This window comes from Phaseolus vulgaris, chromosome 1 (genome assembly GCF_051622355.1).
Source record: "Phaseolus vulgaris cultivar YP4 chromosome 1, ASM5162235v1, whole genome shotgun sequence".
NCBI classification, from domain to species: Eukaryota; Viridiplantae; Streptophyta; class Magnoliopsida; order Fabales; family Fabaceae; genus Phaseolus; species Phaseolus vulgaris.
In genome coordinates, this window is record NC_143498.1 from 51823959 (window position 1) to 51893051 (window position 69093).

The 69093-nt window shown below is 30.4% G+C and overlaps 9 protein-coding genes and 1 non-coding gene across 19 annotated transcripts in view; 8 read left to right on the forward strand and 2 right to left on the reverse strand.

The window, feature by feature from the left end:
• Positions 1–501: 501 nt before the first annotated feature.
• LOC137814912 (uncharacterized) lies at positions 502–5422 on the reverse strand. 2 transcript variants are annotated; one of them, XM_090293805.1, is made up of 6 exons: positions 5029–5395; positions 4757–4861; positions 4559–4617; positions 2537–4300; positions 2103–2244; positions 502–591 (listed from the first exon to the last, which is right to left on the reverse strand). In XM_090293805.1, the coding sequence occupies exons 2-6, from the start codon at positions 4848–4850 to the stop codon at positions 587–589; spliced, it is 2064 nt and encodes a 687-aa protein (XP_090149931.1). In that variant the 5' UTR covers positions 4851–4861; positions 5029–5395; the 3' UTR covers positions 502–586. The 2 variants fall into 2 exon arrangements, with proteins under 2 accessions (XP_090149931.1, XP_068473960.2); XM_068617859.2 differs by lacking the exon at positions 502–591 and adding an exon at positions 905–1668 and having other exon boundaries at positions 5029–5422.
• A 14201-nt stretch (positions 5423–19623) lies between these two features.
• LOC137814913 (calmodulin-binding protein 60 B) lies at positions 19624–23255 on the forward strand. 4 transcript variants are annotated; one of them, XM_068617860.2, is made up of 8 exons: positions 19624–19817; positions 19904–19979; positions 20414–20466; positions 20679–21172; positions 21333–21493; positions 21633–21836; positions 21992–22160; positions 22511–23255. In XM_068617860.2, exons 1-8 carry the CDS (start codon positions 19717–19719, stop codon positions 23014–23016), a joined length of 1764 nt encoding a protein of 587 aa, XP_068473961.1. In that variant the 5' UTR covers positions 19624–19716; the 3' UTR covers positions 23017–23255. The 4 variants fall into 4 exon arrangements, with proteins under 4 accessions (XP_068473961.1, XP_068473962.1, XP_090149944.1 ...); XM_068617861.2 differs by having other exon boundaries at positions 19625–19808; XM_090293815.1 differs by lacking the exons at positions 19624–19817; positions 19904–19979 and adding an exon at positions 20056–20144.
• A 3925-nt stretch (positions 23256–27180) lies between these two features.
• On the forward strand, positions 27181–30219 carry LOC137814914 (calmodulin-binding protein 60 B). Its single transcript, XM_068617862.2, has 8 exons — positions 27181–27584; positions 27669–27699; positions 27807–27853; positions 27946–28445; positions 28541–28695; positions 28998–29207; positions 29370–29517; positions 29784–30219. The coding sequence occupies exons 1-8, from the start codon at positions 27487–27489 to the stop codon at positions 30041–30043; spliced, it is 1449 nt and encodes a 482-aa protein (XP_068473963.2). The 5' UTR covers positions 27181–27486; the 3' UTR covers positions 30044–30219.
• A 2252-nt stretch (positions 30220–32471) lies between these two features.
• LOC137814915 (calmodulin-binding protein 60 B) lies at positions 32472–35610 on the forward strand. 2 transcript variants are annotated; one of them, XM_068617863.2, is made up of 8 exons: positions 32472–32692; positions 32805–32883; positions 32972–33006; positions 33126–33616; positions 34185–34342; positions 34436–34582; positions 34930–35023; positions 35137–35610. In XM_068617863.2, the coding sequence occupies exons 1-8, from the start codon at positions 32604–32606 to the stop codon at positions 35286–35288; spliced, it is 1245 nt and encodes a 414-aa protein (XP_068473964.1). In that variant the 5' UTR covers positions 32472–32603; the 3' UTR covers positions 35289–35610. The 2 variants fall into 2 exon arrangements, with proteins under 2 accessions (XP_068473964.1, XP_068473965.1); XM_068617864.2 differs by having other exon boundaries at positions 33156–33616.
• Positions 35611–40707: 5097 nt separating this feature from the next.
• Positions 40708–41951, forward strand: LOC137814917 (Chaperone DnaJ-domain superfamily protein). Of its 2 annotated transcripts, XM_068617866.2 has the most exons (5): positions 40708–41125; positions 41219–41306; positions 41404–41474; positions 41560–41616; positions 41701–41951. In XM_068617866.2, the coding sequence occupies exons 1-5, from the start codon at positions 41015–41017 to the stop codon at positions 41854–41856; spliced, it is 483 nt and encodes a 160-aa protein (XP_068473967.1). In that variant the 5' UTR covers positions 40708–41014; the 3' UTR covers positions 41857–41951. The 2 variants fall into 2 exon arrangements, with proteins under 2 accessions (XP_068473967.1, XP_090149969.1); XM_090293843.1 differs by having other exon boundaries at positions 40754–41306.
• A 3132-nt stretch (positions 41952–45083) lies between these two features.
• On the forward strand, positions 45084–51353 carry LOC137814918 (importin subunit alpha). Of its 2 annotated transcripts, none has more exons than XM_068617867.2 (11): positions 45084–45583; positions 46847–46943; positions 47028–47119; positions 47199–47330; positions 47610–47795; positions 48917–49080; positions 49158–49236; positions 49844–49972; positions 50074–50201; positions 50317–50690; positions 50831–51353. In XM_068617867.2, the coding sequence occupies exons 1-10, from the start codon at positions 45368–45370 to the stop codon at positions 50687–50689; spliced, it is 1596 nt and encodes a 531-aa protein (XP_068473968.1). In that variant the 5' UTR covers positions 45084–45367; the 3' UTR covers position 50690; positions 50831–51353. The 2 variants fall into 2 exon arrangements, with proteins under 2 accessions (XP_068473968.1, XP_068473969.1); XM_068617868.1 differs by having other exon boundaries at positions 45171–45583; positions 51251–51353.
• A 5999-nt stretch (positions 51354–57352) lies between these two features.
• Positions 57353–60158, forward strand: LOC137816104 (GATA transcription factor 16). The gene is made up of 3 exons (XM_090293850.1): positions 57353–57598; positions 57670–57872; positions 60046–60158. The coding sequence occupies exons 1-3, from the start codon at positions 57485–57487 to the stop codon at positions 60095–60097; spliced, it is 369 nt and encodes a 122-aa protein (XP_090149976.1). The 5' UTR covers positions 57353–57484; the 3' UTR covers positions 60098–60158.
• Positions 60159–61380: 1222 nt separating this feature from the next.
• DPD1 (Polynucleotidyl transferase, ribonuclease H-like superfamily protein) lies at positions 61381–65118 on the forward strand. 3 transcript variants are annotated; one of them, XM_068617873.2, is made up of 5 exons: positions 61381–61586; positions 61747–61892; positions 62644–63288; positions 64441–64646; positions 64753–65118. In XM_068617873.2, the coding sequence occupies exons 3-5, from the start codon at positions 62717–62719 to the stop codon at positions 64968–64970; spliced, it is 996 nt and encodes a 331-aa protein (XP_068473974.1). In that variant the 5' UTR covers positions 61381–61586; positions 61747–61892; positions 62644–62716; the 3' UTR covers positions 64971–65118. The 3 variants fall into 3 exon arrangements, with proteins under 3 accessions (XP_068473974.1, XP_068473972.1, XP_090149992.1); XM_068617871.2 differs by lacking the exon at positions 61747–61892; XM_090293866.1 differs by lacking the exons at positions 61381–61586; positions 61747–61892 and adding an exon at positions 61665–61746.
• A 1739-nt stretch (positions 65119–66857) lies between these two features.
• Positions 66858–66931, reverse strand: TRNAT-AGU (transfer RNA threonine (anticodon AGU)). Its single transcript has one exon. It is a non-coding gene; the product is annotated as a tRNA-Thr (tRNA).
• Positions 66932–68704: 1773 nt separating this feature from the next.
• Positions 68705–69093, forward strand: part of LOC137814922 (kinesin-like protein KIN-14G) — a 5994-nt gene continuing 5605 nt past the window's right edge. The window contains 1 exon segment of the mRNA XM_090293869.1: positions 68705–68832. Within this exon segment, the coding sequence (XP_090149995.1) occupies positions 68718–68832 (115 nt within the window). The 5' untranslated portion in view covers positions 68705–68717.

Below are 69093 nucleotides of genomic sequence, written 5' to 3' on the forward strand. Positions count from 1 at the left end.
TATAAAAATTGTATCTAAATTGTTTTGAACTGTAACAAATTAGATTAGTTGAGTAATGTAGCACTTGATTCACCCATACTGATTCACTTTAATTAACATGAATTGAAAGCGCGATATGACAGTGCAAGTAAGAACGATGTGATTAGGATATACAAGGAGGAAAGGGAAATGGTGAAAGTTGAAAGAAAGAAATAACGTAGAAAAGGCATAGGAGGGTTGTTAACATAACATGATATAACATCACACAATGAAAGTGTACAAGACCAGCTCTCTTTCAGCAGAGAGAAGCCATGTGCCAAGTTCTCCAATGATGTCATTTTCGATCAAAATGAAATCCTTACCCCTTATATGCTTAATAATGTTTGAGGGAAGTGAGCCATGGCCCATTTGGAAACATGATATGTTGGTTGGTTAGTCCTTGCTTGGATTTGTCTTTTTCTTGCTTTGGCAGTGACAAGCTAGCATGTATAGGTTATAAAGAGAAGTAGTTTGTTCACACCATTCACAAAATAAACCAGTGGTTGATTTGATGTTGCCCAACTAATTCAGATATTTTCATCTACAGGGGAGAATACAGCCACAAGCTTCAGACTACTGCCACAGTATCAAGTGGTTAGAAACAAGACCAATTCAATTCCTAAGTAAATGAAAGAAGTTGACAAATAACAACAGAATACATCATATGATCCCAACTAGTACTAGACTATCTTAAGGTTTACAATTCATTCATCAATATCATCATATATTCACACAATTTTTACTATTGAGAGGCTCGGACAGCGACAAGGCAGGGAACTTCATTAACTTTAACATATAAATTTTCTAATCCAATCAATGACTACACTCACCATTCAACAGGAATCCTACTGGTATAAAAAGTCCTAAAAATATTACTGTAGTCAAATGGAAAAACACTGAAGGGGATTTGATTGAATGATATTCTTTTTGTTCATACTCAGAATATGTATAGCACACAGAAATCATCAAGGGGTTAAACAGGTAACAAATCTGAAACTAATTCATTAATCAAATAAGCTAGTATGTCCCCCTCAACCTCTAAACCCTCTTCAAATGCTTCAACATCAAAGTCAAGCCATTTCCCACATCCAGAGCTCATGTCCTTTGTGACAAGCTCATCCACCATTACCTCTTCCATGCTTCTAAAACTCAGCATCTCCTTGTACAGCTCCTCTGCCATCCAGCTTTTCCTCTGAACAGACATCATCCATCCAGGCCACACTTTGCACGTTCCTATGAAAGCTTGCTTGCATCTTAACTCCAGGAACTCGCTGACAAAGTCAAATATAGCCTTCCTTTCAAGTTTACAGTACTCTTCTCCATAGTTTTCTGTTATACTATTCTGATTCTCCAACTGATCAAATAAATTTGGCATAATTACAGTACTAGTTTGACCCATGGCAAATTCTTCTGCCATAAACTCTGCATTGCCAAGAATATCCTGTACATATTCAAGTTCTGTGTTACTTGACCTTTTAAAATCAACCGAATTAGATATTCCACTCATTTGTTTGACAGTCATATTTCCGTCCCCCGATGTGGAAGGGCTTTTCTCTGGTCCTTTCACCTCACTTTCAAGTGATACAGATTCGCTTATCTGGGAAAAACTAGAGACTTCTTCATCTTGCATTGAAGAATAAATTGTGCTGGCTGAAAGAAGAAAGGGAAGAAACCGATGGGCTTTACAACTTTACAGATAAGTCCCTTTATTCTGAGGGAATGCAAGAAATTGTAACTTCTATAGCCCAATATTGATGAATGAAAAATATATAAGTTGTTAATATACATATCCAGAAAAAATATATTTGACATTTTATTTTGAATAAATAATAGAAGAGTCAAAAAGTATGCAAAATAATCCAGTTTTGAAGAATAACTTCACACCATCTGCAAAGGATGTTCTAGAGCTAATTCCTTCTCCACAAAAAACAACAATGCCTCAAAATTCTTTGAAAGCATCGTGCAATTTCTTACCAAATAAGTAAAAGGAACATGGATTGTGAGATTTTGTTTTTATTTCTATTTTTTTAGTTCCTAACAAATTTTGTTCATCAGCAATGAAAAGACAAAGATTAAAACATTACCATAAGCGCTGTCTTCGCTATCCAAGTAACTTTCGCTGACAAGAGTTTCGAAACCGGCAACAGAAGTAGAACCCCAACAAACTGAACCATTTCCACTTTCACTATTGCTGCTACAGCTAGGATCTTGATTTGCTTCTGACGTCTGCACAAGTGATTGAATACTAAGATAATCAAAGAGATTCTTCTCAGTCTAAAGATTACTGAAAATTGCATATAACCTAATCTGTAAAATCAGATTCTATAAATTATGTGAGAACCATCCCAAACAAATCACCAGAAAATTGTAATATGCATTCCAAACATTCTTCTTCCCAACCTCAACATATTCTCTTCACTAATTGATGGCAGGAAGCAAGCAAGATGTGGTATCAATAATTAATACTTGAACTGAAAATCATAATAGACAAAGCTGAAAACATAACGGGATGAGATACCTGCAGTTGTTGATTCATGCTAAGCACTGGATCATCACTTGATCGAGAGTCAAGAATGCTGTCCAGTTTATCACTAAACAGGTCAGGGAAAAGGCTTCTGTCTTGTTCCTTAGGCATGGTACTTGCCGCACTGGGAACTTTGTCTTGCACACTAGATCCCAAACCAGAAGAACTACCCTCTGCAGCCAAGGTACATTGGGGTAAGTTAATTCTAGATGTCAATTCTTGTAGCTTTTTGTCCAACAGGACACTTAAAGCATCACTGTCTATCATATGTTTCCCTTGTGGAGATAATGACAATTTTTTGGGATAAAAACTATCACTGTGCCCAAGAGAGTTTACATCAATTCTATTTCTGGTTCCGATGGCGTGCTCAGTAGCGGAAGACAACTCAGGCATACTTCTTCTTAAGGGAGATGTAAATGTAAATGAAATAACATCCTTGCTTTCTTTCATGTTAAATGCATCCTGATCAAAACTTCCATCAGTAGTAAAATTGCATTTAATGGACTTACTTCCAAAATTATTTACTGCGTTATCAGGACCTCTAGCCTCATGAACATCACTGCTGATATACTTTGTCTTTCGGGAAGTACTTACTGCTTTGGATCTTTGAAACTCTTTTTCGATGTCAGTTGCCCTGGTGCTTGACCTTTTTGGCTGAATTTTGGCAGTTTTAGCACCCTTGTTTGTTGTCTTCATTATTCCAAAAGTTTCTGAAGATGGAGCTCGTGTTGTTGGCTTATTGGAATCTATTTTTGAAGTTGATTTACACTTGGCAGTCATGCTATTCTGCTTTTGATTATTCTGTCCTAGCACATTGTCATTCCGACTTGAGCAAGGTCTCTGCTGCATGGCTTTTTGTGTACTTGGTTTCTGGCTCCTCAAGTGCTGATTTGACTTCATCTCATTCTTCTCTTTCTGTCTCATGCATTTCATATCACCATTTGAAATCAATGTATCTCTACTATGAGCGTTGTTTCTGGCTTGGATTGCAAGTGAAACTGGTTTTCCTTTACTCGCTAAATGGCAAGAGCTATTTTTTTCTGAACCTCTTGAACCCTTGAATGCTGAAGTGCATTTAGACAAATTACTACTCCTCTCACTAAGCTTGCCATTTGCAGGATAGGTTTTGCTCATATTCACAGGCTTTCCAGACACGGATGTATATTGTGCAGCTTCCAATCTCTCTTTCAAATTGAGAATTCTCAAGGGAACAGATGAAGGCCTAGTAGAAGCTGTTCTATTCCTCAAATACCGCTGAGGGCTTGCCTCAATTATCTTAGCAGCTGCCTCCATTACATGGGCAGCACTTTTTGATGGCAGAATACCAGGACTCTTGATAGGAGACAGCAGTTTATTATGAGTAACTGGAATGGGTTTAGCTGACTTTGGAGGCAACATTTCAGTTTGAAATCTCTTTATTGGAAGGTTTTCCACTTTTCTAGCCCTTGAGTCCATGGCACCCAATTGAGACTTCTCCAGCTTAAGCAGTGTATTTATGTAGTCTGCAGGGAAAAACTCATTCACTGAATGAACAGCACCCTCATTACAGTGAGAGACTCCATGAGATGTAGAGCCGTAAAATGAGGTGCAGGAGGGCTCCGTGACTGCCGAAGCTGGCAATGAATCCAAACCCATGAGTCTCGCTACTAACCCAGGAGCTTTACTCCCACATCCTTCATCACTACAAATTGAAAGGGTGCTCTCAAAATCACAACTTTGACTGTTACTCGGACTTGCTCCAATTTCATCCACCTTTATCTGAAATAATTGCAAAAAAAAAAAACAATTAATATCAAAATACATAGTAGTCCAGTTTAAATTATTTTTTCATAAGTACTTGCATGAGTAAAAAACAAACTAATATATAAAACTTATGACAAAATGCCTAATGTATTTTTCCTACTTATTTTCTTCTCCTACAAGTATGGATAGATAAATTTATCCCAAAAAAAAATACTAAGAGTAAAAATAAAAACAAATAACAAGCAGAGTACAAAAAAGGGAACAAATTCACACCCTGGTGAGCTGCGACTTCTGTAAGTTCTCCACATTTTCCTTCCCTTGTTTTGAAATATCTACATTATTGTAACAGAAGCATTTAGAATAGGCACACATGAGAGAGCGACAAAAGCATTGAAGAAAAATATTCACTGTTCAATCAGTAAGTGTACATGGAATGCAAACAATGACAACAAAAATGAACATTAATAATACCAGGATCGCTCCAAACCAGCTTCTTTCGAGATTTGGAGTTCCAATCAAACAAGCTAAGGAAGCTTCCCTTGGAACGCCTCTTCTCCATCTCCATTTCTGGTTCTCCTATCTCAGGAAAAATACAACATCAACCCACATAGTGTTACGGATATGAAAGTTAACATCTTTCCACAATTAGGTTCTCTCAACTCTAGAACCCAAATCTCTAATCCCAAAATCAATTAACATTTTGAATGAAACTAGCTACAGAAAACAGCTAATCGAAATCTTACCTGGTTTCAGTGGCCCATTTTGAAAATTAAAGAGCTTCCTGTTGCAGGAGAATCAGAAAACACAATTGCCTTGAAAATAACAACTTGTTGAGTTATTTTCAGAGACCCATTATCCAATGCATATACTTTTCGTTATTAATGCAGTAATTTGTGAAAAGGGGCAACACATACACAGCACAACCCTTAGCTGGGATGCCTCAATATTCCACGGAGAAACAAATTCAAGTGTGGAAACGAAAGAAGATCTGAGAATTGGGTGTGGAGAATGAGAGTGAGTGTGAGAGTGAAACACGAGAAAAGTAGGAGAAAAAGAAAAATCTGCTATTGTGGAGAGAGCCAAAGACAGGGATGTCTTCGCGGATCGGTCAAATTAAAAACAAAACAAATAATGGAAGGATAAAAAGGGTTTTGCCTCGCTTTTTATCCAAGTGAATAATAATTGAATAGTTTTTTTTTTTTCAAAATCTAAATAGGTATTTTTTAGTGAAATTTTTATTTTTATTCGACTATGGTTGTTTCATAAAATTCTATTCTCACAAATGAAACTAGATATTAAATATTTATTTATTCAAATAAAAAAAAATCTTGTTCAAACTTGTTCGCTTCTAACTTTTATTTTTTATTTTTCATTTTTATGACACAGTCATACTAGAATTCCTTACTTGTTACATATTACACTTTCTCACTTTCATTAAAAATGTTTTCAACATTAATAATCCAAATTATAATATAAATTCATTGATATCTTATTTTATTTGATAATTTAATAAAAAATATGGTATCCTAATTTTTAAAATGTTGTCAAAAGAATCCTTTTATTACTTCTCCATTCAAATGTGTGGAAATGTAATATTTTATTTTAATTATTAAAAGACTTACACTATTTATTTTGATTTGAAATAGAATATTTGATTTTTTTATCAGCAAATATAATATTTGATATAAAACAAAAAAAATAGACAAGTGTTAAAAATTAACTAAAAAACATAAAAATATATCTGCATGAAACCCATATAAACTTATCTCTTTTATTAGTTCATGCGTGAATAACATATTATGAGTGATTTGATAACGACCTGATAGTGGGTGGTACGATAGGTCCAACAAACACTTGTTAGGATAGACTTTAAATGATTCTGATACCATCAGACGAAGTGGACGCCTAACTCAATCTCATAAAATCGACTACTCATGAGGTTGAGGTTTGCACCCACTTATATACAATGAATTGTCTTCATCTCTAGTCGATGTGAGATCTCCAACAAATAATAGTCATGTTATTCTATTGACAACAAAAATCAAACAACAAAGTACTTAGACAAAAATAAATAAAAAATGTTTTAAGTGATCAATATAAGATAACTTTTTTAATAGAAACTCAATTAAAAATACCAAAATCTATGAGATACTTAAAATTTAATTAATTTTTTTTATCATGCTTTGACATGAAAATTGTTCATAAAATATATAAAATATCTAAGTTTATTCGATGTGAGAGATTTATCTTTATTTCTTAAAAAATTGTAAGTATAATCATATCATAACATACAAACAGGTGTTTATTTATTTATTAAAATATACAAACATAAATTTTTATATACTTTCATATAAAGGTGTGTATTGTTTTACAAAAATGTATAATTATGAAATATTCACTATCTTTTTGTAGTGTCTATTATTTTTAAAACTTATTGGTGGTCTTATTTCAATTCTTATTCACTTGCCTTTAGTACTTGTTCAAACATGTGTTTAACCATATACATGTGTATATGTGTTTAGTGCTTCTCGACTTTATTCGATCAATTTGAAAACATGTTGATAATAAGTTGTATCTCAAACTAAAGGAGTTGTTCTAAATATACTTATCTGTTAATGCACCATTTAGGAATATGATCTTAACTTGCATTTGATAAAGTCTCATTAATCTGATGTGCAAAATAAGAATAAAATGTGTACGGTCTTGAGTCTTGGATCTACATGAGAATATTTTTTCAGTTAGACTCTCTTCTAATACCTTCTATCAATTTTATTTTATCAAGACTATTTATAACTAATTATTTTTTTGAGTTTGTAACTTATTTTAAAATTAATTATTCTATTGATTTTGTAATAATTTTTTAAAAAGATTAAGGTTCACATTATTATTTTTATCTTATTTTAAGTTATAATCTTAATTTAATGATTTATTAAATTATTTTCAAGTTTATTTTCAGATTGTACACTTGATCATAACATAATTTTTCTATATTTATATGAGATAAATATATTTTAATTTATTTGTTAATATCTATATTTTATTATTCTAAATAGTCTTCAACAATAATAATTATTCAGATAAATTGAAATTCTATTTATTATTACAAATGTTCTTACAAATCTTACACTCTGACGTTTAGAGTTATAAAAATGACATTACCTTTTACCATAAAAGTTCCCACCCATTTATACTATTTTTGTGGGCTTCATCCTCTTTGAATGCCTAAGCTAGGCTCAATGATCATTAACTGTTCTTTAACGTCTCTATTAGGAATTAATACCCCTAATCCCCAGTCTGACATGGATATTGTCTTTTACTGATAGGTCGTCAAATCATCTAAATTTTCGACCATCAAACTTTCGTTTTTTATTTTATTTTATTTTTATCAACAATGAATTAATAAAATAAAATAAGACATTTAAGGAGTGCTTCAACCTTTATACATATTTTTTACCTAATTTAGGAGTTCAAACATACAAGACAACAATAACATTTTTTTCATATTATCAACTAATTAATAAATAAAATATTTGAAAACTAAATAATTTTTCCGACTCAAATATAAACGAAAACAACTCATTTACGTGCTAAATAAATAGAAAAACTAGTCAATGGGTAATTTTGACTTTTATATTTTATAAAAATTTCAATTTCAGTTCTTTTTTTTGCCAATTTTAGTTGTTTACATAATTTTAGTCCCTGAATACTTAACTATCTTCAATTAAATGGCTTTCAAACGGTATTTGATAATAAGTCCTGTTTTTTTTTATCTTATAATAGAAACGTTACACCCGTCAATTCTTTTTCCTCAATTTTATTGTCTCATATTTTAAAAAAAACTATGAATAATTGAAATAAAAATTAAAAAAGTTGGATAAGTAAAAATTAAAGGATCAAAATTGCTAACAAAAATTGTATAACCAAAATTATGAATAACTAAAATAATAAAATATTAAAATTGAGAAAAAAAATGAAAAACTAAAATTACAATCAAACCTAAATATTATCTAATCCTATGAATTGTGAGTTAAAAGAAAATAAATAAATAAAATCAGTGCAGTGTGTTCCAATTTGAGGAATCACTAAAAAAAAGTTATATCTATTTGATTTAGTCAATTTTTTAAATAAATTATAATTTATTTATTTTTCAATTTTTCTCCTTTCATTAACAACTTTTCATTTTTGTTCATTAGTCATTCTTTTCTAACAATTTAGAAAATCTCAACTCTGACAAATCCCTTTGTTCATATATTTATACTAATTCATACAAATTATATTGAAAATTTTAAAAAGATTGATCTTTTGTTTTGCGCCCGCTTCAAGACAGGATTACTAATCAACAAATCTTGGAAAAAACAACCACATCTATTTATTTATATATATATATATATAATTCTATAATTTCATTGATATTTTCACCTTATTCTTATACATAGAAAATTAGACTCAATTTTTTTACTGCAATTTGAAATCATAATACTTTCTCTATAAATACTTCCTCTATAAGTAATATAGTATACTATTTTATAAATTAGATTAAATAAAAGCTGTTTTATTGCACTCATATATCATCATGTAATTTGGGAAGTCGGTTCATTATTGATATGTTTGATAAAACCATTTTAACTGTATCGAGACAAATCTCCTGAAGAGGTTTTACTGGTGTTGTCCGTTAATTTGTGGATTCTTATAAGAAAATTATATAAAAAAAGTAAGAAAAATTAAGATTTATTTATTTACATAACTCTATGTACAAGAAATATATATATATATATATATATATAAATAAAGTGAATGAGATTTTCCCTCTCCAAATTATAACTTAATTATTTAGATTATGAAATTCTATTATTTTTAAATTAATTGTTGTATATAATTGATATAATTGCGTACAATATGGTATTACGTATATAATAATAATTAAGTATAATTTGATAATTATTATTTTCTTAATACTCGTTTCGTATGTGAATATCATGAACCCAACTTGCTTGTGTTCTCAAATTTATTGCTAAGTGTATTCCTAAAAATATCCCAACTTAAATTTTTCTCGCACAATGTAACAGTTTATCTCAATGTGTGTTTTGTGCGTTCATGAAATCCAGAATGACACCTTTAAGTCCTACAACAAATCTCGCAATCAAACTATCTCTATTGGTCATCGCGCGGTATTATGTTTCTACCAATGATCTTGATACATTTGTCTATTTTTTTTACTTCCATGATATAATAGAAGAACAACAAGAAAAATGCAATACCCAGATATTGATCTCTGAGTTGTGTCACAACCTCCTCAATTTGAGTCACAATAAGCTGTCAATGTCATATTGTTCTCGGATGACAATAACAATCCTTGTCTCGGTGATCCTTTGATGTGCTTTAGAACTCGAATTGCGACATCCCAATGAGGTTTTCGTGGAGTGGTATATATTGACTTAGGGTCCAAACCAAAAATACTTTGTCAGGCCGACTAACCTTGAGGTATATCAGTCGTCCCACAAGTCGTTTGTATTTTATTGATCTTTAATGACTCTCCATCGTCTGGTGTGAGTTTTAGGTATTGCTCCATTGAATTTTTGTTTGGACAAGCACCTGTGAGTGAGTCCGTATCCTGCAAAACATCAAACGCATATTTTCTTTGTGACATGTAAATAGCAGTTTTGGAACGAGATCTTTAATGCAAAATTGTTGTAATAGACAATCTTTAAGTCAAATCATTTGTCAAAAGAATATCATCCAAATAAATCAAAAGAGCAGTAAATGATGAATTATTTTGTCTTGTGAACAAAGAATAGTTTGTCTTGGATCTGATAATGAGAAACAAAGATCGACTTTGTTGCCAGCAACTTGGATGGCGGAGCAACCCAAATAATTTGCTATTGACAGAGAAGGTACTATCTACAATTGAATTGAGATACAATAGAATATGCCACTGACATTTGTTTTTTTTTTTTCTTTATCAGCCAGAATTTAACATCGTGGCAATTGACTCTGACGTTCGTCTTGGATCGTTGATTTACATGAAAAAATGTTGAAAATCATGTCTGGGATGCCTCTTTGAGACCACAAAGAGATTTGTTGAGTTGACATACAATGTTTTCTCCGTCGATGATGTCGGATGTACAAATATATATATATATATATATATATATATATATATATATATATATATATAAGTCTATGAAGACTTTCTCTTTCCAAATTATAAGCTAAGATAGGGATCCACTAATTCTATCACATCATTATCATATAATTACGTACGATGTACAATAATTACAACCAGAATTCGATATGTTTAAACTTGCACTTTGGTGTTTGTCCAAATTTATTAGTGAAAAGCCTTTTGTCAATTTATAACAGGTTGTTGAAGACCTTTTATAAGATACTGTTTTTTAATTGATTGATACGTATTTAATAATTTGGAAGTTATTGAATTATTCATATTTAAGTCTATAAGAATATGCATTGTTATATTCTATGCAAGTAAGGCTTGCATTGCCTGTTCTTCAACAACAAATCAGGTTGAACTCCAACATGAAGAAACTTTGTCAATCACTTATAAAAACTTTTGATGTAGGTTGTCTTTACAACTTAATTTGATGACTCATTCCAGTATAGTATCCTATTTTTTTTAATTGTTGGACAGTTTGTAATGATTAAGTTTTTTTTTGAAAGTTTTTCATCGATTCAAGTTACTTTATCGGTATTTTAGATTATAGAAAATATTATTGGAGTGATAATGTTCAGACACAGCTAGAATATTTTTTTTTTCTAAAAGCATTGTGCATCTAATTTAGAAGTTTCTAATTGATAATAGTTTACTCTCGTTGCTTCACCAACTTCTTACCAAGAATACAACTTAAGACTCTTTAAAAAAGTTAGTTGAAAAATTTCACTAAAAAAAAATATATTATTTATAGATTTTTACTTACGGATTTAAATTCATAGGTAAATTCAACATTATCTACGGATATTACCTACGGACAACATTACCTACCGACAACATTACGTACGGATATTACATATAAATATGAATTCGTAGGTAAATTCAATATTACCTACCAACTATTACCATAAATCTTATTACCTACCAAATTTTATTCGCTGATTCTTTATTACTGATCAATTATTATGATAATAATTATATACATAATATTAAAAACATTATTATAATATGAATAATTATAAAATTATAAATAAAATTAGTAAATAAATAATAATAATCATAACTAATAAATATACATTATTAATATTATAAAATTAATAATATTAATATAATAATATAATAAATATTATATTAATAATATGAATAATATTAATAATAATAAAATTAGTAAGATTAATAGTATTAAAGATATTAATAATATTAATAATATTAATAATAATAACATAATAATATAAATACTATTAATAAAACTAATATTATTTATAATATTAACACTATTTATAATATTTAATAATATTAATAATATTTAATAATATTAAATATATGAATAATGTTAATAATTTTTATATTATTAATTATATTAATATTGATAAAAGTATAATGATAATAAAAAAGAAATTGACTGGTGGTTAAATTATTTAGCCTGATTATCATAAATGCGTAACTCTATAACTTAATTCGTTAAATTAACCTATCCTAAAATGAAGCAAAAGTTTTCAACTAAACAATAGATACTGTAATTAATCAGTTACCATCTGTATGGGTTGAGGTCTAGGGTTCATCTCTTTCAAGAAAAAAAAAAAAAAGTAGTTACCCATGAGATATTTAATTATTATATACAAAATTATAATTATGAAATCTGCTGTAACAAAAGTTAAAAACAACCACATAGTTCTCTTAACAATGCAGACATTACACATAGTATCTGTCAACAATTCATCTGATTGCAGATCTGCAATTTGACCAACTAGAGATTGCTCACGATCTTGATGCATTTGATCTTGAACCAGCGAAACCCTTTCTTGAAAGAATGCTTGATTTTGGCTTCCGTCGCGTAAAGCTTGTATTTAGTCACTCTTCGCTTTCTCTTCCTTTCGGCCTCATTCCACCACCACGAGCTCTTTGACTTGCTCACCGACATATTCCCACCGCCACTACGAGGTGGTTCATAGGAATACGAACTCATCATTTTGTTGTCCTTCGTGTTCTTCCTATTCACCTCGTCGTGTGAATAAGAGCATGAAGCGTAATGGCTCGGGAACCCATCCATCTCTTTCTTCTCCTTTCTGATCAATCACCCTCTCTGTGTTTTCTTCCCAGAAAAAAAAAATGGTTTTGCTCTTCAATTACCTTTTTTTTCTCTCAATCTCTCCCTCCCCTGAGATCGGAAGAGAGAGAGAAAGAGAGAAAATTGAAATTGAAGAACCTCTGGGAATGTGTTATATATATATATATATAGGAGAATTAAGTTACATATATAGGAGAATTAAGTATGAAACAGGACCAGGTTCCTAGCCTGGAATGAGTGTGGAAAGGAACAGAAAACCATGATTTTGTCGCCATGCCAATGCCATGCATGTTTTATTTTCCTTTTCAACCTACTTAACCGTAATACGCGCCGCCACTAAATTTTCATCTTAATTTAACCTTCCCTCCACTAATTATAGAACTTATCTTATAACCCCCTACACAAATATGACTTATTGTATTTTTCACTGTTTTATTTTTTGATATTAATGTCTTCACGAAAACTCCTATAATTTAATTCCCAGGGTTTTGCTTCACAGAAGGTACAATAAGACATTGTATATTGTAATTCAGTTTAACCTCTAGTTTCTTTATATATAATCATATTTGTTTTAAATATTTCAAAAGTTATAAAATTTTAATTTAAGTTTCTAAACAGTTTTTATTTAATGTCATCTCAACTATTTTGTTTCTTTTAATTCTGAAAATTTACCTTTTCTTCTCCAACTTATTTTTTTATTATAACAATTAATATAACTTTTACAATATAGTGATCTATCCTCTTGGTGAAGGTAATATCAAATCTTAATCTTGTTTTTTTTTAACACTAAAAAATTGTGAGCGTTTTTTTTTATCTATATAAGCGACAATATTGTCTCAACCATTCTAGATCTTACAGAATATGTGGCTTCCATCTGCTGCATAATTTGCATATTCAGTAAAAGTGAAAGAAAGGAAAGTATACTGTACCATATCCTCCATATATTGCACCATGTTTAGTAGAAAGGAAGAGTTTTTTTTTTTGTATTTGGTCAAAGGGTAGGATAAAACTAAACACACCATGTTTAGTAGAAAGGAAGAAATTTTTCTCTCTCAAAAACCTTTTTTTTTTTCAGCACTCTCTCAAAAACTAAACACACCATTAACTAAGATAGTGTGTCTTGGACTTTTAAACAAAAATGATTTTTTTTTTTAATTCTAGTCCATCAAGATTTTAATTTGTTTTTTTTTATATTGTGGCTGATCTTGTTTTACAAGTTTCAAAGCGGATAATACATCTGATGTAGCGATTGACCCTAATAATGGTATCTCAACGGACTTGAGACTGAATTGGTGTCGTTTGTGGTGACCGAAACAAAGTTTCAAAGACAAACCATGTTTCCTTAATCCTTAACGAGGAGTTTGTTCTAGTATCTTCAATAGTTTCACATCAGTTAAGAGTCAAGATCAATGACAATTTAAATATCGTTATTCCCTTAAAATCTTTTAAGACACCTTTTAAAGACAAGACAAAATTACGACAAAGTTTGGTTTTTATGTGATCTTTTCTCCTGTATTTATAATTAGTATTTTTTCAAAGTTGTAATTTGATTAAGGTTTCTACTTCTTAATTTATCTTGTTTTTATGTGATCTTTTCTCCTGTATTTATAATTAGTATTTTTTAAGGTTGTAATTTGATTTCTTTAACTAAGGTTTCTACTCCTTAATTTATCTTGTTTTCTCTAAGGCTTTGTTTGGATTAGAGGTTGTGGGTGAGTGGAAAGTTGATGAGGGTGTGGGTGAGTGGAAGTGTGAAGAAAGTGTGGAGAAAGTTGAGGATGTTTGGATTGGGAGATGTTAGAGTGGATATGTGAAGAAAGTTTATTCAGAAGTGGGAATGATGTGATAGTTGTGAGAGTATTTTAATATATTTTGAATAGTGTAAATTGTAAGATTACAAATTTACCCTTGTATATAAATAAATAGGAAAATGAAATATTAATGTTAAATTTTTGTTAGTAGATAATTTTAATATTATTAATGATTATTTAATAAATTTTATGTTATATAAATATATAATTTTTATTAATTATGATTTTGATTACTATTAATAATAACATTAATATAATTTAAGAAAATATGTCATGAACATTAATTAGTTGCAAAAATATATAAAGTTATTACATTTGATGTAGAGAGATAAATACATGTTAATTTGAAATTATGCAAATTATTACAATATTTTTTATAATTTTTTTTAAATTTTAACATTAATAAATTATGTTAAATCTACAAAAATTAAAATCCTAAACATTATAAATTTTGAATTCCATTCTGTCAAAATAAATGTTTTAAATAAAAATTTCTATTTTTAATAAACAATTCATTTTTTAAAAAATAATTACTTTCTACATTTATTATTAAAAAATCATATTTCTTCTCAAAAGTTTGACTGTTTTTTTTAATTAATACAACATTTTTTATAAAGTTTTTAATTATAACATGAACAATAATCCTACAAATTTTTAATTCCATTATGTAAACATATTATTTTAATTCCATTATGTAAACATATTCATTTTAAAACATAATAATTATCTACATTTATTACTATAAATTGAAATTTCTTATCTAAACTTTTTCTGCTTTCTTAACTTACTAAAACATTTATTTTGATTTTGTAATTTATAATATTAATTTATAAAAACCCTACACATTAAAAATTTCTATTTATTGTAAAAATATTCAGTTTAAATAAATAAATTTTTTTCTTATAAATAATTAAATGTTATAAAAAAATGACTACAACATTTTTTTTAATGTTTTTAGTGATAACATCAATATTTTATGTCAAATCTAAAAAAAAATTAACTAAACATTATAATTCCATTATGTAAAAATATTATTTAGAAATAAAAAGCTATTTTTATAAAACAATTTAAATTTTAAAAACTAATAAATATCTACATTTATTATTAGAAATTCAAATTTTTTCTCTAAACTTTTTTGCCTTTTTAACATTAAAATTACTATAACATTAAAATAAATAAATAAATAATTAAAAAACCTGAATAGAATGGAGGCCCTCTGATTTATGGTGGCATGTAGGAGAAAAGAGAAAAAGAAGGGTAGAAAAGTAATATTTTCCTGTAACACTCTCTCCTTTCTCTTCATTTTGGAGAAATGTAATATGCCCTCCACTTTACCCAGAGTTTCTCCCTCACCCACATACATAACTAGAAGCAAATGGGATACTACTGTGACTTCCATCGTCACAATACCACCCCTAACAAACGGTATCTAAATGAAAGCATCATACCAAAATCATCTGCTAAAATAATCATAACAACGATTTTATGAAGGACATTGTATCAACTTTGTAATATCATAACACTTTTTAGATAGAAGGGTGTTTGACGTCCTTCATTTGTATATATCGATAGTAATAATGATAAGATAAATGGATATTTTCCCCTCTCAAATTGAATAGCCTTTGAGGCATATAAAACTGTTTTTTTATTTCTTTTCTTTAATTCTCTACATCACCACACAACATTTCAACCGGGCCGCTTAATTTGAAAACTTGATCCATTCTCCTTAATTATCCCAATCAGTCCTCATTCACTGAACAAAAGAGTTCAAATTTGAAAAACACTGCACCAATTCAATCAAGCGTCTTACTCCGTTTTTCCTTTCCGCAGAAGTTCTTAGTTTCTCCTTCCAATACCAGAAACCACAAGTTAGTTTGTGAAAAAAAAGAGTTAATTACATTTTTTTTTAATTTTAAAAAAATATTTTACACTTTCTGTCCTATAAATATTTATAAAAAAATATTCAAACAAGTGATTTCTCCGAATTACTAGATCCAGCTGTTGTTGAATCAGCATTGCAGAAGGACATGGAATTGTGGTAAGAGCTAGTTTTTTTGTTACTCCGTCACATCTATGGTCTATTCGCGTAGCGTCCAAAGATAACCTTTTTGTGTTCACATGATTTAATTTTGACTCCGTAAACATGAGACACTGACGCATTTAATAAGCTCAGCATTTTTTAATTGAGAATTGGCATAGTCCATCGTTGATTGCAAACCAAATTTAGGCACATGGTTATCATCTTCCATGTGACTTTGATTTATCTTTCACGTCTTCAATCACCACCAAAACTTCATTTGGGTGTCTGTGTATTCTTGTCAAATTAGATGATTATGCTTAGAAGACTTTTATCAGCTAATAATCAGTTTCATTGCCATACCTTTGAAAAGTTTGTATATGCCAGAAAACTGTTTCTTGAAAATAGTTCATAGTTTGCAAACTGTTTTGATAGCTAAAAGAAAACAAAAAGTTAGCATAATTGTAAGCTGTTTAACAATTTTCATTTGAAGTGCACACCATGTGATAATACTTGGGGGGATTTCCTATGTACTCATATATATTATGATGTTTTGAGATTTTTCTTTAGTTTTATCTTTTTAGTTTAACTATTATTTTTTCATTCTCTAAAAAAAATACTTACTATCCAGCATTGTGATTATATTTGAGAGTAGATTTCAAAATTCTACCTCAACTATTAAAAGAACAGGTAATTCAATCTTTACACTAAAATCTAAAAACTATAATAAATTGGATTAACGACTACGAGTTTATCTTATATATATTGATTTTTTTTAGCGCAAAACTATTATTAAACTTTTGAACCTTTACTAATTTAGTTAAATTTTTTTATAATAAAATGATTAACTGTACTTTTTCATGTGATGGCAGATGATTGTTGTTACTTGAGGTGTCAGCTTAGCTGAGATGTCAAGTTGCATAATGATGTCTAATACGAAAACTTTATATATAAAAAAAATGATTAACTGTACTTATCAAGTATTTAACTTAGTTTAGTTTTATAATTCAATAGTTTAATTCACTTTGTAATTATTTTGTAGTTCAATTTAGTTCACCCCAATTTTCTTTTCCACTCCAAAAAAAAAACCGTTGATTCAAGTAATAACAGATCAATTAAAATTATATATCTTTTAAATTATTTAGATAATTTTTTCTCTAATTTAAATTTAAAATAAAAAACTAAACCTATTATATATGGTAAGAAACAAAGACCAAAACCAACATACAGTCAAACAATTAGGATAAATCCAACATTTAAAATTAACATTAAATCATATACATACAATTTAGAGGATCAAAACATCAATCAGAATAAGAAAAATAAGCTAAATGTACCTTAAAGATGATCCACAATCAAACCTTTAATTAAATAAAATCAAACACTTTTAAACCATTCATCACATTTTTTTTTTAAATATTATCTTATTCATAAGTTTTCAAATCTCACGTACTACCGTGATTCAAGTTGTCCCCCAATTAATATCTAACAAACATATTATAAATATGTTTTTTAATATTTTTTATATTTGATTTATAATATGTTTATATTTGATTTATAATATATTTATATTTATATGAATAGAAATTTATTATCTATAAAATTGGTGTATAATTCACACTAATATTACATATAATATTGTTTTTAAATTTTAATGCTTATATATTCATTGTAATAATTGATACACTCTATTTTTTCTATTATTGCATATTATATTATTATAGGAAAAGAAATTATGTATCAAAAAATGTCTCCTAGATAGGAAAGGTCCTGTGTGGAGCATAGTATTTTCTTGGAAACAGTTTTGGCCTTGCTTTCTGCATAAGGTGGGTAGGAGACTATGTTATGTTTTCTAATACTCTTACTACAATGTTGACAATTTCAACGAAACAACCTTTAAAATAAAGATTAAATTTTCTCTAAGTGTTCATTACTGACTAGTATCAAAGGTAAATTTCAATTAAAATGCTCCTGTGTTTCTATAATTTAATATTTCATCACTTGCCTTAATCATTCACTTCCAACTTTTACTCTTCTTTTTTCACAACAAAATATTATATTTGGTTATTTTTCATTCAATTCTGTTTTGATATAAGTTACTTATAATAACAAGAATCAATCACTAAAATTTTCTTTTGAAGTTTATTATTTTTAAAAGACACATTGTTAATGAAGGAAAGTATATATAAAATTTCATTCACCTTTATTTTTAAAGGATATATGACTACTAGACGTATTAAAATAAATTTTAATTGAGGTCTAAAAAGTTCATTTTTAAAACCTAGTATTGTTAAGAGTCAGTCACTTTAATCTCATAGATTAAGTATTGTCTGCTTTAGAACTCAAAGTTTCGTTACGGTACGTGTCGATAAATAAGTTAAGAGAAGAAACTATAAAATTTTATTCACTCTTAAGTAAGTAATGTGAAACTATAAACAATAAAAAAATCTAATAATTGGTAACCTATTATATAAATCAAATTTCATTTAATTAGTTAATCAAATATTAATAAAAAAATCAGTTTATGTGATGGTTTGTAAACGCGTACGGAAAGACTTCTCTTACAAGCGTGTCTGGTGATAGGAGGGAAAATAAAGTCTTTTTCATTATTTTTTGTTTTGCTATTTTGATGTCCATTTTTTGGTTGGACCCATCTAAAATAACCCCCAAACATAACAAATCTTTGCCTTTTAGTTAATTTTTCAGCTTTTCAACTTCATCCTCACTTGTGTCAGTAGTTATAACACCTTTTCTTGGATTTTTCTGGGATCCTGGAAGATACATTGTATCAATAGAAGTCACTCTTAGAATGTATGAATAATGATTTAGGATTTAGTTTTGCACTATCAGTCAATTAAAACTCATGTTCGGTAAGTTTATCGAAAGTGAAGAAATTTATTAGTAGTATGAGCTGTAACTAAATTACAGTATAAAATCGTTTTACGTTAAGAGTGCATGACATTGTTAAACTCAACAAGTTGTAATAATATTAATAAGATGAAGGAACGAAATGTTTAAAATATTAATATTTTTTTTGGTTACGAACAATCTGTATGTCTTAATTAACAAACTTAGAAGATAATTATATTATATGGTATGTATTCAACTGTTTTGTTTTTATAGTATTTTTTTTTGCAATTTCTGGGAATTTTTGGAGGAAATGTGGTATTGACTTTTTGGGATTAACGTGTCCTTTTAGAGTACAGTAGTTCACAGAAGGATCCTTCCTCCTTCCTTCCTGCATTGTATATAAAGGCATGTTTGGTTTGAATTAATTATACGAGTTCTTAACTACCTTTTGGTTGAGCTATTATATCATTGAGAGACTTCTGAGACCGTTGAGTTGTTCGTTTGCTTGTAACATTTTGGATGGTATCAACAGGGAAATCTCTTAAGAGGCAACGCAGTGGCAAAGTTCCAATTCAGGACCATAAACGGAGCTATGGTGATACAAAACAAGAGTCAGTCGGGTACTTGTTTGTTATTGGTATACTTTGGCGTTTTTTGGCCATTTTGGGCTGTGAGGTCTAAGTTTGATTTTCTGTTCATTATGCAGTGGCCTGAGAAATGTAATCAACGCACTGTGGCTGAGTGACCACTCATCCTATTTGGAAACTTTTGTGCGAAGAGTGGTAAGGAATGATTGAGTCTTTTATCTTGGTGGTGTGGTGTTGAGAAAGAATTTGTTTTTTTGTTTATTTCAGCTAGTTTTTGGCTTTTCAAAGTAGCTACACTTCACAACCAAGCACCGGTTCTAACGTACTTAGTATTCCAAACCCATCCTCAATGTTCCCCAGGTTTCTGCAATTGCTCAGTGCTCATATTTGTGATTCTCACATTGTTTCCTAGTTGTGCTTTACTATTTGATTCGGAAAGGAAAGGAAAGGAAAGGACATCATTAGTGATTAGCGACCAGATTATTTGTGTCTTCAGAATTCAACACTTCTTTTGTCTCTGTTGCTCTTTTGCTTTCATGCAATGTTTCCAAATTTGAAGAGTCCCTGATCATTAATCTAATCTGTTTTGAAGCGAAAATCTGGTTGATTTATTTGTCTTCCTCAAACAGGTTAGAGAGGTGGTGGAAAAAAAATTCCAGGTCCAGGCTCGTCTACCTCCAAGGTTAGTTCATCATGTTCAGATTCTGTGTTAAGAATAAATAACTGTTGTATTCATTTCCTATGGTTTGAGTGTGGTTAATGATGCTTAATAGAACAATGTTATTTGCGAAATTATAGCCAAAATTCCTATCCTCTTCTTCCTATGTTTACTCTCCTCCATTTATTTGATCAATTCTAGCTGTTTACTATTCTTGTTTTGCGAATTTGTTGCAGAAAAATGGTTAATCAGGCTGGCATATCCGGAGCCAAACCCTTAAAGTTGTGTTTTCTTAATAAGTTACCTAAAACAATTTATACTCGGTCTAATATAATAGCAGAAGACGAATCACTCCTTCAAATTGCTCTATTTGATCTTAGAACTAAGTCTGTAGTAAAGGAAGGTCCCCTTTCCTCACTAAAGGTAGAGATCTGTATTCTGAATGGTGAGTTCGGATCTGATGGTAGTGAGGAGTGGACAGAAGACGAGTTCAATTCCAATATCTCACGCGAAAGAGAAGGTAGAGAGCCACTTTTAATTGGAGAGAGGTTTATTACTCTAGAAAATGGAGTTGCTTGTATCCCTAAAATTGCCATATCTGACAACTCGAGATGGCAAAGAAGCAGAAGTTTCAGGATTGGAGTTAAAGGTGTGCCACCAAATTCCAATGGAGAAAAGATTCAGGAGGGTAGAAGTGAGCCTGTTATTGTGAAAGATAACAGAGGAGAGTGTGAGTCTTATGAGTTCATTTCTATTTCTCATTGTCTATTTCCAACTAAGGACATCATTATTGTTTCCATTAGACTTGGATTGCTCTTGGATTCTGTTTCTCAATATAATTTGTCTTTTAGTATAACTCAAAACTGACATGTAATTTTCTCTTTTTTAAGGCTACAAGAAACACTGCCCTCCATCCTTGGATGATGAATTATGGCGCTTGAAGAAAATTGCTAAAGAAGGAGCAATCCACAAACAATTTTCTTTGCATGGAATTCACAACGTGAAGGATCTCTTGCGGCTGTACATAACCAACGAATCATCAGTATATAAAGTAAAACTTAGCTTCTTTTAATTTTTCTCCTATGTGTTCTTGGTGGACATTCTTTACTTATTGTGCCCTTCGTATAAATATATAATGAAATCCATGCTTAACACGACTATGTTCATTGAATTGTTTTCTGGCGTGGTAGATGCTTGGAGGCATTCGAAAGAAGTCATGGTTAGCAATCACTGAACATGCCAAAACCTGTGTGATAGATGATTACAAGCTCTACAGCTATCACTCAGAAGAACATCAAATAGGCCTGCTATTCAATTCCATCTACATCCTCGTGGGAGTGACATTTAATTGGCAAAATTATTATTCACCAGATACTTTCACTCCCCAAGAAAAGGTATGAATTCATGAACTGTTCCTAACTGGCTTTTGAATAGATCTTAAAGAAAACATCTTTGGTTTCTTTAAAATAGTGATTCCTGTCTTGTCATTGTTTATATATCATACGATATCTTTGGGTCAAAAGTAATCATGCTCCTTCTTCCTTGGCAGCATTTGGTGGAAATAGTGAAGCAGCAAGCTTACAAAAATGTCAACAATTTGAAAATGATTGATGAAACTAAATTGAACTGCTTAACTCTAGCTGCATGTCTAGAGAAAGAAAGACAGTCTGGCACTACAGATCAAGGTCTGCAACACATGGATATCTCAACTGCACAAGGTACATGCAATGGCATAATTTTTGGCTATTTCATTGTGTCTTACTCTGTATCACTCATGAATACTTTGAACTTACAAGGGGTCAATCACTAAGCAAGGTTTATTGGAGGACGGGTTATGCCATAGGATTATTTTGTCTAGCACTTATACATATATACTAACACGTGATATCATGCATTCATGTCATATTGATTAATTTCCACCTAAATATCATATGAAAATACAACGCTAAAACTTGATAAATCTGTCTTACACTACCTTCAAAACTTGCCTATTTCTCATGCACATGACTCTTTGTTATATAGCTCTTTGTCTGCTTTTATATAATCTTTTAACCATGTCTTTGTGCAGACCAACCAGTAACATACCCAGGTTATAGTCAACCATCTATCTCTACTTCATATACTAATGAAGGAATGCATGACAGCCAAGTTTATGCCGATCCACTGCCAGACACAGGAGAAATGCCGCATAATAGTCATGTGTTAGAAGAATTTTCCTCTGAAATGTACACTGAAGGGGATAGTTGTCACTTTAACGGATCGTGTTTCCCATTCCTTGAAGGTGGATATTCAATAGAGAATGAAAGCTCAGACATTCAATTCATAGATGGTTGTCCTCATTATGCAACATGGGAGCCCAAAAATAACATTTTATTTGGTTCTTGTGATGGAGAAGAATTTAACAGTTATTCTACTTTCATAAATTCTTCTGTGGACATATCAAGTAGTGGCAAACCCAAAGCAGCGTGGTGTAAGATTGGTTTCGTTCTGAAATGGGTGATATCAGTGAAAAGGCATGCAGCTGCCAAAAGGAATGCTCAGCTATCATACCATGTTTTACCATGTAACTATTAGATTCTGTTTTTCTTATTACTAGGTAAAATGTGCCTACAAACTCTAGGATAATAGTTCCTCAATGTATTTGTTTTTCTGCAAGTTTAGCTTCTTTAATGTCTATAGAACTAAAGAGATGTGTAAGATGGGTTTCTCCTCTACATCCAGTTCAGTTCAAATCTGTGGTTGTACTCTGTAATATCAAGTTTTTACTTACTGATTCATGATCAATTCAAAATTTATTCGGTTCAAGATATAAATACTCTTAACAAATTTATAGACCCAATTCATATTTAATATTTTATCATCTCTTTTCTATTTTATCATAACTAAAAAGGTTTATTTCTTAATTATTATATTATCCTTAAAAACAAGTTGCAACCAAGTGATTGCTGAGGTATCAAAAAATCATTTGACGTACAAAAACAAAAACGTTCATTAAATATGTCACTTCACAAATTCTATTCAGAAAAATTATTTGTACAAGAAAGTCCAACAATTTTTTTATTGAAAAAAAGTTATATGAGAGGAAAAAATGACAAGAAAGACGAAATACTTTAGGGATGTTTGACAAAGTAAATAGGTTAAATTTCAAGTAAAATAACGCGTGTTGAACTCTAAACCTGAAAACCCGAATATGGCATATATATATATATATATATACACACTAAGCAATTAAAGTAAAATAATGTAACGAATTAAAATAAAATCTAAAGTAAATAATATAATCAATTTACATAAAATAATAGTATAGCTAATTGATGGCAACTAAATTGTTTATATTAAATTAAACTAAAAACCAGTAATTACAGAAGAAAGAAAATGTATTATTTTAATTAAACTATTTTATTTTGTAACATTTTTTTATATTAACAATTTCAGTCTAACAGCGTAACTCAATAACTCTCCCTAATATTTTTTACATCAATTTTTATATTAGAATTTTAAGATTTTTTTAAGGACTTAACTAGAATTATAAGATGTTACTGCATATATTAAACTACTATATTACCTAATACAACTACTTTAAATACAAGTTAAACATATTATCTAACGTAACTTAACTAGTTTAAATCTAACATATTATATATCTAGTTTAACTATAGAAAAATATCTTACCCAATATAATTAAAAGTAAAACATTTTTTATTGAATTGTATTTTTAAATTAAGGAATTCCGAATTCAATACAAAATCAAATGATCAAATAATATATTTTTTATGCCCTCTGAAGGTAATCTTTATATGTTGAAGACTACTTACCCGGAACCATGCAATGTATGATTTTGTTTTATTTTCGATTTAACTTTTATACACTTTAAAAAATACTTTATATATGCACATACAATTATGAAAGGTTGTGAGGTAATAAAAATATCTATTAGACACATAATTTGTCAAAAAAAATAAAAATAAAATAAAAAATAATTTTAAAAATAAAAATAATTAATCGTTATATTAATTAAATTAAATAATAATTAGAAAAAATATTATTATCTAAAATAATTTCTATTTATAAATTAATCTTTAACTTAATATTTAATTAATTATCAATATTTTAGTTACTAATTAATTTATATTCTAAAATTAATAGATAAGATTTTGATAAGTAATTACATCCAATTAATTAATTAAATATTTATTTAAAAATTAGTTTATAAATTTAACAACTATTTTAAATATTAATATTTTTTTAAATTTCTACAACAATATATAATTTAATTAATACAATAATTAATTATTTTTAATATTTAGACTTAATTTTTATTCAATAAATAATTTATAATAATAAAAAACAGAACTAAATAAGTTATTCTTCCATAATAAAAAGGAAACATCACTTGAAGGAAACAATTACACCTTCACTTCTTTAACCAGCCGAAAATGTTTTTCAAATAATTGCTTTTCCGTACTATCACGGCCATAAAAAGAAAACGCTCAATTAAAAAATTACTTTAATCATTTGATTATATACATTACCTTGCTCTTTTGTCAATCATGATAACATGTGTAATTCAGAGATTGTCTAATTCTCTCATAGTTCAAACATTTAACCTGGTATTATAAAAACATTTTTTTTATCGACAATAAAAAAAATAAAATATATATATATATATATATATATATACATCTTTGTTTTTATATTTAGTCTCGAAAAGAAATTAATTATCCTTAATATTATTATATTCTATGTTTTGGCTAGACATAGGATTGAAAAAGGGAATTCGCCTACCACTAATATAATTTTTTTATACTATTTATTCAACTCATTTTTATTCAATATGCAGTAGTGTAAATAAGAACTTTTATGATGATTCAAAAATATTTTTTTATGATAACTCTAATAGCAACATAAATATACCGTTTTTTTATGACAAATATTTAAAAGACCCACATATTATGATAAATAACACAAGAAGCATCATAATAAGTAAAATAATTTATTTTTAATAATGTAATAATTGTCATAGTAAGTTAATATTTAAAAAAGAAAATTGTTTTATCAGATTTTTTTTATTTCAATAATAGTATTCTCATCCACATATATATAGCAATCCTCGTTTCATTAATAATATCATCCACACATATAACAATAATATTAAATTTACTGATAACTAAATGATATTATCCAATAAATATTATACCTAAGGATAAATATAACATTCACTTATATATTTAACTAAAGTAAAGGATTTACAACTTATAAAAAATACTTAAAATCTATCTCATGAATTTTCATTCACCGATTAAACAATTAGATTGAATTAAAAGAAAGTGGACCCCACCAATACTGAAAATTCCAATTGAATTTCTTGTGGGTCCGTATAACAACAATTGTAGGCGCGTGTTTTTTAGTCACGTTTCAATTCAGTTCTCGCTAAATCTAAAGGAGCACGCAAAATCTAAAGTGTTGAATATTTGATTTTTGAAAGAAAAAAAAAAAACTGTTCAGCCTCGCTTGGGAAATCTGCACCAATTCTCCATTGAATTGTTTCCAGTTCCAGCCAATTTCAACAAATCACCGAAACAAAATTAAACTTCTAATCATGTTACTGTTGATTCAAAGTGTTGGATAGAAAAATAAAGTAAAAATTCAATAAAATTTTAATTTCCATAAAATACAGTAACTGATTCCAATAAAAAAAAATTAATGAATCAATTTTGCAAACACCTTAGTTGCATACGCCAATTTTACTCAAAATTCACTGTTCCTGTAGGCAAATAATTTATATTTGATGAACAAATATGCTGTAAATTGAGTTAATGAGATAATTTAATGGTTTGGTATCTTTATGTATTACATTGTTGGTTATCATAATTATTGTCGTATACTTATATAATTAATAGTTTAATTAATTACGAATGAAGCCTTATCACATTAAAGTAGTTAATACATAAGGATAACTATAAATATCAATTACAAACATACATTTCGAAGCATATTCTGTTGTTTGGAACACATGAATAACCCATAATTAATTGTTGTAAGCCTTTTAATGCTTGGTATTCTTGAGAATTAACTTTCAATTACTAAAATGAAAAACTAAGCTATTAATCACATCACCTATAACCAAGCATATTACATATTTTTTGTATTTAAATTGTACCCTCTGGCATGACTCAGTCTCTCTGACCGAAACACTTACGAACGGTCTGACTGACCGCCGACACATATAATCATTAACGTTCAAATCAAGGTAAGTGAAACTAAATTACCATTAAGAATAGGTGATGCAACCATAAGTGTGATTTATTCCACTAATCAAATCGAATAAGGTAAGTCCTTTAAAATAATATAAATAACACACATTCCAAGGAACAATGTACGTCATTATCACTGTACACCTACTCGAGTGTCGAACACCTTCTTTACTGACTTGAGTGTTGGAATGTCTTCTGCATGTACCTCCCCAATTGGCATTTGCTCGAGATTGAGAGCTAAATGAGTAGCACAAAGGCGAGAATGATCTCAATAAAACTCTAACAACCTGCATAAAGTTAAAAAGAAGACGAAGATTTCAATAGTTCTCTATGTCCATCTCCATAACAAAAACATAAAAAAATATATGTAATGTATGATTGATTTAACAACATACTTCCTTTTTTTTAGAAAAAAGTTTACAAGAGTAGCTGAATTTGTTGATATGTGTGATATAAACCTTTATATGGAAATAATAAATTTTTTTGTGCACCTTTCAACAAGTTTAGGAGAAGAAAAGTTGGACACGACTTGGTGAAGTTACAAGTATTTTTCTGTGTATTTTCTCTAGAATGCCAAAGCCGACGACGCGGTTTGAGTTTAATGCACCAACCCTCAATCTACTGTATATATACCACTCTCCCCAGTCAACAACCTAACAAAAGTTAAGTTTGTATTCATGGTTTATAGCTATAGTTACAGTTAAGAGAGGTGCTGGTTTGTTCTTGTTGGTTGTGAACAAAAGATTCGTTTGGTTGGTAGTGAGTGTTTCAAGCTTGTGGAGTGACTACAATGACATCAAAAAGAACCTATGCCGAGGAGGATCTTCAGAATAGTGATGACACCAATCTTCAAACTTTTGCTAAGAGGGGACGCCGTGAGGCCACTCTGTGAGTGTTATTGTTTCCATGTCTGTTAACTTTTCAAGCACCTTCTTCTAACCTTTTCCTCTTTCTTTTGTGGTTATTGTGCAGTACCGTTACTGCTCCTGAGCTTCGCAAATTGGTAAGCATACAATAAGCTTCTATTCGTCATCGACTCAAGTATATTAGAAATTGTAAAATTGTGTAATTTGTGTTGTTAACTCTGTTGTTGTTCTGTTCCCTAACTAGTTCGAGGAGTATATTCCACCTATTCTCCAGCGTCACTGGCCCCCGTGGTTTGTTTCTCTTGTTATACACTCTTTCTTTCACCACCATCACTCTGTTATTTCAATTGAAACTTACGGTTAATTTTGTGTTTCCAATTTAGTTGCCGATGCTGCCATAACCATCAGGGTGGAAGTTCTGGAAGCAAAGATTTGCAATTGTGCTTCGTCAATGGATTGCCTCAAGTAATTTTCACCATGGGCTATCTCACAGCTGAGGGAGGTGGTTCACTTGAAATTGAGCTGCGTTATTCTGCATCGCAGCAACGCGTTGACAAAGAGGAGCTTTCGACCTTGAAGGCTCAGATCTATTTGCTGGATGGTGATTTTGAAAACGAGGACTGGACTGCTGAGGAATTTGATCGAAAAATTGTGAAACCAAGAGAGGGGAAGGGACCATTACTTAAAGGAAAAACGGATACTAAAATTGAAAAAGGTGTTGGTTTTATCAATAATAGGATGGTTACGGTTACTGATAATTCTGCCTCCACAAGAACCAGAACAATTCGGTTGGGAGTTAGAATCGTAGGATCTAATTCCTCTGGAGCAAGAATCAGAGAAGCTATAAGCGAACCCTTCAGGGTCAAGGATAAACGTGGAAAGTGTAAGTCCTTAACCATGACACAACTCATTTTCATTGTTTTTTGGGTAAATCATGTTTTAAATGTTTTAGTTTTCGATATATTTTTATTATTTCAGCGACCATTAAACACGAGGTTCCATCCTTGAACGATGATGTATGGCGTCTGAAGCACATTGGAAGAACGGGTGAGCTTCGCAAGCAGCTTTCCCAGAAAGGAATAAAAACTGTGAAGGATCTCTTGCGGTTGAACACAATGGGTTCATTACGGGAGGTAAATATAACTTTTTAAACATTCTTACGTGTGGAACAATGATTCTGTACTTTGGTTCTTTCTTGATGATGTACTTGAAAAGTGGAATCTGAGTTTTGAATAAATCTGTTAGTTTCAACTAGGATTCATTTTCCTTATATCTAAATGAATAGTTGCTACAAATTAACAAATAGTCTTTTAAGTTAGCTATATATAGTTTTCTATAACTCATGAATAATCCTTCAAGCACATAGCTTTATTTATAAAAGTGATTAGTCCTGACATGAATATTTGACCTTTCTTATTTTCACATGTGAAAGTAGAAATTCGGCAAGACTAATAATACATGGGACAAAATCATTGAACATGCTAAAGATTGTGAACTAGATGATTATGAGCGCTACTCGTATCGGTGTCGTGCTGGGGAACAAGATACATCTGTTTCCCTTGTCTTTAACTGCATCTATGAGCTCGAGGAGGTAATTTTTAATGAGCAACATCGTTCTCTGCAATCTCTGAACAGGGAGGAGAAGGTTTGTAATTTTTCTTCCGATTCTAAATATTGATTCCTTGGCTTATACATCTTTCTGGAGTGAAGTTTACTGCCTCATACAGTTCTTAAATTTAATGATTCATATATAATAGTATAGTACTTCTTAATTGGAACTGATCAAGATATACATTGTAACTGGCAGAGGTTCGTGGAAAATATTAAACTGGAAGCATACTCAAATCCACAGAAGATGGAGCTAATTGAGACACCAACACGTGACATAGTGACTATGTTAACAGATACACAGGTGACATCATCGAGTGCTCCATATCAAGGTCTGCAACTGCCAGGTACTGTCTGTTTTCTGCACGACCACTTTTGTGCATGAAGAACATTTGTTTCTTTTGTGCCTTTAAAACTATAACATGTATGATGGGAGAGTACGAGGAGAAGTTATTTTTAGCAACTCAAAGCGTTTATTTTTTTCTTTTCTATTTCCCTCAAATATACAAAATTTGTAGGGAAATGTTCCGTCCTAGGCTTGAAATTTTGGTTTAGTATGAGATTGGTAAGTGGTGATTATTGGCTCTTAAAAGCTTATCCGATGAATGTGTAGGCCAATCAGAAACATGGACAGGTATCTTTCCATCATTTGTAGATGATCCCTTGTGGATACTTGCCGACCAATGGGAGCAACCAAACCTTTTATCCTTTGGAGGTGGTGACGATGGAGCATCATATAGCCAATACAACCATTCCTTTTTGCTCAACACTGCTGGGTACATGTCAACCAAGACTGTTTGGAAGAAAGTCAGAAATGCTTTCAAATGTGTCTTCAGATTGCATATGGCTAAAATGCGCTCAGAATTGAATTGAACTCATTGCTTCTTCAATTGTGTTTTCCAAAGTCAATTTCTGTACTTGGTTAATCAACTATTAATTTACAAACCAATTTGTTGTTTGTTGTGTAAAAATGGCATCACAAAATGTTTTAGTTATATTGCTGTTTTTGTTGGTTGTTCAAATATAATAATATTCCCATTAACACTTAAGCCCTAACGGTTGCTAGTAGTTTCCATCTGTTCAAATATTTTAAAAATTATATATATATCCACGTATATTAGAATTTTAAAATTAAAAAAACAACTGAAGTTGACCGAGCAAGTCAAGCTCCTCAGAATATCATTATACCAGATCTCAAATCTTGGGAAACAAAAAAAAAAGAAAATTCATATTTTACTGCTACCTTAAAAAACCCAGGTCCCTGTTGGTTTTTTTGTTCTTCTTCTTCTCTTCGTTGGGTAGACAAGGCCACGAAGAATCTCCCCATGTTCAAAATAGCTTCTGCGCAGGTCAGTTACCATACTATAATTCTATTACACACCCTATACTCTTCAGCTTCTAAATTTTTCAACAAATCAAATCTTTGTTCTTCTTCGCATACTTTCTCGTAAGTAAAAACAATAACGAAACTTCAAGGTTTTTCACTCCTTTCTCACGACTTCATGTCACCATGAATCACTCCAAAGTCTTTTCAACAGCGTATCTGCATATCTTTCTTTTTCTTTTTCTTTTTTTTCTTCATTTCTCTTTCAAATTGATAAAAGAAATTACTTGGACTCTCGTTCTTTTTTTCCCTTTTGGTCAACTGTCAGTCTGTCTTTAATGATAAATTTCAATCCAGGAAGAAAAATTAGGTGGAAAATCGTAGAAAAGAGAAAAAAAAAATATACTGTATGAGAAAATTACATAAGCACATGCTTAGAGAAAAAAAATAAATATAACGTGTAATATAATATCATAAAGAAAAATAGAAGAAAAAAATATGTATAGAATGTTTTCAATCATGAATTTCCATAATATTTGACCCTTTTTATAACGAGGAACCCATGATATACCAGCTCATAAATTTCTTTTGTAAGTAGTAGTTGACCAGAAATTTATCATGGGCCTGGGTTCCTCACCCGAACATATCTGTGACCTATGTTGTGCCTTTAATTGATGTACGAGTATGACAGTTTTTCACCGTTCTGATTCCTGGTTCATGAAACCTTTGCAATAAAATATACAAAATTGAAAGCTAAATTTGTTTAATTAACAAATGCTATATACAAGTTGAAATTGATTAGTTTACTTTCTAAGCATTCGTTTCTGGCATTGATTTTCACTATTCTATATTCTTCCAGCGCCGCAATGAGTATTGCGAATTATAAAATTCTTTTAGGTCACATGCTTAAGTTTGGTAATAGTTTTAAAGTGAGCTTTTGTAATTTTTATTATGTATTTGTCCATTTTGTCACTGTTTGTCCAAAAGCCAAATGAGCACAAATTCATATAGGGTACAGTGTGCATGAAAACATATGTATATTGCTGAATGAGTTTTGAACGCTGCTCATTCTCATTCACATTCAAATTTTGAATAACAGATCCTTTTTGCAGTATGAGATTAGTAATATTTTTTTGTTTGTCGTTTACTTAAAGTAGTTAAATGTAAGGAATTGGATTTTATAGAGTTGTCAAACAAGCACCTCCAAGAAATTCCAAGCACTATATCTTCAATGGTTGTTAATGAATAATACAAATCTGATTTCATAAATATTACCACGAATGGGAATGTGAGGGAAAAGTCGTAGTAGTTTGTTATGTGTGACATCCAAATGTTGCATGTTAGTTTTGAATGCTTTGAAACTGTTTTACAGCATCTGGAGAATATCCAAAATGACGAAGTTCCTCAGCAATTTTCTCAGGTTTCAGCTGTGGAAAGTTTTCTTCGTTAAATATTTAATTATATCCTTCGTTTGTATACTGAATGCATTGCACAACTAAAGTGTCGCAGTCACTCAGTAATATCAACACATTCGACCGTAAGAAATACTGTAAAATACAAATCCTTGTTTTGCACACGCTTTTGTGGAAAATTGCTCATTTACTCTCACTGCCCGCGTCGAACGACTACGTACCTTCCTTATTACGCGTGTAATGGTGACACTGCACACTTTTTTTTTTAGATTATACCAGTTTTTGTAGCTAGTCGTTTTCCTTCATGCAGTCATCACAATGAGTTGAATTATACTACGCCAAAACTACTAAATTTTAGAGATAAACTTCATTCAAATATTGCAATTTTTTTTTTTGAAATTGAATAATTTGTAATTGTAAATTGTTGTTAAACGCGTTCGTGTTAGCAATTGGGGAGAGAAGAGAGTGAGAGGCGTAACAAGCATAAAGAAGCCACTTCTTCTTCTAGGAAATATCGTTGCAGGGACCATAGCTAAATTCTTAAAATTTCCTCGAACCTTCTTTCTTTGCCGAGTTTTCGAAACCCTATCATCTATAGAAATATCCCGCAACCAATTAGGAGATTCAGAAAAAGATTACTTTTATCGATCGAGTTGCTGATTTGATCGAGATTCTTCACTTTTTTCTCTTGAAACTGATGGAATCCAGCAGACAATCCCATCAAGAGGAGGGTAATGAAGAGCGGAGACGTGAACGTCAAGATTCACAACTATCGGAAACCCGCCGGTAATATTATCTCAACTAATGTGAATTCTTTTAAAGAATTCTACAACATTAATTAAAAATTCCTTTGCATAATGTTTTATTCCTGTTCTTAGTTACTTTATTGCATGTGCAGCCTCATTAGAGGTCTTAGGTATGCGCGTCTCATTTGGAATGACCTGAGTCCGTACTTGGCAGATACAGTTGGAAATCTGGTAACAATCTTGTCACTTTTTCTTTGTAAGAGTGTGTTATGTTGTTAACGACAACTGCTATTGATTCATGTTGTTTTTCCTCAACTAGGTACGAGAGGAGTTGGAACGCCGACTAGTTTCAAGGTTCGTTTCTCTTTTGTCTTGATATTGTTTTATCAAATGAAACAATTATTTGTGTTCCTTAATTATGATTGTTGTTGCTGAGAGTTATCTGAGTAATGCTGATACGGCTTTTAAATTAGTATTCAAACTGAAGTATCTCGAGCCCGCAGATGCTTGAAGCTGGTTTTTAGGAATGAATTGCCTGATACAATTTATACTTTCTCCAAGATCAAAGACGGACACAACAATCCTCTTAAGGTTGTTCTTTGGGATACTGAATCTGGGTCTATAGTTTCTGATGAAGATGATCCACTGTCTTCGATCAAGGTAGAGATTTGCGTCCTTGATGGTGACTTTAATTCAGATGACAGTGAAAATTGGAGCAAAGAATTCAACTCCAAAATCTTACGTCAAAGGGACAATAGAGGGCAGTTACTGAAAGGAGATACTGTTATTGCACTTGAAAATGGAGAAGGTTTCCTCAATGAATTATCATTCACTGATAACTCAAGTTGGATAAGAACACGACGTTTCAGGTTAGGAGTCGTTGTGAAATCAAATTTGAATAACGCAGTAAACATCAGGGAAGGTATAAGTAAACCTTTTACTGTCAAGAACTACAGGAGTGACTGTAAGTATTCACCACTGTGTCACTTCTTTCGTTTTTTACTTTTTCTGCAAATCATGCTGGAATGGTATCAGATGTTAAGTTTAATCATTCTAGATTTTAGTTAGTTATTCATTAGGGTTTAAATATTCATTAGTGATAGTGATTCCTATTGTTCGCATTAAAATTCATATTTTTATATCTACATATATATTTTCTCATATTACTGTTTTATTTTATACTTTGTAAACTATTTTCTATATGAATATTTTGAACTTTACAAAATTCAGATAAAAATATACAGAAAACATATTTTTTTTTTTAAATAATCTTTAGAGAAAAGTCTGTTGTGTATATTCTAATTACTTTTCATCCATACATAAAGGATTAAAAAGTTAAAAATATATGAACAAAGACTAGATATATTTTCAATAGATTAAAATAGAATATTTTTTGTAAGGATTAAATAAGTAGTTATATATATATATACACATTTTATTAGTTTATTTTTTTTATTAACTTCTATTTTATTATGTAAACAATAGTCATTTAAGGTATTTCGTGCGACTGACATGTGATTTGGTCATTCCAGTGAACAAGAGACAGAATCCATCCCCCAATGATGAAGTATGGCATTTGAAACATATATCAAAAAAAGGGAAAGCTTTTGAGCAGCTTTCTAAGAACGGGATACACACTGTTGAGGATCTGTTGAATGAGCATGAAACCAATCCATCATCTTTGCAAGAGGTATTAAGGAAGATAATATTTGTATGCATCGTTTATATAGCTATATGAGTTGTGTGCAAAATTTCATCTGAATCTTTTGTTCTGCAAGTGTAGAAACTGGGCAATATTTGTAAAAGGAAACGGGAAGAAATTATTAAGCAGGCTAAGAAAGCAAAGTATGATAAGACTGGTGTTGCTGAAATGATATCTGATGGACAAAATTATCAATCAGAGAATAATAGTCACAACTCCGATCAGAGGGTACTCATCTGCATATCTTATTATTTCATCAATTATCTCACTTAAAAGGCTATATAATTTTTGTTTCTCTCTCCCTTATTTACCTTCTTTTTCTTCATTATATACTTTCTTCTTTTTGTCTTTTGGGTCTCACAGGTTGACTGCATAAGAGAATAATAGAATTTCCAAATTTGAAAATGTTGATTTGTTCACAATTGTTGGTTCCACACTTTGAGAAACTGTTTGGAGTGAATTTACTGCTTCACAATCTCTTTTCTATATAAAATATAATGATTCTTGTATTATACCATAAGAAACCTACTTAATTGAATGATCTTGCATGTAAAAGTTTGAGGGGTCTGGTGCAGATTGAGCTGATAAAGCATGACTTCGAGAAAACATGGACACAAGCTACTAACAATGGTGCTCCTGATCAAGATAACTGCCTAATTGCTGACGAAGGTATTATCAAGAAATATAATTAATTTTTGTTAATTTTCTCTTTGCCTTTTATTAATTACTATATTTAAAAGGAGAAGGGCGTTTTACTTTAATACATTTATTTTTCATTTCAGAAGGAATGCCTTTGCTATTCTGGTCATCAGGTTTTGGCAGTACCTCTACTCCATCTGACATAAGCCCTTTGTTCTTTCCCGGTGACGATGAAGCAGCACCAACCAATCATCATTCTTCTTTACCCAACAAAGGAAAAAACAAAATGGTTTGACATAATGGAAGTGCTTTCAAGTGTGGGTCACATGGCATGCAGCTAAGGCCAAAACTTTTTGGCCGCCAGTGTTGACTATAACTCTATTTCTAGGTTAATAAATAGACTCATTTATGTTATATGTAACTAATTAATTTGTTAATTCATTGATTTCTACTTAAGGATTCAATTGGTTTCCTGTAGAAATTATTGCTTGCAAACAGTTGTGCTGGAATTTAATGGTTCCACCTCAACCTTCATAATTGTATTCATGTGGCGTTTTTAAGAATATTCCATTTATCTTTTTTGAATAAAAATCTGTTTCGTTTTGTGATTTGACAATAAATTACAACTTTCCAATAAAAATATGGCAAAATGTACATGCTATAATTTAAGTATGATTTGCTGATAAAATGTATTTCCATTTTTAAGCGTCAGATACCAATTTTTTTTATTTAGATTTTTATATGTTAAATACCATTTTTTATCTTTAGGACAGAAGGCTATCCTAAAGATATTTTCTAACTTCATGGTCCATTGATCTAAGTAGTGATATTTTCATTGAACTTAGGCGGTTGTGTCTCAACTCAATGAGTCTTATTTGCTTTTGACACTGACTAACATAGGAAGTGGTTGTAGTAGATCTAGCAGTCTCTTAATGATGCATTATTGTCGGATGATTCTGAGTCATTGTCATATTTTGTTGTTGAATGACATTAGTCACCATCTCTATGACTCTGACAATCTGATTCATCTCAGAGGAAGATTGTGAAGGGTAGGAGGTCTAGGTTATAAGATAAAAAAAAACAAAAAAAAAACTAAAGATTAAACTCAAAAAATTTAAAACAATTATATAATTTCTTAACAAATCAATCTAAAGCACAAACAAACAACCCCATAATCCTTATGATACCATAATGTAACATCCCTATTTTTTGTAGTCACATCTAATAATATAACATGCATACAATATGTAATTAACATATAAACATATACAACTATCTCATATTCTATCCCAAAATATATCCTTCTTCATAAGGATTTTAATATATACACAAATATTTAAAAACAAAACATTCAAAATAAAAACATGCATACAATATGTAATTAACATATAAACATATACAACTATCTCATATTCTATCCCAAAATATATCCTTCTTCATAAGGATTTTAATATATACACAAATATTTAAAAACAAAACATTCAAAATAAAAACATGCATACAATATGTAATTAACATATAAACATATACAACTATCTCATATTCTATCCCAAAATATATCCTTCTTCATAAGGATTTTAATATATACACAAATATTTAAAAACAAAACATTCAAAATAAAAACATCTCACTTTCCAACGGCCTAATAATGAGCTCTATCACGTGCAACCCCATTTGCTCTCGTGTAAATACACAATCATCATAGATGAAGAAAACAAAATATAAAGTCATAAATTCTCATACATTTTTACAAAATGATCAAATATGGCACATACTTCATCATTCACATTTCTCATGTCAGACTTCTACTGACCCATATACTCAAACATTGACTTGACTTTCTGAAAACTCATGCGTTGACTTAAACGTAGAGATTTGCATTTGTCATACTACCTATGTGAAATCCACATAATTATGCACATAAAATAATCTCAATATCATATAACCTAGGATGACAAGGTTAACTCATATGATATAAAATATCATTTTATACTTCAAATCGAAAATCATATGAATCTCATTCGATTCTCTCAACACCTGATAATTTTCATGGATGTGATTCTGAGGAGTTATGATATATACCTCTTTCCATATGAATCAGTAGTTAATGCACATCTTAAACAATCTCAACACGTTATTTTCTTTCTTGAAAATACTATTGATAACTGTCGTTTTGCTGTCAAATTAATATGATTCTAGCGTAGACTTGCCTAACACTAGAGAGATGATAATATAGTTGTGGTCAGATGACCCCAAGTCGTCTCCCAATGAATCCAATAGTAATTTCAGTGAATAGAATTCAAAACCTATCTGCAAACAATGAAAATTAGAAATAATAGTAAAGAAATAGGGGTTGTGATCGCTTAGCAAGAAAATATAAATGATGATTCGAATCAGTAAAGAATGCAGATTGACTCCCAAGTTCTTCCACCAATGAATTCTTCACAGGCTCTCTAAAGATTATTCTTTTCTCAATCCTCAGCAGAGTTAAACTAGATTGAACATGCGCCAAACCTAATTCAACTGAAGCTCACCAGTAAAGCATGCGTCTACCGGTTTAATCAATACCCACTTTGTTCCATGCGTATACTCCATGGGAATGCTTATCTCCTCTCTCTTGAATCATGCGCCCAAGAAATTAATTAGAACAATACGAACTAACTAAGAAACCAAAGTTTAAGATAAGGAAGACTCTCAATCATGCGTTCAAGTACAACCTCTCACAAAAACTAGTTTTCCAGGAGATTAGACAATAAAAACAACTGCTATAGAGAATTAAAAATAGAAACTTTTATTGATCAGAACCTCAGAATTCAATGGGGAATCACAAAGGAATCAACCAAAAGGTTTAGCTTTCCATGCGGAGGCAAAAGAATTACAAATAAGAAAAGAAACTAAGAAAACCCTATGAAGCTCTCTCCCTTTCTACTTGATGCTTGTGTCCTTTTATAAGGCTTTTCTGCTCCAAGGATCTTGGGAAAATATTGCAGTTTAGATTTTGTAAACAGTTTCCACTTTCCATAATTCTTTTTATTTTGCAGAAGATTTGCTTCCAATTCTGTTTCTGGAATCTTGTAGCTTTTATTTTCTCTTTCTTCTCCAACAGAATTTGTTTTCTGTTTTGATTCAAAGAAGCAACTTGAACTTTTGCATATTTGGCCCATTCACAAAGGTAGATGTTTCAGATCATTTACCCTAAAAACACAAAATTAACAATAATAATAGTTAAGGCCTAAATAAACCCAATTATAAGAATATTAATTAAAACAATGGATTTATTAATTATTATAGTCCAATAATCTATGATTAAGGCTATTAAGTGTGAATAAATATATGCTCATCAACTATATCTTAATTAAGATTCATAATCCACATTTCACAATATCCAAAATCACACTATTAAATTATACCAAAACTTAGAATTTCAAAACACGCAACAAAATTCATCCAAGAATCAATAAAAATCTAATTAAAGGATTTTTCAATTATATAAAATAAAATTTTACATAAATTATAATTAAAAACCATAGAATAGAAATAAACCAACATTTAAAAAGCAAAAATAAAAAATTTAGTTTTCAAATTTTTTTAGGCTAACTTGACCGAAAATCATATAGGTTAAGCAATAATGAACTTGCTTAAGTGAAAATCAATTCAAGAACACCCCAAAATTCACCCATATTTTGTTTAAGTGAGATTTCCTCTTGCTTTGACAAAAATAGGTCTCGTTTGAACGAAATTCCTTCTCATTTGAGCAAAAATGAACCAACACCCCATTTTCGTTTGCAAACCCATTTAACATTTAATTCAGATAAAGCTAATTTTCAATTTGTAATATCATCTATATATATTCAACATTATTTAGAATCAAACAACTAGTACTTACAATTTCTTTACATTTCAATTATATCATAATATGAACTCATTCATACTACCATTAAAACACTTCCAATCTCAATCAAAACACATTTAATAACTTATCCCAATCAAATTCAACATATACTATACAAAATTATCAAAATCCACCCTTTCACATTTAATTTCACTCGGTATACTTTACTCACAAACAAAAAAATCTTGCAATGAGATTTCGAAACAGGTGACCACACCACCTACACATTAAGACCTAGGGTTGTATTGAGTGGCGCTGGTGGTGCGTGGCTGTTTTGGGGTTGCTGAATGGTGTGGAAATGATAGTTGTAGGTAGCGGACGACGACTGGGGTGTTGGTGGTTAAGTGACTCTAGGTGTAGGGAGTGGTGGTGCGGGGAGAATAGCCTGGTGTGTGCCGAGGCTGTTTTAGGGCTGGTTGCAATGCGACGTTGGTGGCGTGGTGCAGGTGTGGGTGACACACCTAGTTAAGTGGCTGAAGGTGACTGGAGTAGGATTTTGAGGCTATTTGAGTGACTTTGGCATGGTGGTTACACCGATGGGGATAATGAATGGCTGAGCCAAGAAAACTGAAAGTCCCCGGGATATGAAGTGAACTAGGAGGTACGTGAAGTAAAAGATTAGGTGTGAACAGAAAAAGGTGAAAGTGGGCTAATAGTGGTACATGAAGTAAGAGAGGGGGTCTGAGCAGGAGAAGATAAAGGTGGGCTAAGGAGGTGCACTGGGTAAGAGTGGGATTTAAGAAGGAAAGCAGTGAAGGTAGGCTGAGGGTTAAAAACGGAAGTGAGAAAAAAAAAGTGATAGATTATTATTATTATTATTATTTTAATATTAAAAATATATATATAAATACTCGGAGAAAACTGTGTGTTGACAATTACTATAAAATATAATTTTTTAACATTTTTAATAATTTTTTATTTTAATTCTAAAATTATTTTTTAAAATGTAATTAAATTTCATTTCTAGCTCAAGGAAACATGGATTATTTTTTAAATATAATAACTTATATTTTTTTTATCATATAATTGAAATTATTACTCATAAATTCTTTATATGCTTTTTTTCATTTTATTTTTTTAATATAAAAGACTATATTCTATTTTCTTTATCATTTTTATTCTTTCATTTTTACTCTCTCATTTTCATTCCTAAATTCAAACTAAGCATTCTAAAACTTGAGTCAATTTCTTTTTTTCTTCCTAACCATCTATTTTTATTTTTTATTTACTTTGAGGGTTCAATAATGAGCAACATTTCCTCTTATTGGAGTAAAAAGAAAGTTAAAGTTAAACTTTATGCGATTCTATCATCTAAAAAATGACGTGATAAAAATGATGAGACGATACTAAAAAAAAATTATCTAGAAAATATTCTTTTACCAAAAAAAAAACTTAATATCTATGAAATATTTTTTACATTTTATTTTTCATAAGAAAGTATATTTTTTACACATGTATATTTCATGTGAAACTAGAATAACTATTGGTAACTCTCACACACCCACAATCCCTCAATCTCCCCAATTGAGAAATTCAAATTTGACTCTCACAATCACAAAGAAACATCTTCACCAAGACGAAGTATAGTATACAGATAGGTATGGTTACAACAGGGGAGTGTAATGTGTTGAAGGTGTTTGGTACTTAAATGTTCATAATTATGAAATAATATTTCATTATCAATTATTTTATATCATTTGCATAGACACACAGAGCAATAATTATATTTTTGATTGAAGAAAGTAAAAAGTGTTGGAAATGATGAGTGGCAGGGTGGTGTAATTTTGGGAAATTGGGGTGTCATTTGCATGAGGTAGCGTGAAAATATCTTGTTCTGATTTCTTTCCATGGTCTGATCAGAGCGTCTGGAAGTTTCTTCCAACATATCTTTCTATCTATCTCTCTATCCCCACCAAACAAAAAACCACCGAGGTCACCACAAGATATTTTTTTCTCTCTCCTCTCCGCCGCTGCACCAAAACTCTCTCTCCTTCCTTTTCTTTTATATCGCTCCCTCCCTCTATGATTCCCATGCCCTTCACCTTCTCTCTCTTCAAATCTACCTTCATCCTTTGATTGCGCCGTTCTCCGTTTCTAACCGCTGCGCCTTCATCTTTCTCTTCCGTTCCATGGATCGGGAAGGAGGATCCAACGGCGGATCTTGCTACTACTCCGTTCTCGGGATTCGCAGGGACGCCTCCTTCTCTGATATTCGCACTGCCTACCGCAAACTCGCTATGGTAAAACACAACCTTCTGCCGCCTTTTTCTTCTCTCTCTGTTTTAATTGATTTCTCAATTTTGACTAATTATGTTTTTTCTTCAATTGCGAAGCGGTGGCACCCGGACAAGTGGGCTCGGAATCCCGCAACCGCCGGAGAAGCCAAACGGCGGTTTCAGCAAATCCAAGAAGCTTACTCAGGTCAGGTTACACCATCACCGTAGTTATTGTTTTAATTGTTGCAAAATTGATTAATCAGTAATGGTGATTTTGGATTGGTGCGGTTATGCGGTAACAGTTCTCTCCGACCAGTCTAAAAGATCAATGTACGATGCTGGGCTCTACGATCCTTTGGAGGAAGAAGACGAAGTCTGTATTGCTTTCTTTCAAAAAAATTTAATTGCTATTCTATTATAATTTAGCTATGTGTATATGATTTGTTTTGAATGCGCAGGAGTTTTGTGATTTCATGCAAGAGATGATATCGATGATGAACAATGTGAAAGACGAGGTAGTGATTGAGTGAGTTGTGTGTTTTGTTTTTGCTTTTGGAATGTCGCAGGTAATCTTTATGTCGTGTTTGAATGCGGTGCAGGGGGACAGTATGGAGGACCTACAGAGGATGTTCGTGGAGATGGTGGGGGGTGATGGGATCGGCATTGACTTGAGCCAGGATCAGATGGCTGGGAAGCGAGGACGGGTCAACGGATCAAGAGGCAATGCGGCCAAGCGCAGCAACTCTCGCTCATAGTGCGCCGCACCCAATCCCTTTCTTGTAGCTTCACACTTTTCTTACTGAATACTAGATCATTGAAAGGAAAAGAAAATCCTCGTTAAAGTTTTAAACACCTATGTCTGTGATGCATTACCCAATGTCACCACTAGAACATAACCTTAACACGTGTATGTCATGAAAAAAAAAAAAATTAAAAATACAATTGTCGGTCTGACATAATTTCCAATTAAAATAATGTAAAAAAATAAAAGTTCTTTATGCTGAGGAGTAATGCATTTTTATTTTTATTATTTTAAGTTACACATTACATATGCAATGTATTCGAAAGATAACATTGAGATTTATTAAAATCTTTTGGTTAGTGTAGGAGGCTTCTAGAACTTCTCCTTCTGGTGCTTATATTTCTTAGCATGTGTGTTGCCCACTTGTATACGTATACATTGATATTTATGTAAGGCTGTTAATTAGTATTATAATATTAAATTCGTTTTAAACTGATGCTTAATATTAATTAGTTTATGTTCCAACAAACCAAAGGAGTACTTGATTTATAGTAGTATTAATTAATTAGTTTATGTTACAACATAATTTATACAACAACTTATTAGATTAAGAGAAGATACTGTATAAAATTAATAGATGAAATGAATAGATAAATAAGAAAAGCATGTGAACAAATAAGATAAATTGATATGCATTCTTAATTAAAATTGAGATATAATTTATATATGCAAATTAAGAAACCAAAACAAGAAACAAATTTATGTCAAATATATAAAATAACTACATATAAAAATAATATGAATTAAGAAGGAAATTGGTAATTTGAATTTCCTTCGCTCCACTACCCTCCCTCTCCCATTTTTTTTTTTTAAATTCCGTTGAGGTTTATAAATCACAAATTTTAAATTTTAAAGTTTCGTTCAATCTATGCGTATAAGTTAATTGCGAATTATTTTATATCTATGCCATATCATCAACGTGATGATAACTTAATGAAATGGAACAGATTAATAGAATGGAACAAATTGAACTTTAAAAAAATTCTCATGATATTTTTTTTAAAATTTAGTATATTAAATTGAATATTGATCTTCGAATATAAACAAATTATATTTTTTTTATTATAGACAGAAATCATTTATCAAGTCTATATTTAAAAAATACTCCAAACTTTGCTAGATTACATTTTTTATAATAGTTTACTTATCGAAAATATGTGAAGAGTTTGGGAACCTGAAATTTATTTTACAACAAGACGACTAATCACTCAATAAATCGATACTTATGACAAAATAAAAAAATGTTACTCGAAATTAACTAATATATCGCTCCATCATTCAAAAAATATATAATTAAAAAAATCTTATAAACTAATTATAGAAATATAAGTATAATTATTTATATCTATATATAAAGGATTCTTCACTTTTTTTTTAAATTATTTTTTTATTTTATATTTATTTAATATTTTATTTTATTAATTTATTTTGGTTATTTGAATATTTTTTATAATTTTATAAGTTAATAAAGCAGTTTTTTAATTTTTAATTTTATTTTATTTGTTCTCACTTCACCGAGTCTCTCTCTCCGAGACAGTGCCCAGTGGATAAATTAGTTACTTTTCTGTTTGTCATGAGAGTAAAGAGATTGATTATTTTTCTGTTTTAAACCGATATATATATATATATATATAATTAAAAAAAATCTTATAAACTAATTATAGAAATATATGTAGGGAATTCTCCACTTTTTCTAAATTATGTTTTTATTTTATATTTGTTTTATTAATTTATTTTGGTTATTTAAATATTTTTATAATTTTAGAAGTTAATAAAATATTTTTTAATTTTTAATTATTTTATTTGTTTTCACTTAACTGACAGGAGAGTGAGAAAAGTGAAGAGATTGATACATTAATTTTATTTTATTTTGTTCTCACCTGACAGGAGAGTGAATAGATTGGCTACTTTTCTGTTCGGCATGAGAGTAGAGAGATTGATTATTTTTCTGTTTTAAACCGATATTTTTCTTTATTAAATAAGTAGATTTTTAATTTTTTTTTGTTCTCACTTAACTAGCAGAAAAGTTGAGAGATTGGTAAGATAATTTTATTTTATTTGTGGTCTAACTAGTAGGAGAGTGAAGAGATTGATTCTCCTATTTAAACAGTTATCAGAAACAGTGTTTAATGTTAACAGTTTTTTGATTTTTTTCTCTTACTTTATCTTTCTTTCTTCAAATTTTTTAAAATTCAATAACATATCTCTCTATATATAAATATACATAAATTTATATTAATAAATATATATATATAATAACATTAAAAATAATAACTAAAAAAATGCAGAGAAGTATGTGTTTTCACTAGTCTTAATAATGTACTTTAGGAAGTTTATTACTGTTCAATAATTGGTAATTCTATATGTATTTATTTATTTCGTCTCTCTTTCTATCTTAGTTTTTTTTTATACTTTTTTTTTGTGTTTTCATTTTTGAGACTAACTAACCTGTCAATATGAATCTGTTTCACGTGACAATATTATCATATGTATTAGATAACTTGATAAAATAAATAAATTTTATTATCTTAATTGATGATTTATATGGAAGGGTATATTCACCTGGACAAAATATCATTTTTCTTGGGTTTAGAAAAAAAATCAAGTTAAATAGAGTGATAAAGTGTGTAGTGGAGGAGTAGGCTCAACACAAATTCTTTCTCCACTTTTCATGCATTTTTTCTACACTATATTAAGTATAATAGTGTGGAAAATTAGTTTTAATCTTTATAAATTTTTAAATAAAATATATTTTTTTATCTAGTTCGAGAGCAAATTCATTATTTGAACCTGAGAGAAAATTGATAAAAAAATTTGTTGTATTCGATATTTTGAAATATAAAACTAATCTGTTTTGTTGAATTTTGTAATTTATTTTTATACATTGTTCTGTTTTTTTTCTTATGGATTTTGTGTCTTATCTCAACCATCAATCACTTCAAACAATCATCATCACCATTTAAAAATAAAAAATATAATATTCTTAATTATACTTAGAAAGATATTTTTAAAATTAAAATAAAATATGGAGGTGCAGAAAAGAATTTGCCATGGTCAATGCACCAATAACATTGCTTACTTTTTGGGCCTACCGTTGAATTGAACGGTCCAAGTGGTGGAGGCCCAATGCAGAATGAGCACACAGGAGTATTGTTGTTGGAATGGTAACAGACTGTTGGTAGCCGTACGAAACAAACCTTTCCTCCAAAACTAAAGTATCTTTTTCCCTCATCTTTAAATTCAAAAACCAGTGGCATTTCCGCAAATGAACGCCGATCCAGGTCCCATTCCATCACGCCCTATAAACCCTCGCGTTTCGGTTTTCTTTTCAAACTCCCAAACCATAAAACCCCAAACCCATTCATCTTTTTCTTCCTCCATTCTCTCACTTTGCTCTCTCCAACCCTGCGCTTCGCTTACCCAATCAATCCAATTCCAAACCCGAATCCTTCCATTCCACTACGATGTCGTATAAGCCAACCGCGAACTCGAGGATCGAGGTTCGTCGGATCCGTTACAAAGTCGCCGTGGACGCCGATGAAGGTCGGCGGCGGCGAGAGGATACGATGGTGGAGATTCGAAAGAACCGCAGGGAGGAGAGCCTGCAGAAGAAGAGACGCGAGGGTCTCCAATCGCAGCAGATTCCAGCGTCAGCTCACTCTACTTTAATAGAGAAGAAGGTCAATCTTGATCATCTTTAGAATAAAGTTCACCTGCTGCTTTGTTTCATATATATTCATTTTTTTTAAATACTTTGTGTTAATTCAAATTATTATAAAAATATTTTCATCTCACTCCTTTTACTTAGACAAGTGATTTAGGGTAGGAATTTAATTGGGCTGGTAGGATTGTGGTTTTTTTGAGTTTATATTGCATGTTTCATTTGAGGTCTTTCGGTGTTTATTTGTTTGTTGTAAGGGTTATAGTACGATGTAAAGCAATTCATGGTATTCGTTGATTACGAAATGTGTGATAGTCTATCCCCTCTTTCTCTCTTTCTGTCGTGGTGTACTTATCTATGCAAAGCGATACAGTTGATTGTAAAGCTGGTCACTATTTGAAGCTTGTGAAGATTTCTGTTACAATACAAGTCAGCTGTGCTTCCAGTCTGTGTTTGAAGAATTCATCAACGCTTTTGAATCATTGGTTTTGCCACCATTTACTTGATTTTGAAAATGCCTTGTTTGATGAACGCGAGTGCTCCGTGTGCAAGTTTGGTGTTCTCGCAGTGGAATATTTTTTTTTTCAAGGCCATTAAAAAAACACGTAATGTTTTTTTGATCAAGTCACAAGCACATTTAGCTTGGCTGTATAACTTGGAGGTCATCCCACAGCTCCTTTGCATTATGAATACATTGTGGTGTTAGGATTCGTTTTGATCAAAGAAATCACCTTGGTGTTGCATAATCCCCAGGCATTTCTACAAGGCCATGTCTTGATTTGCCATTGCGATGGCTTCAGTTCCGGCTTGTTTTTTTTATTGCAAAGCTCTTTTCATTGCACTCTCTGTCCCATGAATGATAGTTACTAATATTCATCAGTGGAGGAATAAGGATCATCCATGGGTTTTCTCCAGGATACTTACCAGACTAGAGTAATTTAGATCTGTCATAGTTGAAAGGATGAATAGAAGATAACTGAAATTTAGGTAAAGAAAGATGTCAAAGATTGCCATGCCGAAGCAGAGCAGGATTTTCCTGCTCTGATACTTTCACATAAGATGCATGAATTTGAGGAAATGATCTTTGTTGACGAAATTTGATTGGAATAACATGCTTATACTTTATTTACAGGAGGATAAGTAAAACTGACTTGTAACAAAAATCTTAACAGAAGCTTTAAATACTGACCAATCATATCTATTTTAGTGTTAATTATGTTGGATTTGCATGAACCAGAAACAGTTTAGCTTACTCAGATGTTTATTTTCTATCTTGCTGCAGTTGGAACTCCTACCAGCCATGGTTGCAGGTGTTTGGACTAATGACAATAACATGCAGTTTGAGGCCACAACTCAGTTTCGGAAGATGCTTTCAATTGGTTAGATATTGGTCTATGTCATTTGTTTTGTTTTTGGTTCTGAATGTGAATGGTTTTTGACAAATTCTGTTTTTGTCCTGTCAGAACGTAGCCCACCCATTGAGGAGGTTATTCAAGCCGGTGTAGTTCCACGCTTTGTTGAATTTTTGATGAGGGAAGATTTTCCAATGCTTCAGGTTTGTTATTTTGTATTACTTGGTGTAGTCAACATTTATCTCTGCTTATATGTTCCCTTGACTTTATTTAATGTTGTAGTTTGAGGCAGCTTGGGCTTTGACCAATATAGCTTCTGGAACATCTGAAAACACTAAAGTGGTAATTGATCATGGTGCTGTCCCAATTTTTGTTCAGCTCCTTGCTTCTCCCAGTGATGATGTCCGTGAACAGGTATATTTCATGTACCTTTTCATATATATTTGTTTATAATAATATAAAAAATATATGTATTCCTAAAATGAGATCAAATTACTTTTATGTTTTTTAATCAGAAAATATATTTGTTGATTTTGGTTTTGGATGTGCTATTTGCTGGCATAAGGGTATCATGTTTGTCCAAGTGCTGTTACTCCGTAACTTTTAGCTATGATATGCATAAAAATATAACAGTACCTGGCAGTTTTATTTCCTTTAGCGTTTAACATTTTTTTGTGTTTTGGGGATAATCAGGCTGTTTGGGCATTAGGAAATGTTGCTGGAGATTCTCCTAAATGCCGAGATCTTGTTCTCGGTCATGGAGCATTGCTTCCTCTATTGGCACAACTGAATGAGCATGCCAAACTTTCTATGCTAAGAAATGCTACCTGGACACTCTCAAATTTCTGCAGGGGAAAACCACAGCCTCCTTTTGATCAGGTATGAAGTTATGCTTTTCGTGACCAGAAAAAAATAAAGTTTTGGCTCCTTCCTATTTGTTGTTAAATGCTCCACCATTGTAAAATGATTCCGCATACTTAATGGCAACACGTCTGATTGTGTAATTCATTTATTGATGAGATCAAGTCGAAGTTATGAATATCACACAATTATACAAACAAATTTGACAACAGGCGTCTTTGTTTGACAAATTTTACTTGTTAAATGTTTAACAATTTTATTGTAACCATAAAAGAAAGGTTTGGTTTGATTTTTATATATTAAAACTGAACCAAACCAAACAAAACTGTATTGAATTTTTATGTTTGGTTCTGTTAACATTTTAATAAAGAACTGAAAAATTCAAGTTGCGAGTACTCCTAATTTATTGTCATAATGTAGTAATATTAGGAAGTTGTACTGTGATGTCATATTTTTCCTTTGTGGCACCTATAGCTGATTAAATTTTATCATTTGCTAGTAATGGCCATATTGTTGTACAGGTATGGGCATGATTCACACTGAATAGAAAACTTGTAATCTAATTGTTGGTTCAATTTCTGACTGGTTTTTTATAATTCACATGTGGTATGTGTGTGAGTGTGTATCTGACACGGTGATATGTTTATTCTTAACGTATATAGGATTTGCTATTAATATGATATTATATACACAAGGAATTTATAACTTGTTTGTGTCCCTATTTTTTTAGTCCACCACCTTGTGGTTTCCATGCCTGTGAAGTTGTATTATAGTCTGTTATTTCAGAAACATTAAACCTGTTATCCAGTTTCACTCAACCATGAATTCACTCAACAGTAAACTCCGAATGTCAAGAACTAAAAATGATTGAGTAAATTATACACCTTAAGATTTTGCGAGATAGCACAACCTCTTGGGTAGTTTGTTTAATTCTCTGAAACCTTTGAAGCGTCAGTTTAATTCTCTGAAGTAATTAATAGGGGTGTGAATTTCATATCTCTCTTTTATAGCTTGAATACTTAATAGATACTTGTAAAGTATCCATGAATATCATTATTTGATACATATCTCTTACCAATATGTGTAGCAAATACATTTTGTTCCTAGTTTTGATTGATTCCCATCCTTCCTTTTTTTAGGTTAAACCTGCTCTTCCTGCTCTTGCCAATCTTATCCATTCAAATGATGATGAAGTCTTGACTGATGCTTGCTGGGCACTGTCATATCTTTCTGATGGTGCAAATGACAAAATTCAGGGTGTAATTGAAACTGGTGTTTGTAGCCGGCTTGTTGAGCTTCTAACGTGAGTACAGTGTGGAAAAATATGTGTTCAGTGTTGTTCTGCTGTCAAATTTTAAATATTATTCTACTGTTATTCAGGCACACATCCCCTTCAGTGCTTATTCCTGCTCTTCGTACTGTTGGAAACATTGTCACTGGAGATGATAAGCAGACCCAGGTATGAAGTTCATTAGTTTTGTTTAGATGTTTCATATACAGGATACAATATGTCACTGGCTATTTTATGTTAATCCTAACAGTGGTAGGAACCAAATTAAGAAACAAGAAAGAAGAGAAATATTTTTATTGAATTAAATTGATATGACAGAAAATAGGATATGTACCTATCTGTTCTTCAAGTTTTTTCCATCACAAAGGATTAGTTCCTTAGGAAAGACCAAACTCAACCCTCGAATCATACAAGATGAATGCCTCGTCCTGTGCATCCTCCTCCCATTTATTTGCCTCACAAGCACCGACACCTTTGTAGGAAAGTATGTTGTTGTGGTCAACAGTTGTTGGACAGACCTTCCATGGACGTGTGTTTAGTGCTTTATGAAATTATCATTTGTTCACAAGTCCTAGGTTCTTGTAATATTTCCAAGATTTTCATTAAATCCTTTTAATATGTCAAGGGCCAAAGAAAAATGTTATTCATAAGATCAGGCTTAAACCTTCTTTTAGACTCGATTGACTAGTTCAAGATATGCAAAATGTTTTTTTTTTTATCGTGTACAATACTTAAATCATTTTTGTTTGTATTGATTTTGTACTTTCTTGCTTAGGTCATCATCAACCATCAAGTTCTTCCTCATCTTTTGAATCTCTTGACCAAAAATTATAAAAAAAGCATTAAGAAGGAAGCTTGCTGGACAATATCGAACATCACAGCTGGGAACAAACAACAGATTCAGGTATAGACTATTTTAGGTGTCTTCTGTGTTGTAATTGTGCATTTACGTTAGTTAAATTTTAGGGGTCTTAATTATTATATTTAATTTCTGAATATCTGCAGGATGTAATTGATGCTGGTCTAATTGCTCCTCTAGTCCATTTACTTCAAAATGCTGAGTTTGATATCAAGAAAGAAGCTGCTTGGGCTATCTCAAATGCTACATCCGGTGGATCTCACGAACAAGTCAAGTATGTGGAGATTCTTTTATTTAGATTATAGAATGTTCCCTTGAGATTTATTGGTGTTATAATTTATAACTTTTTTCCTTCAACAAGTTTATGAATCTTTTTCCCTGGTTGGCAGGTTCCTTGTAAGTCAAGGATGTATTAAGCCCTTGTGTGATCTTCTCATATGTCCTGATCCTAGGATTGTGACAGTTTGTTTGGAAGGTCTTGAAAACATCTTGAAGGTAGGAGAATCTGAGAAAAACGTTAGTAATGCTGATGGTGTGAATCTATATGGCGCAATGATTGATGATGTTGAGGGGTTAGAGAAAATTGAGAACCTCCAGAGTCATGATAACACTGAGATTTATGAAAAGGCAGTGAAGATTCTTGAGACATACTGGATGGAGGAAGATGATGAAACTGTGCCTCCAGGGGATGCTTCTCAGGGGTTTAACTTTGGTGGCCATAAATTTCCTTCAGTGCCTTCTGGTGGATTCAACTTTAATTAAGGTATTCTTGTTTTTACTATGACAACCTTATGTTTTATTTTGTCTGCAAATTTTTTTATTTGAACTAGTAGTGTTTGGCAGTTTGCTTTTGTGTGCTGTCCTTTATCGCATAGGCATTATTTTGAATTTTGTCAACTGCAGGCGTCTTGTTTGGTCTATCAGTAAAGTCTGACCGCCCAACAGTTGGGGTCAAGTCAATGTCCTTTCATTGTCCTTGGATCCTTCAAGGTTGAGCCTTGGTAAATAGAGGGTTGCTGGACCGGCTTGGGTTATGGCTGGTTTTACATACATCATGAGACAGATGAGTTGTGGCTTGATTTTCTTAGCCACTTTAGATTTAGATACTAGAGTTTGCTTTCTGCTAAATGATCAACTGATCATTCCGCCAGTTATTTGGTTTCTAGAGAATTAATGTTGAGTCGTGATGTTTTCTGTCATAGATTGGAGTCAGTAAGCACCATTTGTGATTCTGGATGTTTTTGCGCAATACCATCACCAAAATGCTACTCTCTTTCCCTTCGTTTTATATTATTACAAGATGGAGTTTTTGTTTTCGTTCAGGTTCGTCATGGCGTGGGTTTAGGAAAAAGTCTTGAACAGAATTCTTTGTAAGAATGTTTTTTTTTTCAGAAATCATATTTGGTTGCGCATTGAGATTTTCTCACTTTGTTTTTTTCATTCATGCGTCTATGGTATGTTCACATTTTAGTGTATACCCGTGACCGCGCGGGTCAAGTAAATAGGTTTGAATATAGATAAAAGATATCAATGTAAGCATCAATAATAAGCAAGATATGAAACGAAATAACAACCATAATTAGAGTTGAAAGTTATGATTAAATATTTTAACTATTGTTTTAAAGCCATAAATCGAACGTAACGAACATAATATAATTGAGAAAATAAAACAAAGTTACATTTAAAACAGTATATACATTAATCATAGGGAAAATTGCGTTGCGATTAATTTATCAGGCATTTTTTTATATATTTGTGAGACAGAATGAACTGGGACGTTGTCTAACAATATTTTTTTGTAAGAATAATTTAAGTATGATATAGCTGTTTAATCCAAATGATTTTACTTTTGCAAATTGCATGACTATAATCTAATATGAGTTTACTATAATCAAGTATGATTTTACTGTCCAAATTAGGACAATATCATCATGCTTGTATTTCGCCACTGTGGAACGATTTAGTTTGTAAATCATATAGTAGTAGGCAAATTCAGGAAATCATTCAAAAATATTGGCAGAGATACCATACTTTGGATTATTTCAATGTTTTCCATACTCGGTATTTTTTATGATTTTGTTGTTATTAAGCTAGCTATATTATAAAAATTAATAAAACTAGGCTTAATTAAATTTTAAGTCCCTTGTAAAATTGAGCACTATTAATCGAGTTTTTATTAAACTTTTTTGGTCTATTTGATACTCAAATTTATATTTTTCTATTGATTTTTTATTTTTATTTTGTGATATGGTTGTTATTTTTTCTTATCATCTTATTTGTAGGTTAAGAAATTTGAGAGTTTTTTGTTAATATAAAACGATAAATAATTTTTATTGTTTTTATTATTGTTATGCTTTTCAATAACTTTCATTCATCACATACAATGACTAAGATATCGTGTCATCAATGATGTATGTGATAATAATGATTTATTGCTATATCACATACCATGACTAAGATATCGTGTCGTGGATGATGTATGTGATAATAATGATTTATTGTTATCTAACTTTTTTTAATTAAAGTAATAAAAATTATTAATTGTTTTATATTGACTGCAGTATTGTTTTAGACACATTTTATTTGTTAATTTGTATGTGGGTTTTTATGGGAAATATTATCAAGAATTATTGGTTTTTAGGCCTATCTCTAAAATCTTAATTGTTGTTTTGATTAGTAAAAGAGTTAGCATAAAAGCAATTTATATTCATGTTGAACGAATTTATTGTCGACGTTTGTGATGACTAAGGTATTTTCCACGGTGAAAACTTTTTTGTTTAACATCAACACTGAACATTGCAGTAGATGTCTCAATGGAGTTTAAATAAGGAACTTGTTCTTTTGATACTTAACATCAATGGAGTTTAAAACAAGTTGATCATGAGGAAATTGTTATTGAATGAAGTGATTGTAGAGTAATCGTTGGAGAAAGGAAGTTTGTTTAAGAGGCGAGGAAATTTGTACTGCAACTATAAAGAGAAGCGTTGGCCAGGATGAGTTGGGAAGTGGATTTGAAAACCGATTCTGTTGTGGAATATTTATTTGGGTGTTGGAAAAAAACTGCTTATTGTTACAAGTGGAACAATCTCATGGCTTTTACTCACCACCCCATTTCTAAATGCTTATTTCCCCAAGTTCGGTCACCAACTTTGCCATAAGTATAAAATATAAATTAACAATGTACATAGCTTAAGTTGTTAATGTTGAGAATTTACCACAGATTTTGTTGTGACTTAACTTTTGTATAAAAGACATTGAACACTAATATCACTTAAATTATTTTTTAAATAAAAATCATGAACACTAATAACATTGATCAAATTTAATTTTAATTTACTTTAAGCACACGAGTTATATACTATATGAGAAGGAGACAAAAATCATTATAATTTACATCGAGAAATAAATTATTGATAATAATGTCTACAATATATAACTTACATTGTATCCAATTTGGTTATTGTATAGTCACTGTATATAATTGATGTTCATAACTAAAATTATAATAACTAATCATTTAGAAAACCTTAAATATTGGAAGTTCGGGACACAATTATGCCTCTTTAAAAAATCCTCAATGTTTATAATATTTTCATTTATGAAATATTTATATCCTTATCTAGTGTTTTGTTTAGAGATGTTATAATTTCCTAAATGTTTTTTTTAGTTTGAATTTAAGGATCTGTTTGTTTTTATAAATGTATTGTTTATGAGCAAAGATTTGATATCATTAATTTGGATATATAGTTTTGCACAAAAAGAGGAGAAGAAGATATAATGTGAATAGTAAACACCATATCCTCTTGAAATGAAGAGAAGCTCCAACTCATCTCTGTGATTTTTTTCAGTTTTGTTTTTTATTTTTTATTTTGCATGCACGTGAGGAACCGTGTTTTCTTTAAGAGAACTATGATAATTTCATATTCATTTTAATGCATATGTTTTTTTTTTTTACATATTTCATCAGTAAAAATTATACTTTATAATAAATATTAGTTATTACATAAATTTAATTTAACATAAATATTTTAATGAAATAAAATAATAATAATTAATAAATTTAATAATAAATGTAATAATAAATTATTATTATTATTATAAATATAATAATACTATTTATATTTAATAGAAAATTATTTTTAATTATAATTTTTAAATTTAAGAATATTTAAATTATTTCTTTCTATGTAGTAATTTATAATTTTTATATATTCATAATTTTATATGTAAGTTATTTTTTGTCAAGTAACTCGTTTTTTTAAAAAAAATTAATTATTAAATTATATTATAATTGTGTAATTTTAATTCATCCAAATTTGCAAAAAAAATCTAATATTTAATTATTTTATTATTTTAAAGACATGAGTAAATTTGTAATCCTACATTTTACACATTTAAAAAAAATTAACTTTTTCTTATAATTATCACATTACTCACAAACTTGAATAAACTTTCTTCATAAATTCAGTCCAATATACCCAATTCAAACACATTCAATCTTTTCACATTTTCCTCTCAAATCCTCAAACATCAACTCTTTCAAATTCTCACACTTTCATTCCCAATTTAAAGGTTTGATCTAATAATAATACTAAGCTCAATTATGCTTGTCTAAAAACCTTTTCTTTTGAATTGAGAAAGACTTCCACAATGTACATGAAATTGTATTACCTTTAGCAAGACAATAGACATAGATAAATGAAACCAAAAAAAAAATAAAAAATTGATGTTACAATCTTTATTTACAAAAGTGAACATTCATTTAGGTTAAAAACACTTTTCCCTTGCCCTCAAGCATCCATTCTACCACTCCAACTAATTCACCAATAACATATTTATCATACAAAACTTTGCTTTGTACAAAAAGTAATTTTCACAATTATTACCTAACTTTTATAATTGTAATTTTTTTAATTTTCAAACTTTATGAAACAATACACATTTTTTTGAGTATGGAGTATATACATAAGTTAAACAAAACTTCTTTTATTATAAGTTATAGATTTTTGTCAACTTTCCTTTATTTACATTTGATTGAACATTGTTGAATCCAAGTTCTTGTTATCTTGTATGAATCCGAGTGTAAAATTTAGTTTGAATTTTTTTATCGGTATTTAGTTTGGGTTATTGTTGATATTTCTCGGCAAGTGTACCGAATCAACTGTAATATAGTACTCTTTAAAGTACGAATGTCGAATCCACAGAGAACAATTCTAATTAAGATGTTATGTTTTAAAACTCATCAAGTATAGAAAATAATTTTGATTGTTGAGAACTTGTTCATTACCAAATTAAAGATTTCACAAGTAACTAAGAGATATAGGGTTTGATTCAACCAAATACAAAACTAACTTATCAAATACAGAGAAAGATACTTGGGATTGAATTGCGTCTATCTCAATCATCTGTATTTTGAATAATACAATATATAATACTCAAAACTACTTATTCTTGATGCTTAATTTAAAGTCATTCATCTTGATTCCTCACAGATGAAATTCATAAGATAATTTCTCAAACACTGATTCCTCAGATATTTAACAAATCATCCAGCTTTAGGAACAAAATTATAATGCAATCAATAACCTTGAATCTATTCCTAGCATTACAAGTTATCAAGTATTTTCGTTTATTTAGATCCTTAAAGGTACTTTCCAGTTAAATTTAAGGATCAAAATCAAGACTCTATTGATCAGAGAGAATCAAGCAATAAGCATAAAACGAAAATACCAAGAACAAGTAGAAAAGAGAATTTTATATATGTATATCACCAAGAATACATTTGATCAAGATAAATTACATTCAATCCCAAGTTAGAAAGAACTTAGCCACTCATGACAGCTCCTTCAATCTTCATTCTTGATCTGGATTGCATAAGAAGGGCTGATCTGAGCAAGTTCTTCTCCTAAGAACAGAGGTTTCTTCTCTTTCTCTCACTAGTCTCTCTCTAAAAAACCCAATCTGTTTTCCACCGTTGGTTTTGAGTTATTTTTCAGAATTTATATAATCAACTTTAGCTCAAGCTAGCCCGTTTTAGCTTGAGCTAGATCTTTCGGTGCATTTTTAGCTTGAGCTAGCGATTCTAGCCTGAGCTAGATCAGTACTGCACCTTTAATCAACTCTGGAAAGTTTTAGCTTGAGCTAGCAATTCTAGCCTGGGCTAGAATTGTACTGCACCTTTAATCAACTCTGGACAGATTTAGCTTAAGCTAAATCCTCTAGCTTGAGCTAAATCTTCTTGTGATCCAATTAAGTTTTTACTTTTTTTTTTCTTTCAATGTCAGCTTGAATACATTCTTTCAATGCTTCATATTCATCTGCAATTTACACACAAATTGAGATTAAATTTCTTCATTTGTTTCTTGGTTCAAAAAATATATAATCAGATTCAATAATTCTCATATTAGGGTAATTTTCTTACATTAAGCAACAATTAAGTTCTAAAATGTTCAATTTTCTCAATCATAAAAACTACACGCACTGATGAGTTATAATAATCGTTTTTAGGAAATAGAAGTAGTTTGCTAGTTTGTTTATCTCATCACCGTAATCTTAAAAGAGTATAATTATAACTAAGTTCAAATTTCCAAAAATAACATTGAATGACCATATCTTTATAAATTTTGCTAATTTGATTCAGAAGTAATTTATTTAAATAATTGGACAGTATTATTTTTTTTTGGAGAACTTAATATGTTGGTATTATACCAAATTATGTGACTAACAAAAAAATAGGTAGGAGTAGAGTTGACCTCTCCTGACTCAAATGAAAACATAAGATCATGATAAAAAAAAAAGGAAACTGTGTAGTGTGGAAATTTCACAAAATCTTCCATATTCAGACAATATATAATTAAAAGGCTAATTCATGAACAAAATTAGACGGATTGCATGATCCAAATTCAAATAATTTACTTGATAATAATTAATAAAATCAAAAATTTCATTGATAAATTAAATAAAAAGAATCAATTTTCTCTTTTAAAAGTAAAACTTCATATTAACGGTTTTGAATAAGGATCTCGATATCTTTTTGAGTATTATATTACATGATGTGATGTGTATGAAATCTGAGAAGAAGTTGATAGACATGGAGGATGGTAATGGTAGTAAACAATAAAGTTGGAAGTGATAAGGAACATTTTTGTCCCATCCAAACGCAAACCTCATCTCTAATCCATGGTTATGCATAAGCATATTCAGCTCCTGTTTTAATCAAATCTTTCCAACCAATCACAAACCTTCTATTTCCTTCACTCTCATTATTCATTCCTATCTCTTGAAATTTCCATTCACCCACTGCCACTGTGAGTAGGGGAAGCAGACACGTCACACGGACACGTGGCAGCGCAGAAGATGAAGGGCGTTTCGGTCACTTAAGGGTAGCCCTAGGGTTTTGGAGGTACATTCACACGAGTCGGTTGTTGTGCTGTGTGGCCATTTTGGTTTTTGGTGCATGCGATTCGTTTTAGTATTAGTACGGTGCCTCACTGATACTCTCTCGGTGACCCATTCGGTTATTGCTGCTTCTTTCATTCGTAAATTGTAAATTCGGTGATGATGGATCTGAAGGAATGGTCGTCTTCAGAGCTCAACCAAAACAAGAAATGCTGCGCTGATTGCAAAACCACCAAGACCCCACTCTGGAGAGGAGGACCAGCCGGACCCAAGGTCCACCAACAAAACCCATTCCTATTTCATCCTTCTCTGGATTATTATTCATTTATGTTTTCTTGATGCAGACTCTGTGCAACGCCTGCGGAATCCGGTACCGGAAGAGAGGGAGTTGCTCCAGAAAGAGAGAGGAGGTGGTGGTGTTGCACCGGACATCCTCTGTTGTTAAGAAACAGAGCTGGAAGATGTTGGGAGAAGAGGAACAGGCGGCGGTGTGTTTGATGGCCTTGTCCTGCGGTTTTTTACCATTCCTTCACTTGCCACATTCCAGGTAATAACCTAGTAACCACTAATCCACAATCCGACAACCCTATACCTAACCTCGTTTCTGTGTTTTTCTTTGAGTCATATGTAGCGTGTTCATGTTAGGGCCTAGAGGGAGTGATTTCCCCTTTTTTTTTTTTCTTTGATGCTGTTTATAGATAGGTTGAATTAGTTAGTGATGTAAGTATTCCATGATCAATCCCTGCACTTTTCTTTTTCTTTTCTCTCAATTCTCTTTTCATACGCTCATTTTTCTCACAATTCTAGATCAACACTTCTAATTTCTAAACTCCTCTGCTATTTCTTCTTACTTTCTTTATAATCTAACTATTATAACATATTCATACATTTCTTTCCTGTTTCTTATACGAGGATATTGATGCAACGATCTTTCAAGATTTTCGTCTGCATTAAGAATAAATTTTATGTTAAAAAAGTATTAATCGTTAATATAAGATTATTTATTGATCAGATTAGTTAATGTACTCTCCCAAATCGGAAAAAACATGTGCTGAACTTGTTTATTGACTTTTCTTACTTTATTCTGTAGAATCAGAAAATTAACGGATAAAAAATAATCGTTATTTTTTTTTTTTTGTTATCTGCTAATTTCGTAACCAAAGGATGATGTCTTTTTATTTAGTTGTAAGTTCTTTATCTGGTTTTAAAGAAATTATTAAAATAAAAAATTTATGAATAATTAATTTAAATACTTATATCATAAAATAGGTTAATAACTAGTAAATACAATTTTTGCATTTAGAATAGAAGGTAATGCATAAAATCATTGGGCGGAAAGTGCTTCGTTTTCAGTGCAGTTTCTAAACACATGAAAAAAAATATTTAGAAATACTATTTGAACAAACAATAATTATGTAAGAGTTCTCCTTTAAGCGTGCAATATGGAATAGTGTTACTTAGAATTTAAAATGATCTATGATTAAAAAAGAATAAATTTTAAAAGAAATTAAAAATTTATAAAAATAATTTCGTTATTTAAATTTTTATATTATTTTTCCGATTTGACATGATGCTTGGTGACCGAGTCAAGGTTAAAGTATTTTTTTGAATGAAGTAATTGATCTTAAGAATTTTTTTTAGTAATATTAATAGTATTTTTCGTTTAATATTAACCGAACTTATTTTTAAAAAGTTAAATAATCTAAAATAAAAATAACTCAATTTTAATATATTGAAAATTTTAAAAAGTTGTGAAATGTTCTATCCAACTTCGAGTAATGGACATATTTCGAATTGATTTCGACTTCCAAAAGGAGTAAGATGGAGAATGTGTGCTTCATCTTAAAAAATAAAACATTCAAATTTTAAATTCATTTTTAACAGATTTTATTGAGATTGGAAAAATTACATAGAACTTATATATTTTTATTTTAATTTCCTTACATAATATTAAGTAGATCATTTAAGTTATTAATTATTTTTTCATTTTAAGAAAAATATAAAGTAATAAATAATTTTTAAATGTAATTTTAAAATTTGTGTTATTTAACTTGTTATTATGATTTAAATGTTACATAATCAAATTATATTTTTAGTCTATATATATATAGAGAGAGAGAGCATAAACACATTTTTATGTTAATTTTAGTTTTATATATTTTTTATGTGAAGTTATTTTTTAGGATGTGTCAGTTTTTCCTTATTACTTATGCTAATTTTAGTTTTATATAGTCAGTTTTTCATATTACTTTCTTAATATATTTTTGTTCTTTTTACTGGTTTTATTTAATATAATTTATATATATATATATATATATATATATATGTATAGAGAGAGAGAGAGAGAGAGATGTAACTGGTTAAAAAAATTGGCCTTTGACTAAACATGAGTCAAAATTTGGATTTTTTTTTGTCATTTCGAGATGACTTCTACCAAGTCAGTTGGTCCGATACGACTTTCAAAGTGTTTTATCATTTACTAAAAATATGTTAAAATTATAGCTGTTTTAATTTGTGTTATGAAGGTCAAGATTTCTAAGGTTAAATTTTAACTATCATTAAGAAAAATATACAATAAAGTGTTCTCAGAAAAAAAATCATCTCTTTCCTTGATATAGAAGTAAGTATAACCGTATTGATTTCAATTTTGCTCATAATTTTGATTAACAATTCATTTGTAAATCTGATTAATAATTATTTAATTTAATTTTTGCTTTCAGTAGCATACAGGCAAACACACAAACGCATAATAGGCCCAAAAGTGTTCAGTAATTTTTTCGGCCCAAACGACTGAATACTAGCTCAGGAAATATGCAAATTCTCCTTGAACCTCCATACCCACTTCCATACTTTTTAATTCTAACAATACATTTTTTAGTATATTGAAGAGTGAAATGCCTTCTTCTTCATCACTTATTGGTAGTGATTGATCTTGAACGTTGGTAGTTAAAATAACTTTTTGGTATTTTTATGGGAGATGATTATGTTTTTTTATTTTTATTTTTAGGAAGTCACAAAATTTAAATGAGTACAAAATTAAAAAAAAATTATATTAAAAAACGTCGAGTACATCGATTTTTTTTTTTACAAACTATTTTGCACAAACTCAAATAATAAAGTTATTTTTTCAAATGTTGCACCCGGATAAAAATGAAATTATTGTGACTGAAAGGAAGGTATATGGCCGAAAGGGAAATATGAGGGTAGATGAGTACAAGTTGTTATATTTATACTTCATTTTGGATTATTTAAATTTTTAAAAAATTAAAATGGATTTTTCACAAATATTGGATGTATGGGAGAAATTATGAAGGTTAAGATAGAATTTGTCCAAGAAACATGGTCCGAATCAAAAGGCCTTGCTGAAAAATGGGCTGAAAAATATAGAATTGGGTGAAGTTGATCTTTAGGGTCCAATTTGGATGGAACATTGAAGTAGCAGTAGAAACAGATTTGTTGGAATTGTGAAGCAACAACGTATATAAGTATCTCAAGGAACGCATATTCTTACTTTATTCTTTTTCTCTTTTTGATGCCCAGGATAAACGCACATGATTTCTTACCAATAGATCCTATAAGAACAAAAATATTTTTCAAGTATACACACATGCATTGCTTATAATTCCCAAAACAAAAAGAATTATCGTATTTGAATTTGCTTACAAATAAGACCGAAATATTAAATATTCAAAACAAAATATATTTTAAACTCAGTTTCAGTGTAGAGACAATTAATTATACGTGATAAAATTTTATCTTTTAAGGATTTGAAGCATTATTGAAGTGAATCTGGACTTTAAATTGATTGAACCCATTGTGCGTTATCCGTGATGTCTAAATTTGAGTAGGCCAAGTCAAGTAAAAGTTACTCTTGGATTTTATTTATAATAAGAATTTAAAAGTAATATATATTTTTTTTCATTTACGTCACAGTTAATAAATTTACACCTTTTTTTTTATCAGCAAATAAATTTACACCTAATTTTAATAATTTTCTTTCATTTATGAAAATCATTTTAATTTATTAGTTTAAAAGCATTTAACATGAAAAGGAAGGAGTTGAGTGCAGTTAGAGTGAAAGAATAGGCGATCCGCAACTTACGTTGTTGTTGAACGGAGCACGTTCCCTGTCTGTCTTGTCCCAATTTTTCTCATTTTTTCTCTCTTTTTCTTTCTCTCTTTTTCTTTCTCTCACGATAACATAACTACTTATATCCTCCAAATGCTTTTCTTCTTCAATTCAAATCACACCCTCTTTCAGGTAACTCATTCTTTCCCCACTCTTTCAATCCTTCTTCTTCCTTCCCTCTTTTACCTTTTCAATCTTTTCCAATGCTATGCGACCTTTTCGAAAATGTTCATCTTTCTTCCAATTGCTCACAAAATGTTCCCCAAAACATTTTTTTCTTTTATTCAAACAGGTGCCATTTTGTACCTTCTTATTCGCGCCGCTACCAGTCTGTTGCTGTTTGAGATTATGAACCACAAAAAATGCCTTGCCATTTTTTTGTCTGATTGCATCAGATATTGTTGTATTTGGTTAAAAAATTAATGTTTGCTTTTATCTGTAAGTTGAAGGCTGTGTGGGGCTGGTTGATGCAATTAATATATCCATCGTGATTTCTGTCTCGTAAACCCTTGTTAAATTAATTGGTGTATCTTCGAATAATACAGGTTTAATTGATATAATTTTTGCTAGAGAGTTGAACACTATTGCAGCCATCCCATCTTATTTCTCAAGATAAAATGGATTGTTACCTTACCACAGTTTGCGTGTGGTTACAAACAATTGTGCCTATTGTTTTATGAAGTGACACCGGAGAACTTTCCTTTTTAAGGCTGAGTTTTAATCCTTCTCAGTCAATGAATTCAAGTGATGATAATGATAAACCTGCAGGAGTTTTCCCTGTCAAATCACCTGAATTCATTTTTGAAGTTCACTTATTTTGTTCTTAAGCAATGATATCTTATATTTTTCTGTGGTATTTTGTTGCTTGTCCTGTGTGAAAAAAGCCATGTGCTATTGTAATTATGCATTTAGTATGTGGTGGTTGCTTTGCCTAGGCTTTTATGTAATTATTTGTTCAAAATGAACTTCGATTTTATATATCCATTGGTCCAATTCCTGATATTTTCTTTTTAATACGATATCGTTCTTAATCCTTCAAAACTTTGCAAGATGTAACTACCAACTATATATTTATGACACGCTGTTAGCTGGATTTAGCATTAGAAGATCAGACTTATATGATAGTTTATGCCTCTCTAGAGTTTTATTTAGCTTGTGTTTTACATTTTTTCTGTTTTCCTACTTTCAGGTTGTAGCTGCTGACTCATTGAATGAAGAATTCTTGATCAAATAACTGCTTTAGTTGTCATAGTTGAATTCAAATGAAGACGGGCTCCATGATTTTTTCATTGTTATATCTACCTAGATGTAGAATACAAAGATTAGCTAATTACTGGGGAGAAACTTTCCACAGTTTCAGTTCGACTTGTGGAAACAATTCTAGCACCAGGTCGCTTAGTTATAGAATTTATGGTCTTCAGGGAGGACAGAGAAAGAAGTGGACAAGACCTATAACTACAAATACAGAAGGCAAGGGGAACACCAAATCAAAAAGTATCAAGCATGAAATCTTGAGTGAAACCATTATAGAAGGTGCTACAGTAGATGTAAATAAAACACAGCTAGATCAATTCCAGGAAATTCAGTACCGTGACATACAAAAAGAGATTGCCCAGAATAAAGACTTGTCTAGTTTATTTACTATTATCGTTTTTGATATCGAGACCACAGGGCTTAGCAGAGAGAAAGAAAGGATCATTGAAATTGCATTTCGAGATCTTGAGGGTGGTGAGAACAGCACTTTTCAGACTCTTATCAACCCTCAATGCAAAGTTCCTAATTCACATATTCATGGCATTACTACTCAGATGGTCAACAAACCAGATGTTCCAAGGTAACCTAAACCTCTAGTAGTGTTTTATATCTTGGGTCGTAGATCAAACATTCCTTTCCTAAATGTGTAAATTTTATTTGATTAGACAAGCAGCAATGCTGAAATTTTTAAAAATTAACAGAGGGAAAGTCTCTATCTAAAATGAAAGTCTCACACCCAAAGGATGAAACAATACCTCAGCGAATACCACCCCCATTCCCACCCCCCAAAGGAACTTGTAAATTTAGCCAAAATGTTGGGAACCAACAACAGGCTTTAACTGATTAATCATTTGGGTCTACAGCTGAAGGCCCAAGAAACTGGACCACAGTTCCAGATGGGAAATAATAATGGAGGGAGGGAAACTAGTTTAAAGAGATGGATGGGAGGTTTGTATATGTAGAGACAGGAGATTATAGGGTCATTTGTATATAATTGTTTGTTTTGGCCTTTTGGGAGCCAAGGGGATATTCTGTCTCAGGAGCTTTTGTGTTGCTCTTCTTGTTTCTTCCTCATTACTTTCATGACTTTACATTTTAGTTACAAGAGTTCCCATCTCAAATTGAGAGATGTACTTTTTGTTGTGTTAACCCCCTAGTCTTTTTACGGCCATAGCATGAAGCCATGAACACTTGAGGAGTTAAAAAAGGATGCTTGGGTGGTTATTGGATTATACATATTATTCATCTTTCACGTTAACTATTAAGAAATGAGTTTAAACTTAATTCAACCTTATAAAATCAGTTTGTAAGATGAGATTTGTCTTCACTAATATACTGTAAATGATCATATCTCCAGTTGGTGGGGATTTTTATCATTGACATAGATGTAGAATTGTCCTTTAGTTATTTATGGCCACTTAACAGTTCACAATATAGGGGTTAGTGTCACTGTCAACTTTATTTTTTTTTTCCTTGATGATAAAACGCATGGCTGGGTAAGAATCTATACAACGAGTGGGTTTTCATTTTTGGAAATTATCATGGAAAGTTCACTTTTTTAAGTCTGATTTTATGAGAAGTTTGTTGTCACTGTAGCATATTTCCAAAAGCTTGAAGATAAGGTGGTAGAACTATTATTTGTAATTGTGGATGGATAAACAATTTACACCATTAGTTAATATACGAGGGAAAAGTATTGAGTATTTTTCCGCTTTTGCAAAATTTTTTGTAGGATGGAGGACCTAATTCCTATCTTATTGCAATATGTTCGAAGTCGTGAGAAGCCTGGGGGACATGTGTTATTTGTTGGTCATAATGCTCGTTGTTTTGATGTCCCTTTCATCATGAACGAATTACGACGTTATTCTATGAACATTCCTTCTAATTGGTTGTTCTTAGACACTCTGCCTTTAGCACGTGAGCTAATGAAATCTGGAGGTCTCCTTCTCTTCCATTTGTTTCTCTATACACGTGCACACATGCAGCGTATGCACAAAACTTGCTGTTTCTCTGTGAAAACCTTAACTGTTTGATGTGTTAACAGGTACTAAACTTTCTTCAACTTCCCTACCTGCCCTTCGTGACCTCTACGGAATTAAAGTGGATGGATCAGCTCACAGGGCCATGGTAGATGTGAACACATTGTCCTTGGTTCTTCCCAGGTTGACCCGTGATCTGAAATTGACCCTATCTGCTCTTGTCAAAAAATCATTCAAAGAATCAGATATTGGCAACTCCAAGAAGAAGAAAACTTCAGACTAGTTTTCTGACTGTATTTTGCATTGATGTTGTGACAGTAATTATTTTGTAACAAAAAAATTGGACTCTAGATTTGTACTTAAAGGAAAAAAGAAATTTGTAATTGTTGACTTGTTATCATTATCAATAAAATCTCACCAATTGGTACCAAGTTTTGAGGCTTTTACTTCACTGCAAGAATTATTTATTTGGTTTTAGTGGAAAGCATCCCAGTAAAACAGGACACTGCATGTTTAGGACATTGGACAGGATTGTAGGAAGAAAAACCTGGTGAAGCCTGATAAATTGTTTTACAACTTCTTTTACATAAAAAAAAATTGTTGTAGATTTTGAAAGATGTGGTAAGAATGTAATGATTTTAAAAAAAAAAAACTATGATTAGGATTTGGTAATTTGAATTTTAAAGAATTTACCAAAAATACGAAATTATAATATTTAAAATAAATTTATGAATAAGGGTTTCATGTATTAAGAAAATTAAAAAAATACTCTGTGAATTTACTTTTCTTAAGGGTGAAATACATTTTTATCTATTATTTTACTCTGTTAAATTATGTCAATTAATCAATGTTGATATTATTTGAAATTATTTAAGATACAAATAATATTTGATACTAGGTCATTATTAAAAATGGAAAGCAATTTTGTTATTTGTATGTTTAGAAGTACATAAAATGTTAAATATAAAGTTAAAGAAACATTGAACACGGTACAAGTTCAATAATTCATTATCTCCAATAAAGATAAATTGAATTTGTGATCATAAAATTTCAATATCACACTTAGAAGAAAAATAGAACAAATAAATTATAAAGGTTTTGGATTAAAAAAAAAGCCTGAAATCAATATAAATTATAATAACTAGTTAAGCATGAGATTTCTTCACACATCTATTATTATTCTAGACAAGAGTCGTGACAACCTTAGACTTAAAACATTTAGTTGAGGTCGGTTAAAACTTTGAGATGATCAATGATCATATCCTTTCAAAGCTTCATGGGTTCCAAGAAAATGAGGGGTTTCACCTGTAAAAAATACACGGAGGTTTAAGTCAGTAAGAACATAAAATATAACGAATATAATGTAAAATATGAGTTGAAGTGCTTTTTGTGTTATTTTGTCTATTGTTAGTTGTTTTCTTTCTCTTGTAAAGAGTAGTGTTATCCCCCTTCTTCTTGTATCTGATTTTATTATTGACTTAATTTACTAATAAATGTTGTCTCCTCCTATTTAAAACCAATTATACAGGATCTCTTGATATCATATCGGACTTGGTCCATGACACTATATAACATTTCTTCCACATATAAAGTTGTACTAGTTCTCCATGTGTTAATACAATACTTTTGCATTCGTACTCTTATGAATTTGAATAATCAATTTATAAGTTATCATCTTCTTTAAAAGTAATTTTAAATATGAAAATTACTAATTCAGTAAAAAAAAATTGTCATAGTGATATTCTTAATAAAATTTTGTACATGTTAATACAAGTTTTACCTTTGCTTAAAAAATCAAGGTTGATAAATACGAAAATAAGTAAAAAATTAATTAAATTTTTTTGTAAAATAATATATATATATATATATATGAAAAACACATTTAAATAGTTCCATTCAACTCTATATTTTTAAAATAATAAAATATGTAAACACTCTATCTCTAATTTATAACAAATGAATTGCAGTATTCCATAAGTTTATTAAGGAATTAAATGATACCATATATAAAGGATAAATTAGAAAAGAAATATTATAACAATTAACATTTATATGATTTGAATAACGGATAATTATTTTTTAATCTTAATTGAATACTTATAATATATTTTTAGTATTTAAATTTTTTATTAATTAAAAAACAAACAATATAAAATGAAAAATACCAGAATGCTTTCATTGAGAGTCGAACTCAAGACCTCCCGCTTACTAAACGGATGCTCTAACCAACTGAGCTATGAAAGCATCTGAAATAGTGCCTATTTATTTTTAATATAAATTTTATTAAAATTTTATTAATAATTTTTTTATGTTGTAAATTATTTTACTGTGAATTTTGAAGTATTTATTACAAAAATAACCATGTTACATTACATAATTTTTTTAATTGAATTTATATAAAAAAATAGTTTATACTGCTACTAGAAAATTAAATATGTACAAATATACTAAAATTTAAATTGTTGAATTTAATGAATAATTACGAGTATATATTTTTCTAAAATACAATATCTTATTTAAAGAAACTCATCCATGTTATACAATAAAATGCACATATTAGATTGTCATGTTCGTTAACATCGAACAATTTAGAGAAAATAACTATAATGTCAAAAGTTAAAGCTTTTAAACAAATAACTTGTACAAAACTATTCCTTCATTCACATATTTTCTTTCCAAAAATGAACTTTATGTATTATTCATAAATATTTTATGAAATATTTTTATTTAATAATTTAAATAACAGTAACTTTTGAACTTTATTTTTTCAACACTAACAACTTAGTCAACCATTTTTGTTTTCTAAGAAAAATATTATTTTAACAATTATATATTCAAATTAATACATCATTTTACAACTTTTTGAAGTTTTTCAATTCATTATATCACGTTTCAGTAAAAAATTATTTCTTTTTCTTTTAATTTGAGCATTTCAAATTTTAGCACTTGTAGTATGAAATAATTTTCTGTCCATAACTCTTTTCCTAAACATTTTTACATAAACTAGATAAGTATCTCAAATGACACATATTCCTATTCTAAATGTTGATGGGAATTGTATTGGTAACCTCTTGACATATTGTATTGGTAAATGGATTAAGGCTTTGCTTGATGTATGGGAGCCTCTAATATTATTACCCATGCAAAAACTTAGGTGGTTTTCACATGCTTTTTAGGATTTCTGCACTTCTACTTTCACTCCTTGCAAGCTCTTAACTTACAACTTAGGAGCACACCAAGATAAGGGTTTCTTGTTGATTGAAGTTCCTCCATCTGGTTTAAACATTGCCTTAGATGTTGATGTAAATAAAGGACCTAACTTTCTCCTATCTATAGTCTATTTTTGTTCCATTACTTATGTTTTCTCCATTACAATGTTTTCTGATTAATGAGGTTCTTAAGCTAAACTTCTATAAATAGCGATTAGTTGAAATTGATTTAATTGTTTGTGAAAGTCACTCAGTCCATTAAAAAAAATTCAACAGTTATTTTATATTTATACTTTATCTTTTTTTTTTTTTACAATTTATGTAGATAATGTGAACTATAATGGTAAATTATATTTGATCTGATTTGAGTAATGAAAGATAAAGAAGAAATTGTAGCATTTTATGACCGAATAAATATAAAGGAATAAGTGATGACACAGCGGGAAGATCGGAACTAGGTTCGGGGTTCGCTTTTCTACGTTAATATAGACAAGAAACTAGAGGGAGAAAATGCAGAGAACCAAGAGAAAGCGAGAGAAAGGACTAGAAATTTCAAACCCGTTTTCTTTCTCTTTGCTTTCTTCAATAACTTCACATTCTCCGTCATTCTTTTCTTTCATTTTGAAGCTTTTTTCAGATTTACGCTCTCTGTATATATATTCATCCTTACAGAATTCAGCTACACTTTTTTTCATTCATAGCTAAGAGTTTTTTATTATTCTCCTTAAGACTAAACTTTCCATACCAGTCTTTGGGTTAATAAATTTATAACATTTACCATCGGCTCGGTTTTTTTCTTATGAATTTCTTGAGGCCTTATTATGGCAACTGAACCACCTTTAACGTTCTCTTTGGCTTCTGTGGTTGAAGAGATTCTTCAACAGCAAGCTGGTCGTTTAGACGTGAACTTGGCATTCAGAAAAACTGAAGAAACTTGTATATATAATCCTCTTTCTCCATTCTTTTCTTGTCAATTCAATTTTTTCACTTTCAATTCATTTTTTTTTTGTGTGTGCGCGGGAAACTCATTACTGACATTGTTTTTCTTGGAAAAAAATGTTGGTTTCAAGTTTCAACCAATAAACGAAACTTGTTTTTGTTGAAAGTTTTATTCTCTTGGCTTCAATAAAGGATCTTGATTGTTCCTACATGATGGAAAGACATGCTTGCAATGGAAAAAACTTAGATACTTTGTTT

What these genes read in the sequence shown, in the direction of transcription:
- LOC137814912 (XM_068617859.2), bottom strand. Translation starts at nt 4,850, where the DNA reads ATGGAGATGGAGAAGAGGCGTTCCAAGGGAAGCTTCCTTAGCTTGTTT. An exon ending in AGAAGTCGCAGCTCACCAGG is followed by an intron (nt 4,301 to 4,558) that starts GTGTGAATTTGT and finishes CAATTATTTCAG; the next exon opens with ATAAAGGTGGATGAAATTGG. An exon ending in TAGCGAAGACAGCGCTTATG is followed by an intron (nt 1,669 to 2,102) that starts GTAATGTTTTAA and finishes TTCTTCTTTCAG; the next exon opens with CCAGCACAATTTATTCTTCA.
- LOC137814913 (XM_068617860.2), top strand. Translation starts at nt 19,717, where the DNA reads ATGGTATCAACAGGGAAATCTCTTAAGAGGCAACGCAGTGGCAAAGTT. An exon ending in ACAAAACAAGAGTCAGTCGG is followed by an intron (nt 19,818 to 19,903) that starts GTACTTGTTTGT and finishes TTCATTATGCAG; the next exon opens with TGGCCTGAGAAATGTAATCA. An exon ending in GAAAGATAACAGAGGAGAGT is followed by an intron (nt 21,173 to 21,332) that starts GTGAGTCTTATG and finishes CTCTTTTTTAAG; the next exon opens with GCTACAAGAAACACTGCCCT.
- LOC137814914 (XM_068617862.2), top strand. Translation starts at nt 27,487, where the DNA reads ATGACATCAAAAAGAACCTATGCCGAGGAGGATCTTCAGAATAGTGAT. An exon ending in CAAGGATAAACGTGGAAAGT is followed by an intron (nt 28,446 to 28,540) that starts GTAAGTCCTTAA and finishes TTATTATTTCAG; the next exon opens with CGACCATTAAACACGAGGTT. An exon ending in CTCTGAACAGGGAGGAGAAG is followed by an intron (nt 29,208 to 29,369) that starts GTTTGTAATTTT and finishes TGTAACTGGCAG; the next exon opens with AGGTTCGTGGAAAATATTAA.
- LOC137814915 (XM_068617863.2), top strand. Translation starts at nt 32,604, where the DNA reads ATGGAATCCAGCAGACAATCCCATCAAGAGGAGGGTAATGAAGAGCGG. An exon ending in GAACGCCGACTAGTTTCAAG is followed by an intron (nt 33,007 to 33,125) that starts GTTCGTTTCTCT and finishes CTTTTAAATTAG; the next exon opens with TATTCAAACTGAAGTATCTC. An exon ending in CTGCCTAATTGCTGACGAAG is followed by an intron (nt 35,024 to 35,136) that starts GTATTATCAAGA and finishes TTTTCATTTCAG; the next exon opens with AAGGAATGCCTTTGCTATTC.
- LOC137814917 (XM_090293843.1), top strand. Translation starts at nt 41,015, where the DNA reads ATGGATCGGGAAGGAGGATCCAACGGCGGATCTTGCTACTACTCCGTT. An exon ending in AATCCAAGAAGCTTACTCAG is followed by an intron (nt 41,307 to 41,403) that starts GTCAGGTTACAC and finishes ATGCGGTAACAG; the next exon opens with TTCTCTCCGACCAGTCTAAA. An exon ending in CTTTGGAGGAAGAAGACGAA is followed by an intron (nt 41,475 to 41,559) that starts GTCTGTATTGCT and finishes TTGAATGCGCAG; the next exon opens with GAGTTTTGTGATTTCATGCA.
- LOC137814918 (XM_068617867.2), top strand. Translation starts at nt 45,368, where the DNA reads ATGTCGTATAAGCCAACCGCGAACTCGAGGATCGAGGTTCGTCGGATC. An exon ending in CTACTTTAATAGAGAAGAAG is followed by an intron (nt 45,584 to 46,846) that starts GTCAATCTTGAT and finishes ATCTTGCTGCAG; the next exon opens with TTGGAACTCCTACCAGCCAT. An exon ending in CACAGCCTCCTTTTGATCAG is followed by an intron (nt 47,796 to 48,916) that starts GTATGAAGTTAT and finishes TCCTTTTTTTAG; the next exon opens with GTTAAACCTGCTCTTCCTGC.
- LOC137816104 (XM_090293850.1), top strand. Translation starts at nt 57,485, where the DNA reads ATGATGGATCTGAAGGAATGGTCGTCTTCAGAGCTCAACCAAAACAAG. An exon ending in GAGGACCAGCCGGACCCAAG is followed by an intron (nt 57,599 to 57,669) that starts GTCCACCAACAA and finishes TTCTTGATGCAG; the next exon opens with ACTCTGTGCAACGCCTGCGG. An exon ending in CTTCACTTGCCACATTCCAG is followed by an intron (nt 57,873 to 60,045) that starts GTAATAACCTAG and finishes TTTTGCTTTCAG; the next exon opens with TAGCATACAGGCAAACACAC.
- DPD1 (XM_068617873.2), top strand. Translation starts at nt 62,717, where the DNA reads ATGAAGACGGGCTCCATGATTTTTTCATTGTTATATCTACCTAGATGT. An exon ending in AACAAACCAGATGTTCCAAG is followed by an intron (nt 63,289 to 64,440) that starts GTAACCTAAACC and finishes AATTTTTTGTAG; the next exon opens with GATGGAGGACCTAATTCCTA. An exon ending in TGAGCTAATGAAATCTGGAG is followed by an intron (nt 64,647 to 64,752) that starts GTCTCCTTCTCT and finishes ATGTGTTAACAG; the next exon opens with GTACTAAACTTTCTTCAACT.